The 72089-nt window shown below is 35.8% G+C and overlaps 2 protein-coding genes across 2 annotated transcripts; one reads left to right on the top strand and one right to left on the bottom strand.

The window, feature by feature from the left end:
- The first annotated feature begins 55789 nt into the window (after nucleotides 1–55789).
- LOC127104981 (licodione synthase) lies at nucleotides 55790–57687 on the top strand. The gene is made up of 2 exons (XM_051042129.1): nucleotides 55790–56673; nucleotides 56778–57687. Exons 1-2 carry the CDS (start codon nucleotides 55798–55800, stop codon nucleotides 57426–57428), a joined length of 1527 nt encoding a protein of 508 aa, XP_050898086.1. The 5' UTR covers nucleotides 55790–55797; the 3' UTR covers nucleotides 57429–57687.
- Nucleotides 57688–60949: 3262 nt separating this feature from the next.
- Nucleotides 60950–62597, bottom strand: LOC127105128 (40S ribosomal protein S11). Its single transcript, XM_051042289.1, has 6 exons — nucleotides 62586–62597; nucleotides 62460–62500; nucleotides 62264–62364; nucleotides 61512–61656; nucleotides 61329–61418; nucleotides 60950–61201 (listed from the first exon to the last, which is right to left on the bottom strand). The coding sequence occupies exons 1-6, from the start codon at nucleotides 62595–62597 to the stop codon at nucleotides 61111–61113; spliced, it is 480 nt and encodes a 159-aa protein (XP_050898246.1). The 3' UTR covers nucleotides 60950–61110.
- Between the last annotated feature and the right edge of the window lie 9492 nt (nucleotides 62598–72089).

Here is a 72089-nt window from a genome sequence, read left to right as displayed (position 1 = left end):
GGCTCTGAGCATGCTTTCGTGAAAGATGTGGACGAGCTCTTGATAACCATAAAGAAAAGGGACTACAAGGTAGTCGATCAGTTGATTCAGACGTCGTCCAAGATATCTATTCTCTCACTCCTGCTGTGTTCGGAGGCACACAGGGAGGCACTTCTGAAGGTCCTCAATGTTGCGTATGTGCCTTAGGAGATCTCAGTGAACCAACTAGAAGGGATCGTTGCAAATGTTCATGCAAGCAACGGGTTGGGTTTTACTGATTCTGAATTGACGCCAGCTGGACGCGATCATAACAAGGCTTTGCACATTTCGATGGAGTGCAAAGACACTGTGCTATCCCATGTTCTGGTGGATACAGGTTCCTCTCTCAATGTGCTACCCAAGAGAGCCCTGTCAAGGTTAGAGGTAGAAGGTTTGATCTTGAAGCCTTCCGATCTTGTTGTGAGAGCCTTCGATGGTTCTAAGAGGTCGATATTCGGAGAGTTAGAATTGCCAATTCGGATTGGATCACAAACCTTCAACACCGTCTTCTATGTGATGGATATCAGTCCTTCGTATAGCTGCTTGCTGGATCGTCCTTGGATCCATAATGCTGGGGCAGTCTCCTCGGCCTTGCATCAGAAGATCAAGCTCCCGGTCAACGGAAGAATTATCATTGTCTGTGGTGAGGAGGATATTCTGGTCAGTCACCTATCTACATTCAAGTATGTAGAGGTAGAAGGTGAGAATCATGAGACCCTGTGTCAGGCCTTTGAGGTAGTTCAAGTCAAGGTTGCAGCTCTAGTGGAAGAGGTTAAAGCAGGTGCCTCTATTTCGTCCTTCAAGCAGGCACAGGCCTTGGTAAATTCAGGTGTTGCCCCCGGTTGGGGACGTCTGTTGGATTTACCTATGAAGGAAGACAAGTTTGGGATTGGGTATCAACCAGCATTGACTTCTACAACTTCAACGCCTCAGACTCGTCAGGGGCCAATTACTTTCTCCAGTGCCGACATCATTCAGTATGGCCAGATCTCTGTAATCAACGAAGAAGATGGGGATAGTGATTGCGACATTGACAACTAGGTGCGTCCAAGGGTCCCGGGTGAAGTTCTCCGCAATTGGTCTTCTGAAGAGATTATCCAAGTCACTCTTCTTGAAGAGTAATTTTCTTTGTTTATTTGTGCATATCCAAGTCTTACGTTCCGCCCAGGGCGTAATGACTCATTGTAGGGCTCATCTATGTGAATACCTGCATTTTTTATCGTAAATAAAGGACATCCTTTTGCATTCAAATATTTTGTTCACTGTCTTTCTATTTTTGCAATTTTCAAAAAAAAACCAAAAAAATATATTTGGCAATGTTTTGTTTAGTTTTCACTTCTTGTTCACACTCATAAGCACATACCATCACTCATGAAGATGCACGTCACCGGATCCTATTGATAATAGTTCTTCTATGGCTCGCTTCGACTTTGAAATTCCAATCTTTCAAGCTGAAGAAGAAGGTGATGAAGACTGTGAACTCCCTGAAGAACTTGTCAGGATGTTAAAACAGGAGGAAAGGGTCATTCAACCGCATCAAGAGTCTATTGAAGTGATTAATCTCAGCACCGAGGACGTCAAGAGAGAAATCAAGATAGGGGCTGCTTTAGAAGATAATGTGAAGAAGGGGCTGATTGAATTGTTGCAAGAGTATGTTGACATCTTCGCTTGGTCTTATCAGGACATGCCAGGGCTTGACACAGATATTGTGGTACACCATTTGCCTCTCAAAGAGGATTGTTCTCTGGTCAAGCAGAAGCTCAGAAGAACAAGACTAGAGATGGTTGTCAAGATAAAGGAAGAAGTGCAAAAACAGTTGGATGCAGGGTTTCTAGCGGTTACAAATTATCCGCCATGGGTTGCAAATATCGTTCCAGTACCTAAGAAGGATGGAAAGGTACGGATGTGTGTTGACTACCGGGATCTGAACAGAGCTAGTCCTAAAGATGATTTCCCATTACCTCACATCGACGCTTTGGTGGATAACACGGCTCAGTTCTCGGTATTCTCCTTTATGGATGGCTTTTCTGACTATAATCAAATTAAGATGGCACCAGAAGACATGGAGAAGACAACTTTCATAACCCCATGGGGCACCTTCTGCTACAAGGTGATGTCGTTTGGTCTGAAAAATGTTGGGGCAACATATCAACGAGTTATGGTAACTCTTTTCCATGATATGATTCATCATGAAATCGAGGTTTATGTTGATGATATGATTGCCAAATCTCAGACGGAAGAAGAACATTTGGTGAATTTGCAGAAATTGTTTGAGTGTTTGAGGAAATTCAAGTTGAGGCTTAATCCGAACAAGTGTACTTTCGGGGTGAGATCTGGAAAACTGCTGGGTTTTATTGTTAGTGAAAAAGGGATTGATGTGGATCCTGCCAAAGTAAAAGCAATACAAGAAATGCCTGAGCCAAGAACAGAAAAACAAGTCTGTGGTTTCTTAGGGAGGTTGAACTACATTGCAAGGTTCATCTCTCACCTAACAGCCACGTGTGAGCCAATATTCAAATTGTTAAGAAAAGATCAGGCTATCAGGTGGAATGATGATTGCCAAAGGGCTTTCGAAAAAATAAAAGAGTATTTGCAGAATCCTCCAATCCTTATGCCTCCAGTCCCAGGGAGACCGCTGATTATGTATTTGACAATACTTGATAATTCCATGGGTTGTGTTCTCGGTCAACACGACGAGACACGTAGGAAAGAGCATGCCATCTACTACCTGAGTAAAAAATTCACAGATTGCGAGTCGAGATACTCAATGCTTGAAAAGACATGTTGTGCACTTGCATGGGCTGCTAAGCGATTGAGACAATACATGCTGACTCACACAACCTTACTGATCTCCAAAATGGATCCAGTCAAGTATATATTTGAGAAGCCGGCTCTCACCGGAAGGTTGCTCGTTGGCAAATGGTACTGACAGAGTACGACATCCAATATACATCCCAGAAAGCCATCAAAGGGAGTATTATGTCGGACTATCTTGCTCAGCAGCCGATTGATGATTATGAGCCGATGAAGTTTGATTTTCCGGATGAAGACATCATGTTCCTCAAGAAGAAAGACTGTGAAGAGACAGTTGTTGAGGAGGGACCTGATCCAGATGAAAAGTGGATTTTAATGTTTGATGGGGCCGTCAATGCCAAAGGAAGTGGAATTGGTGTTGTCATTACCACTCCGAAAGGTGCCCACATGCCTTTCACCGCTCGTCTGACTTTTGAGTGCACCAATAATGAAGCTGAGTATGAGGCATGTATCTTGGGTATTTAGCAAGCCATTGATTTGAGAATCAAGACTCTAGACATCTTCGGAGATTCAGCTCTAGTGATTAATCAAGTGAATGGTGATTGGAATACTCTCCAGCCTAATTTGGTCCCCTAGAGAGATTACACGAGAAGACTGTTGAATTTGTTCACAACAGTAAAGTTGTATCATATACCTCGTGATGAGAACCAGATGGCAGATGCTCTTGCTACTCTATCCTCCATGATCAAGGTGATTGGGTGGAACTATGTTCCCAGGATCAATGTTATGCGCCTTGATAGGGCCGCGTATGTGTTTGCTACTGAACTGGTAGTTGATGAGAAGCCCTGGTATCACGACATCAAGTGCTTTCTGAAGAATCAAGAGTATCCTGCAGGGGCATCCAACAATGATAGAAAGACTTTGAGAAGATTGGCGGGCAGTTTCTTCTTGAACAAAGACGATGTGTTGTATAAGAGGAACTTCGACATGGTTTTGCTCAGATGCGTGGATAGACACGAAGTGGACATGTCGATGCAGGAAGTTCATGAAGGCTCCTTCGGTACTCATGCCGGTGGACATGCAATGGCTAAGAAATTGTTGAGAGCGGGTTATTACTCGATGACCATGGAATCTGATTGTTTCAAAAATGCTGATAAGGTGCATGTGTCGACAAATCCTCTGAATGTGATGTCTTCGCCGTGGCCGTTTGCTATGTGGGGCATTGATATGATTGGAAAGATTGAGCCGACTGCTTCCAATGGGTATCGCTTCATCCTTGTTGCCATCGACTATTTCACCAAGTGGTTCGAAGTAGCGTCGTTTGCGAAGGTCACCAGACATGTGGTTGCCCGATTCATTAAGAAAGAAATCATTTGTCGTTATGGGATTCCCGAAAGAATCATTACTGATAATGGTTCTAATCTCAATAACAAAATGATGAAGGAGTTGTGCAAGAACTTCAACATTCAGCATCACAATTCTTCCCCTTATCGTCCTAAGATGAATGGTGTTGTTGAGGCAGCAAATAAGAACATAAAGAAGATTATGCAGAAAATGGTCGTTACGTACAGAGATTGGCATGAGATGCTACACTTCGCCTTGCATGGGTACCGTACTTCAGTACGTACATCGACCGGGCCAACCCCTTACTCCCTTGTGTATGGTATGGAAGCAGTCCTACCTGTTGAAGTGGAGATTCCTTCTCTAAGAGTCCTACTGGATGTCAAGTTAGACGAAGTTGAATGGATTTAGACAAGGTTCAATGAGTTGAGCCTTATCGAAGAGAAGCGAATGGCAGTCATTTGTCATGGGTAGTTATATCAAAGTCGGATGAAGAGAGCCTTTGATCAGAAAGTGTGTCCTCGATGCTTCCAAGTTAGAGATTTGGTGTTGAAAAGGATCCTTCCTCCTCAGACAGATCACAGGGGCAAGTGGACTCCTAACTATGATGGACCATATATTGTCACCAAGATTTTTGATGGTGGAGCCTTAATGCTTGCAACTATGGATGGTGAAGACTTCGCTTCCCCTGTGAACTCAGACGCAGTTAAAAAATACTTCGCATAAAATAGACCCGCTGGACAATAAAAAGAATAGTCCAGGCAAAAAAATGGGCATCCCAGCGAACCAAGAAAATGAAAAAGGTTCGGGCAAAAGTTAGGGATTAAAAATGAAAAGATTGTACACCCGGTAAGTTGAAAACCTGAAAAGGCAACTTAGGCAAAAATGGGTATCCCGGTGGATTGAAAACCCGAAAGGGCGATCCAGACAAAAGTTAGGGATTAAGCGAATGACTGCGTTCTGAGTAGTTTTGAATCTCATCTCGTGTCGATAACTGGAAACTTTCGTAGGATGGGAAACAATCCAGTCACTTTTTTTCAGAAAGTTGATCATTTGGAGGATCTTGAAGACGAGCGAGTCATAGCAGAATTGGAACCCGATAGAAATCCATTTCAGATTGCCATTAGATTAGTTTCCTGTTTTTATCTTTTGTGCAATTACCTCTTTCCAGGGATTGCTTCCTGATGTAAATGCCTATTCAGAGGCCATTCAATCAATAAAATCATGTTATTCAGTATATCTCTGTGTTCATTTTCATTTTACTGCTTTGTTTGCAAAAATGACGTCCGCGTTTTTTATAAACATTGCATCATGAAACATAAGAGCTTTACATGTACATGCTTAATAAACATTTAAAATTGTTGTAAATTTTAAGTGCTTTGGATCGTCTATTCAGAACAGGTACACTCGGGGCATTTCCTTAAGGTTTCCAGCAGATGATCGCGGATGTTTTTCTTCAAAAGTTGGTATTTGGTATCTTATCCCTGCAAAGTTGGTCCAAGCATTGGTTTCTTCAATCCTCAGCAGGTTCCCACTACTGTACTTCCCCAAGCATTTGTTTCAGATTATACGTTCCCCAGTAGAGTCGACAGTGTCAGACTGTATCTTCCCAGCAGAAGTGGCTGCTCCTCAGGGTTCGATGCTAGATCGATGATCTCGACGCTAGATCCATGGTCTCTTTCCCTGAAGCAGAATCTCGGTACCGTATCGGTGTTTGCTTCCCCTACTGAGTCGTCTCTCTCGTAGATTTTGGTTGCCAGAACCACTGCCGCTTTCCTCAGCAGCAAGCTTTCAGTGTCACTCTCTCCCCAGTCAGAGTCTCGGTATTTTGTTATTGCCAGAACACCGAGTGGTTGATCATTTCCCCAGCAGAATTCCTTGCCTCGGCTTGGCGTTCTCTCTAACCTAGCATTTCGCATCCCTACATGTAAAATCATACCGCGTTGCATCCTCCCAAATCGCGTAGCATTTCCATTTTCATGGAGCATTACGCCATTGAAAAATTCAAACATACGCATGTAAAGCATACGACATTCTCGGTATCCGAAGTGATAAGCCATAAGTTTGTTTCCAGTACTCAGACTGAAGTTTGTTCATGACTTATCCTTTATTACTCCCAACAGGGGTCGTTGGCCCACGTGCCACCTCAATTATCATTTTCCCTATTTCTGCCGATACGGACAGGCATGCGGTTTCTGGTATTCAGACCGAAGTGGCATTCAGGCCAGTTTTCCGATGTTCAGATCGAAGAAGTTTCCAAAGTTCAGGTCAACGCAACTTGTGGCATTCAGGCCAGTTTCTGGTATTCAGACCGAAGTGGCATTCAGGCCAGTTTTCCGATGTTCAGATCGAAGAAGTTTCTGACGTTCAGGTCGATGCAACTTGTGGCATTCAGGCTAGTTTCCGGTATTCATACCGAAGTGGCATTCAGGCCAGTTTTCCGATGTTCAGATCGAAGAAGTTTCCGACGTTCAGGTCGATGCAACTTGTGGCATTCAGGCCAGTTTCCGGTATTCAGACCGAAGTGGCGCTCAGGCCAGTTTCCCGGTGTTCAGACCGACGGTTGATAATCTAGTATCTTCCGATGCTCAGATCAAAGTCATTTCTAGTATTCAGATTGATGAGCGGCATTCAGGCCATGGTTATTTCTGTGTTACCATTTGTTTTGGTATTCATGCTAGCATTCTTTTTTCGGTGTTCAGACCGACTCTCACCGTACCAGACGAATTCTTTATTGATGCTCAGATCAAGACTGACTCTTGCTGATCTTGACAGGCATTATTACTTTATTTTTCACTTTCCTACTTCAGTGTAAATTTTCGGGCTTTTATCGTATTCAATCCCTTGATACCTCAAAAGTGCGAAAGTCGTTCCTATCTTCATTTCGGGTTTCCAATTGATTGAATAGGGGCAGCTGTAATACCCCAAAATTTACCCTACAATTTTTCCTGGAATCATGGGATTATGTTTCACACTTCATTGGCATCATACTAGGTCATACTCATTGGATACTGCATTAGTGACTTGGAAATTAGGTTTTGATTGATCACTCCTTAACAAAAGCAGCCCACACAAAGCAAGATTGAGAATTGGACTTCATTCTCTAAGTATACAAGTCTCAAGGGTCTCAAGGGGCTCCAAGTATCTTATTATGGTCCACAGTTCATCAGTGAAGGATTCAGAGCTATCAGAGTGTTCATCTGGATTTAATCAGGAAATTAGGGTTTCATGGCTACCTGCAACAGGCAATGTTTGGTTGGAAGTAGAGGAGCTCATCCATGTCATGATTGGAGAGGCATCTTGGCCTAGGAGGACTCACAATTATCTTAGAAAGATCCATTGGCAAGCAGTGCAATCAGTTCCCGATCAATTTTGCCCTAAAATTAGGGTTTGGAATAAAATCAGTTTATTTCTGATTCTTTGGGTGAAACTCTTTTCCATGGCCCTCCATATGTCCACAAGGGTCTACATACAAAAAATCAGTTTTTAATTTGAGCCAGAAGTGCTTCAATTGATCACTGGAATCGGGAATCAGACAGTTTGGGAAAAGTCAATTGTGGAGCCAGAAAAGTCAACTCCTGACATTTTGAGAGTGGAATCTCAAAATCCATGCCTAGGGGAGCCTACATGTGCAATTTTATCAAGGTTGGATCATGGATTCATCATTTAAATAGGAATTGGAAAAGTTACTTAATTGGGAAATGGTTGACCTTCTATTTTAGGCAAGTTTTTATGATTTTGCACTCACTTTAAGCCCATTTTCCATCAAGATAAAAGCTCCATTTGAAAATTTCTCCAACAAGAAAGTTGTTCCTCTTGTTCCAAGCTTTCTAGAAATATAAAGTTTGCTCCAATTGGATTAAGATTGAGAATGTTATACTTGGTCAAAGTAAGGCTTATTTTTAGGACACTTAGAAAAATTTCTAAGTCTAAAAATCTTTAAAGTTTGTCAAAACTTCTTGGCCAATTTTCTTGCACTTCAAGGCGCCATTTGAAAATATTTTCTTTACAACAATTATACATTGCCATGTCCTCTTTCACCTCCCTTTGGAGTCATCTCATTTGGATCCATGGTTTGAGAGATACACTCACTTAAAGTTGGCACCATGACTTGAAATTTCTAGGCAGATTTTATGCCTAACTTGCCCAACCAATCCTGCAATGGTGTGGCATGATCTTGAGGTCCATTTTTCATCTTCTTCCACTCATTATTTCCATCCATGATCAACCTGAAACATGCCATACTCCATGTTTTCTCTCTACTGTTTGCATTATCTCTTCAATTGGTGATGTGATCATCAAGTTATGTTGCCACATAGTCACCACCTTGAATTGTTTTTCTTGCTTGCCAAACCAGACCAAGCCATGCTGCACAATTGCATCTCCACAACCAATGTTTTGTTTTTCTCATTTGACCATGCATCATTTTTTCCATTCACCTAAAGTTTTGCCAAAATAAGAAACCTCACGTGCCCTCTTCTAATACACCTCACCAAATGCACATCATTTGCTCATGGATAAACAAATCATTATTTCATAGCCCATTAAGGTATTTGACCCATAATATTTAAGACAAGAAACCCTAAACATGAGAGGAGGCATTGGATTTTCGAGCAAGCAAGGCAAGGTTCATTAGAAGTCAGATTCCATTTCTCAGCAAGTTCTTGAGGTGAAGTTCTTGAACCACCAAGAAAGCAGCATTCTCTTCTAGCCTCTCCACAGTCAAGAAGCAGTGGACTAGATTTCCACTAGGTAACTCTTTTGCTCCATTTCCATATCCATTATCATGCTTGCTTCATTCTTGTTTACAATGCCAATCATACACTTATGCTTGTTTTTGAAGCCCTCAGTACGAGGCAATGTTCATGACGTTGATTTATGTTGTTGATTTTCTGCTCATGCCCGTGTTCATGTTGACACTTTGTTGTCAAATTTTCTCCATGAATAAGCTACCATTTCACCTAAAACAAGTTACCATGTTAATCCTTGCATTTTGTACTTGAGATCTAGGCTTTGTTTCATGATTTTTGATGCATTATAGTGTGCGTATTTTTGAGTGGAAGTTGAGAAAAACACACGGCATCACCTGCGTTTTTGCATGAGCATTGCTAGGGTTTTGGCTCCATGAAGAAGATGATTACGTGTCATCTTGAGAGCCATTGGATCCAACGCATCCGTTTTAATCTGGTCCGCCCATGTTGTTTTGTCTTTTAGTGACTTAAGTGGAAGTGACCAGTTGGCAAGGGTTCACATGGCTATTTTAAATAAAATGTTCATTTAACATGTCACGCCCTGATTTAATAATTGGTTTGGATCATGGGCCTTCGTTGTTCGCTTTCCACACCCCACACTTATGGCCCATCAACGCGTATAACCTATTTCCAGTTCATTTAAAATGCTAATGCACCCCCTCTTTTCATGTTCATTTTTTATTCCCAATTTATTCTGTTTTGATTTTAATTAATTTAAAATGTTTTCTTTATTCATAAAAATATCCAAAAATATTTTAAATATTGCTTAATGCCTTATTTAGTTTTATTTAATTTTTATTTTCGCATTTATTTAGTATTAATATTTTATTTTAATTATTCATTCTAAGTGGTCCAATTTAGCATATATTAAATTCTTGATTTTATTTTTATAACTTCAAATTATTTTAGCTTCTGATTTTTGGGATGAAGGTTGACCACTGCCCCATGGTCAACCTGAATTTTTCTTGGATTTTTATTTCACATTTTCAATTTATTTTTGATTTAATTTTAACCTAGTTTTGTTGATTGACTTTTGGTTTGACTTCTGTTTTATTTCAATTAATTCATGTACTAATTTTCATTATTTATAAAATCTTTTGGGGGGATGATGATGTCCTGATCCCATCTTACTTAGTTTAATTTTTCATAATTTTCTTGATTAATTTGCTATTTATTTTAGATTTATTAAGTTGGCTCGAATTTTTAGTTGATTTCTTTATGATCAATGTTTGACTTAGGGATTGCTTATGGCAATTGAAGAGATCTTTCGATCCTCCCTTGTTCATCTCATAGGCCATGTATTAGAGGCCTTTTATCTTGATTTTATTTGATCCTTACCTCATTTCTTGATTTAATTATTTCAGTGGACCTTTTTTGTGCATCTTTTCATCTGTCTGATTCATCTATTATCTGTTATACTTGTTTCTTTCATCCATGCTTACTATTGCTTGATTGTTTAACATGTTCATACTTCCCATGCCTTGTTTAATGCTCCATTATTTCATTCTTTAATTCTTTGATTTGATTATATACTTGTTTACTTATCTGATTTGATTGATAATTGTTGCCTACTTATATGATGATTGAGGCACATATTCTTATTGTTTGATTGCCATGAACCATCCTCATTCGTAACAAATGTACCCCTATCCCATAAAGTGTATAATATTTATTCTTTCATTCTTTATTCATCTGTTAATACAAGAATTAAAACGAACATCCGATAATCATTTCAAAACAAGATCAAAAGCTCGATCCAACATCGAGTAATCATTTTCAAAACTTAACAGAACCAGCACGCATTCATCCATCCTCTTGTAAGTCGATCGCCTCGGGCATCGCCATCTACCTGTAAGTCGATCGCCTTAGGAATCTCCATCTACCCTTGTCCGTGGCTCCTCTCCTTGCTCCATCCATCGACTCTTGTTCCGTTTAGGTAGCACCCATTAGGTAGAACCCTTTGTATGATAACATAGGTAGAATTCCCTTATTCTTTGCATGCTAACATTAGGTATATGTTCCCCTCTGTAAATCCTAACACATAGGTCCGCATTGCATGACAACTCTAGGGCAGAGCTTCCCCACTTTTAGATTTTCCGTGCGTCTCCGATCTTGTGGCATGTCAGTCCGTTCTATTACAAAGAGGTAACTGCCTAAGACTCGATTCAGCGATCTGCGACACCTACTGCTAGGATGTTGAACACATTTCCCACTTTCCTTTGACACGGCTGGTGTCCTCTTTTGTAAGTCCATGTTCAGATGGCAATCCTTAACCCTTAGTTAGCCGAACTACGACAACTCTGATTCTCATGTTCAGATGAGATACGTAGGTACGAGATGCGATGTCTTACCGAGTTTGACTGACGACTAACAACTAATCCTTGCTTGCTTTCACCCTTGTTGCGATTCTTTTCTCTCGCCCTCGTTGCGATCGAGACCTTCCCTTTCTCTTGCACTAGTTGCAATCGAGACCATTGTTCCCGTAGTTAGCTGAACTACGTTTTGCTCTGATTCTCATTCCAGATGAGATACGTAGGCATAAGACGCGATGTCTTATCGAGCACACTTCTCCTTCGTCCATAGGTAGCTGAGCTACGAAGACTATGATTCTTATTCAAGATGAGATACGTAGGCAGTGGATGCGACATCCTTGCGAGTCATTTTCTTTTGACCTTCTTTTAGCAGATAGTACCTTAGATATACCTACATCCTTTAGACTAGAACAACAAGAGTGGACACCGTAGAGTACTACGGATGCACAGGGGTGCTAATACCTTCCCTTCGCATAATCGACTCCCGAACCCTAGATTTGGTTGCGAGACCTTGTCTTTTCCTTCTCTTCAGGTTTTCTTCGATCGTTTCCTTTCTCTTCTTTGGGATAAATAACGAACGGTGGCGGCTCTTCTGTTCTTTTCCCGCCGGTTGTTTTTTCGCGTTGCGACAGTTGGGTACAATCTTTTCCAAGAAAGATTGTACTAACAAAATATTGAGATCCATGTGCAGGAAGTGGCAATCAAAAGTCACTTCTATAAAAGAATCAAATGATCTTAATACTTTGGATATTACAAAACTATTTGGAAAGTTAGTCAAGTAAAGAATGAGTTGAAATGAATCATCGATAGCGAAGTAAATTCAAAAAATAAAGAGAAATATAAATAAGAGAAATAAGATCTTTCTTTGAAATATTCATCTTCTAAAGGGAAGAAATCAAAGAAAGAAAGTGACAACTTTGGCGAAGAAGTTTCCAAAAAGGAAGAAATGGGTTTATTCGTCAGACGTTATAATAGATATCTTAAGAGAAACTAGCTCAAGCATACCGACTAAGGTCTAAGGAATTTCATAAATACTCATCCACCCATGAAAGATCACAAGAAATGTGATAATTATATCACGTGTTACGAGTGTGGTAAATTGGGACACTATATAACCACATGTCCAAGTCTCACCAAACATCATAAAAAAAGACAAGGATTTCTACAAGACGAAGGGAAAGAATTCCAAAGGTCACAAAGCCTACATTATGTGGGAATAAGAGGATGAGAGCTCCTCCTCTGATTCTTGATCGAGTTCAGATGATGAGGGTGCTAGATTTTTTTTAGATAACACGTAAGAAAAGTGGAACTTCAAAGGTATATAATTCTGATTATGAAAATGAGTATACTTATATTGAATTATCGAATGCATTCAATGACATGTATAGGAAAAGTACTAGGGGTACATGTCACTTATTTGGAACATGTATAGTTTTTTGGCATAGTAAGAAGCATCATAGCATTACTCTTTCTACCGCTGAGGTTGAATATGTAGCTGCAGGTAGTTGTTGTGCATAAGTCTTATGGCTAAAGCAAAAATTATTAGACTATGACTTAAAACTTAGTTGTGTTCCAATTAAGTGCGGTAATAATAATGCAATAAGCCTCACTAAGAATCCGGTATTTCATTCATGGACCAAACACATTGAGATCTGACACCATTTCCTTTGAGATCATGTGGAAAAAGGAGATGTTATTTTTGAATACATTGACAATAAAAGTCAACTTGCTGACATTTTTACAAAACCTTTGTCAACAGATTCCTTTCACAATATTTGTAGGGATTTGGGAGTCTTATACTTTTCATGCCTTAAATAGAATGAGGATTTTGTTTAGTTTCATTTTCTATATGTATTTTGTTTCACTAATACTATTTTGTAGTAAATCGTAGCTTTTACCGAGCTACAATGGTATGTGTATATAACCCTTGTATCCGGTTTATATCATTCTATGTTTTTGTTCTAGAGTCATGCATTGGTTTGCTTATTTCCCGTTTATATTACTCATTCATCTCTAGCTTATGTCTTTAATTGTTCTTATTTGCATTTAAGTCTTTTAAGTGTGTGTTGCTAATTATGTGCATTTGAACGCGTAATTGTTAGCTATTGAATGTTGGTGTTGCATGTTTATTTGTATTTTGTTTGTTCGTGACATGTCTATTTTTATGTTCCATATGAGATCTCTATTGTTGTATATGCTTCTTAGCTGTTTAGCTCATATGTTCATTGGAATTATTTGCTGGTGGTTGTTAATTGGTTTTGGACCATTTGATCCAAATCATTTTTTACAGATGATTCGAATCAATTTCTTGATGTTCATTTCTGCTTGATTTGATTCGAATCAAATTTTAAACATGATTCAAATCATACGCTTTTTCAGCATTTTCCAGTTGGGGTTGTTGCATTTGATTCAAATCATTTTTGTACATAATTCAAATCATGAGCTCCTTGATTTGAATCCCACTTTCCTCATGATTCAAATAAACTGACAAATTTTCAAAATTTTGTTATTTCTTTTATTCCATTTCACTTGCTCATATGATTCAAACCATAAATTGCTCTTGATTCAAATGTAACTGACTTTTTCAACCATTTTAAGTGCTTAATCTAAAGCATATATAAAAGCTTTTTGTCATCATTTTTCACACAACATCTTATTAATTTCCTCTTTTTGAGTTTTCAAAGTCTTGCAATGAAATTCTTACATCTTCAACTTCAATTCAGTTCAAATCTTGATAATGAGAGATTTGTAATTGATTGGAGGGGGAGCTTCCTTGAAACTAATTTTTCTTGGAGATTTAGTTGAGTTTTTCAGGTTGTTTGCATGATTTATGTGATTGTCAATGGCGGTGACAAATTCCATTGAAAAGAAGTAGGTTCTTCTCTCCATAATTACCTTAGTAGTGATTGTGTGGAAGGCTACAGATAAGGAGAAGTTCTTCTCAAATATTCAGACAATTCATTGCTCAAATAACCGGTAAGATCAAGGGGTTTATAATTACACATAAAGACTTGGAGCAGATTGGTCATATTGGAATATTTAAGAAACGTAATTCGAGTAAAGATCATGTAGAAGAGTTTAGTAGTGTGGTGTATACAAGTCAATATCCAAATAGGAGATTTTAATTTTCTCATTTGTATTGTGGATTAGTGATTGTATGAACTCTTGGAAATATTTATTAAATAACAAGGAACTATGTAGGTTCCAATGGGAAACCATTAAAGAGTGCGCGTAGGCAAAGCGAGGACGAACACCAAAGCACTATAAATATGTGTTCCATCTCTCTCCTTACTCTTGCATTTAATTTCGTTGTATTTCATTCTAAGGTATTTCCAATTCCATCGCAGTTTATTGTTTACTCATTGATAATGATTTACTACGTAAGCATTAGGTTTTGTTGGAATTGGATAACTTATTAAGCAATATCGGTGATTAGTTTTCTGAGAAACAAATGGACATTAGAATTTCATTCATTCAATCATTGTGTAAACACTTCTTGTGCATTATACAATAGAATTAATCTAATACCTGGTGTTTCATCATATTCATCTTTGATGTTTGTGGAACAATCTATGTTAACATGATCAAAATTCAAACATCATAATTTTTACATTTTCGCATCAAACCTTCCTCTCACAATTACTTTTTAAAACACTCTGATTTTGAAAATGGTGGTTGAATTTTAAATTAGGTCTATTCATCCCCCTCTAGGATGTTTTTCTACTTCATATCCACACCCAACACAGTGGTCTTGTTAGTTCGCAGTAAGATGATAATTTAATTGCAATCCAATGAGTACATTGTTCATGAACAGATATAATAAGGGGATTAGATATAAAAGAGCTAATCGCTTTTCCCATATTTAATTTTATTCTCTTAGTTTTCTCGTTCTTGTTTTGGAACCAGATAAAATCAAACCCCCCTTACCTCCCGTTGTTATTATTTTACTTCACACATAATTACTTTATTAAATTTTAATCCTCGTGGAGACGATCTTTTTTATTATTACTTCGACATTATCCGTACACTTGCCGAAAGGTCATCATCTGACATAATTTTTTCTTGCGAAATGTGTATTGATTGGCCGAGGAAAACAAAAATTGAAAAAAAAAACTCGAAAAATAGGTAGTAAAAGGAAATTGCATCTACTAACTTGGGTAACCTTCACCCAGTTATTCAACTCAACGGTGGTTGATCCCTAATTCTGGAAAAATGAAAAATGTGAAAATGTACATATGTATGAAAAATAAATAAAGAATGACTAATTAGAGTAAGTTCGATACACCCTAAAAAGTTAGTTTGCTCCTGTGTTGTGAATAAATTAGAAAAAATACCTCCTTAGTCCAAGTTTACTTGCGTGTCATGAGATATTTTCTTAAAATTTCTTAAAATAATTATTATTTTTGTTTGAAAGGAGAAGAAAATCATGTGCAGAGATTTGTAGTCAAATCCATAATGGAATTGTTATTTCTGTGGGAGACTTTATATCATGTCCTCATAATATCGTTAGGATCAGATGAGTATTAGACGAAATGACCTCTAGCCGATTGGATCGGAGATTCCCGTATGAGTACTTATGTTTTTACTTTCATGAAACCTTTTCTGCTTTGTTCAAATTCTTTCAATGTAAGACAAATTTCTCGAGGACAAGCAATGACTCAAGTATGGGGGGATTCTCTAGTGGCTTTTATATTGTTTTCATTAGTATTTTATGTTTATATTTATGTTGTTGGATCTTTATTTTTTGAAAATTTACTATTGCTTGTGTGATTTATCAAGGTTTCAAGTAATAGACTAAACCACGAGAAAATTAGAGCCAAAATTAAGCAAATGTGTGAAGACTGCTGAAGAGAAGGGTATGTGTTACAAAAACCAGAGCACATTACGGCCAAGCCTGGGTGAGAAAAGATAAGCCTGAGTTGGATCAATTTTAAGAAAGAAAAATCTGACACATGTGATGTTTTCAAGATGGTGGAACATTGTGTTCAACAACTACAATATGAATTTAAGATGAGTATTGTAGGAAGTCTCACCTACTTTCTTGGTTTACAAGTAAAGCCATTAAAAGACATTTTTGCTAAAGCCTTAGATGTTGTTCTGTTTGAAAAGCTAAGGGTGTTATTTGTATTTGTGTGTGTGAAATCTTGGAGAAATTAATACAAGGGAAGAGTGCTAGAAAAAAAAGGAAAGTTTCTCTCTCTTGTGATCATTTCAGCATGTAAAATAAGGGAATCATCTTCCAATTTAATTTTTTTTCTTAACAACTCCTCCCTCACACGCAAAACCAACATGTCACCCTCTCTATTGTTCTAGCACATATGTTCACCTTCATCTCTCTCAAACCAGTTCAAAAATGAGCCAAAAAGCTAATAAAGCTAAACCTTTTTAATCCAAACCTGTTACCAACTCGTATGGGTAAAAGTTATAGGAGTAAAGATGGGGGAGAAACGAACGCCAAAGAAAACTAGGTTTTCTAGATCTAGCAACATTATTATAAACCTGATGTGATTCTAAATTCAGTACCTTTGTAAATGGTTGTTTCGGTTGACATTTCAACAAAAAGATCAAAGAGTGATGCCACCAATAATAAGAAATCTTCTAAAAAGGTTAGTACCTCTGAAAATGAACCATATGTGCATGTTCATAATCTTGTTGATTCTATGAATGTTTCCAAGGAAGTTGATTCCTATCCCGTTGAGAAAACCATTAATCACATTGAATCTACTGATGAGGAATCACATGCTAAACCACATGTTGAGTCAAATTTTGGAACATCTTTTCTAACATCTGGTGAACCACAAGCTAATCCTCCTACTAAACCCACTGATGAACAAACTATTGATACCCATGTTTTTGACTCATATAATATCTTGAATGAAAACCATGAGTCCAATGAAGATTTAAGGGACGAGGATCCTCATTGGAAGTATGTTTTTCAAGGCATATGGTTAATTGTTAGTTGAGTTATAATTCAACATCTGTAATCTTTTGAAAGCATTGACACTAGGGTAGTGATTAAGATAAAATGAGAGGGGTTCTCATATTTATGGGGAGTCTTAAATAGAAAGACACTGATAGTATTAAGAAGTAGGCATTGAATAAGGTTTGTGTTGGAACAAATTTGGTTGGGACCATTTCCATTAGGTTTTGATGATAACAAAGTATTTAAAGAATAATTGGGTATTCTAACATATGTTCAAGTATGCAGGACTATAAAACTAAAAACATATGAAGAGAAGATTGATTGTTCTGAATCTAAAGTTCAGACGTTGGTTCTAAAGGATCTAGCTCTAATAGAAGAACTAAACTCTAAAGAAGTTAACTCTGAAGAAAATCAGCCTCTGGTGATCCAGACTCTAAAGCTTCATAAGCCAAGAAGAAGACTCTAAAGAGATCAAACTCCTGAAGAATCATGTATGAAGAGTGTCAACCTCTGAAGGTTGTATCTCTTCAATCAAGGAAACTCTGATAGACTTAGAGACCTTTTGATCATGTGAAGACTAACGGAAAAATATCTTCATTTTTGTTTGAGTTTCAACAGATAATTCCTCTTGCAGAAAGTTGTTTTCTTGATGTGTTTAATCAAGTACAAAGGTTATCCAACCTTTTGGTGAAAGTCTTCAACGTCTCTTTTCTTCCTCTCTATATAAGGAACAAAAGAACTGAAGAAGAAGACTACAACAACACGCTGTTATACAAGATTCTGAACCATTGACATTCAAAGAGAAGTCACTCTGTCAAAATTGATAGACTTAAAACCTCTTAACATTTTGTATATTTTAAAAGTCCTATAGTCTTAGAGTCTTTCTAAGTTGTATTCTGTCTACACCTATGATTGTATATCAAGTGTAGTTGTTACCCAAATCTCTTAACAATTTTCTATAGAGTTAGAAGTCTCTTGCTTTAATGCTTGACCATTTGAGGTCTCTTGCTTGTGTTCTTGAGCATTTAAGTCTTTTACTTGTGGGTTTCAGCATTTGAAGTCTTTTACTTGTGTTCTTGAGCATAGAAGACTCTTACTTGTGGGTTTAAAGATTGGAAGTATCTTGCTTGGTGCTTGAGCCTTTGTAATCAGTTTGGTTATAGAAAAAATCCCTTGGAAGTGAAATGGGGCCGAAGTACTCTCAAGTTATGAGAGGAACCAGGATAACGGATGTGTGTTCTTACTTTTACTTTCCTTCTTTCTAATCTTAATATTCAGCTGCTATCAATTATGTAACTCTGAGTCATATTCTGGTTCAGAATCTGATAAGGACTTTTAAAAGCTAACCTTGTTTTTCTAAGTCAGACTCTGAACTAAGTGTTCATAATCTAGTTGAGAACTATCATAATGAAAAGAAGAAAAAGCTTAATGAGAAAAAGGTAACACAACTCAACCCCCCCCCCCCCCCCCTCCTTGTGTTTTCTCACCTTTAGTTGGCATCAAAGCAAGGTTTGTGCTAAACACTTAACAGTGGTGCAGAAAAGATCTTGAGAAAAACACTTTTTATATAATGGATGATTTTGGTGTATCTAACTCTGGTGAGGGTACTCCTAATCCATTTGGTATTGTTAATCATGATTACAGTACATCTGAGAAAAACAATTATACAGCTAGACCTCCTACTTTCAGTGGAGATTATACTGAGTTTTAATGATGGAAGAGCAAGATGTATACACATATCATAGGTCTTGATGATGAGTTATGGGATATTTTGGAAGATAGCATTTATATTCAAGTCAATGGAGTTGGAATGGTGTCTGACAAAAAATCTCTCACACCTGCTCAGAAAAAGATTTACATAAAACATCATAGAGTTAGAGGCATCTTGGTTGATGTTCTACCTCATTCATAATACATAAAAATCATTGATAAATCTATTGCTAAGACTATTTTTAATTCTCTATGTGCTACATATGAAGGAAATCAATAAGTTAAGGAAGCTAAGGCTAACCTTCTGGTTCAACAATATGAGTTGTTCAGAATGAAGGAGGGTGAAGATATTGAAACCATGTTTTCTAGGTTTCAAATTCATGTGTCTGGACTTCAGGTTCTGAACAAAAGCTTTACTACCTCTGATCATGTCAAGAAGATTCGTAGGAGTCTTCTTGACAGATATAAACCCAAGGTAATAACAATCTAGGAGGCTAAAGACTTAAACACATTAAGTCTTAAAAGTTTTATCAACAATCTCTAGAGTCAGGAGATGGAGTTCAATGGATATGAGCCTGCTAAGAATCCAAAGTCCCTTTCTTTTAAATCTTCTGCAAAATCTATAAAGGCTCATAAAATATGGAACTCTGAAGAAGCTTATCTATCATAAGGTTCTGAAGAAGACTCAGATGATGAGTAAATGTCCTTTATCATTATAAGATTTCAAAACTTGGCCAAGATGAACAAAAGATTATCTGGTAGAAGCAGATGCTTCAGAGGATCAACTCCAAGAGATAGGAAGGATAATCAGAAGGGCTACTTCAACTGCAAAAAGTTCGGTCACTTCATTGCTGATTTACCAGAGCTGCAAAAGGACAAGTCAAAGAAGGAAAGCTTCTAGAAGGATAGATTCAGAAACAGATTCAAGAAGAGTCTCATGGAAACATTGGAAGAACTTAACAATGAAGAAGACTCTAATAAAGATGAAGAATAAGTCAATCTAGCTTTGATGGCTCTTACATCTTCTGAAGCCGAATCTGACTCAGATTCTAGTTTAGAATCTGAAGAGGATGAGATATTTTCTAAATTATCTCGTTCTAATTCGATTACTTTTATTCAAGATCTTATGAGTAGATGTCAGGAAAAGGCCAAACACATTAAAATATTAACAAAGCAATATGATCTTTTGAAAGAGGGATTAAAATATGTTCAAAACATGAATGAAGCTCTTGAGAGAGATCATATTGCTCATGTTAAAGATGTATTTGATAAAAGTCTTCATAAGCATAAAATAGATCTTCAAGAATTTATGTTAATTAGCCTTAAAAGAACCAAACCTGCATCCATGATATATGGTGCAAGTAGAAGTAGATGATAAGGTCTTGGTTACCATAAAAAACTTTTTAATCCAAGGACTAAGACTTTGATTAAACTATCATATCCTTCTTCTTCTAAATCTACTCAAAAAGGGTTAGACTTTTATTTTGTACATGATTCTAACAATGAAAAAGTTCTAAACCAATTAGAATCTAAAATTGTTAAGTCAAGGGTTCTGAAGAAACCAGAACCTGATATTCTAAAGTCAAAGGTTCTGAAGTCACCAGAACTTAAGACTCTAAAGTCAAAGGTTCCGAAGAAACCAGAACCTAAGTCATCATGTCATAAGGTTCTGAAAGGTTTAGGACCTAAGGCCAAGACTCATTCAAGACAACAAACTTATAAATAAAAAGTCTTAAATGATTCTAAACATTTCCATATGAGAGAAAAGGTACAAATAAGGAGAAAACCTGTCAGAACTCATCCTAAAGGACCCATAAGACTATGGGTACCTAAATCTGAAATCTTTTTAGCTACTGTTTACCATGAAAGTTGGTAAACAACCACTGATCTTTCAAATTTCTAAATTTGGTTACTCGCATGATTGATCAGATTGATCCTAGGACATGTGTTAATTGTGTTTGAAAATAAATTTTAATAATCGTGAGTCAATTGAGGCGTAGAATCGTGAGTCAATTAGGGTCAATTGAAAAAAAAATGATCTTTTAAAAGAGCTACTAAACAAACTAGATATGTTGCAAAAGCATGTAAATTGTGGCGTAGAATAACTTGACCCACAATTAGTTTAACCAGCGTGTCAAGTTAAATTGTGGTGTAAAATGTGGGACTAGTTAAAATGATGGTTAAAATGTGCGTCTAGCAAAAGCATCTTTCAAAAATTGATTTGCGGCGTATCAAGTTATTATAACTAATTAATTTAACCAGCATTTTAAGTAACTTTCTAAAATAGTTATTCTAATTTAAGTATTTTCCAATAGTTAGTAATTTCTTCCATGATGATTGAGAAGGTTGAGTGTGACACTAGGTGATTTTGACACTCCCAATCACATAATGGCCTGTCGTTGTTTGCCTACATGATTGCTTTGTCTTTCAAATCCCATCATGTAAAGTTACATTCGAACAAATTCTATCAACTGTTTGTCACAACTCATAAGTATTTGGAAAAGGTTAAAAAAAACTAACTCATGATGTGCCCTTAAGTTGTTTTAAGATTATTCTACAAAATCCTCAAAATTGTTTATTGGAACAACTCAAGTACATACAAAAGACAAACTCAAAATAAAAACCATTAATTATGTGTCATACTAATGCCCCCCAATGCAAAGTCACATCACTGTCATATATAAAAAAATATAAGAAAGACTCATATCATGAATCTAGTAAAACTTGAAAGTCGAAGAAGAGCTCTCACAGTAAGTTATCTTCTCTAAAAAATAAATCTCACTATGTATTACTCTGATTATCAGTTTTGGATTACTTACCAATACATTATTTAATTTTTAATTTTTAAAATTTCTTACAATAATATGAAATCCTAAAAAATGTATATTAAATAAAATTCATGTACACTAAAAAACTTGAAATTTAAAATTAAATTTAATATAAAAAATAACTAAAAACATATCTATAAAACAAAAGTTATTATTACTTACAAAATACATTTATAAATTTAAATTTTTTTTAAGATGTTTTAATTTTATATTTAAAAAAATAATATAATATCATGATTTTGTTGAAAAGTGATTCTAGCTAACTCCAAGTCAAACCAAACTTTCAATATGCCAAAGACTTCAACTGCCTAACAAAATCTACGATGAATTTGTTCTGAATGTTCTTATCCAACAGAAACTCTTTCTATTTCAAGTAATATTTAGTATTATTTTTAATGATAAAAACATATATATATATATATATATATATATATATATATATATATATATATATATATATATATATATATATATATATGCGCGATAATAGACCGACAATTTGTGTTGTTAAGAAAAAAAAATGGTTGCTACTTCATAATGTGTCATGAAAATCTGGCCTACCTGAGAGATTTTAACCTGTTTCCCTACCATCCACCCATTTTGTGTTTTGAGTGTTTTTACCGATATTTTTTTTAGTAAAATTATCAATTTTTTATAATATATGAGTATGTACTGTAAATTTTAAAAGTATACCGAAACTTTTTAAATTAAACAAATTATATTAAGAATTGTATTATTAGTATCGGCAATTTTATTTTTAGTTTGAAAATTTAAAAATATCGAAAGTTTTATAATTTTCAATTATTTTAGTATTTTAGTTTGAAAATTTAAAAATTATGATATGCACCAAAAAAATTCCATAAATAATGAAAATTCATATAGAAACCGCTTTTTTTAAGTTTTCTTGCATTAATTTGTTAAGTATATAAAATAACTATCCGATAAAATATATACATAAAATTTTAAATGTGTTACATATATAAATACAAAACAAATTATTATAAGTTCCTAACTTCGTCTTTCGAGTGTCTAATGCATCTCGCAAATGCTGTTTCTCATGTTCTTGCCTCTTCAGTACAGTTTTCTCTTAACGATCAATGACGGGAAAAACGTGATGCTTTAAGCCATTAATCAGGTTTCAATTTTACCTGAATCCATTGATTGTTGTTGACAAAACTAACAATAATAATTTTCTGTCTACTTGTATACATAGGTGGAGCAACTACAAAAGGGAAAAACGTGATGCTTTAAGCCATTAACAGGGAGACAAATACAACATTGTATCTGCAAGAAATATGGTGACCCATATCAGGAATCGTCATCCATTTATCCACACCCTACACACATAAGGTAGATACTCGCAACACACACCTAAGTTTATCTACCGCGTGATAGAATAATTTGAAATATATTTAGGATGATGACAAACTTGAGTATCTAAGTGCGTCCGGACCAAAGACCATGACTCTTCACCCCATCCAAATTGAACAATAATAGCACAGAAACCACAATTTCTATTGTTGTCCACATCGACAATGTCATCAATGTATGCATGAAGAGAATCAGGAAACTGAGACAAGTAGACATTTCTTGAAGATTTGGTGGACGGTTGACTTACAAGATACATAGTTTCTCATTGAATTGTCGTTGGTTTTGTGCATGATCTTTTGAGGTTTTCAGGATCTTTGTCTTTCAACGCATAAACTATGTACCTTGGAGTCATATCGTACTTCGTCATGTCATTCACAAACTGTATTTCATGATCTTTTAAACGGCCTAGTATGTCATGACCATCTAAATCCTTAGATAGTTTATGATTGTGTAACCTCACCTAACAATCACCTTCCGACCACCACCACTTGGCACATATCTCAAACTAAAAGGACATTTAATTTTAATATTATACCATGTTGCGATATCAGAACAAACAGTGACAACAATAATACCATGTTGTTTACCAATTGATTGTGTTCATTCTAATACCTTAGAGCGAGACTGAAATATCTATCATTTACATCATATAAAGACTAAATTATCAACAACAAACAGACGAAAAGACATTTAAATCTAGAACATATTGAAAAGTAAACTTACAACGTCTGTGGTGAAGAACTATGTATAATCTTCACAAGAATCTGTTGTCGAGCCTTCTGTTTCGGGACCGCACAAGTGTAGCATTATTTTTTACTACCCGAAATTTTGAAGATAAGTGGAAATTCTGGTATCCCGAAAATTTGGCAATTTTCGGTAAATTTTGAAATTTTCCAGAAATTATCAGAATTGCTGGTATTTTATCTCAATGAAGTATCATAAATTTAACAAGTTCCGGTATAATTGAATATATTTTCCCATAATATAGCAGAAGTTCTAATATTTCTGGTATAAATGCAAACTTTCAGTAATTTGCAAAAAAAATCGTATCGAAAATTTCGTTTTAACTATCGAAAATTTAGATTTTTTTCGATTTTGTGAAAATATAAAGAAATGGGAAATACCAGATTTTAAAATGGGGGTGACAAGTTAAATCCTCCTTACCTGAACATGTTGTAGTTGAATTTTTGGAAGAATGTCATAGTTACATTAGGATATTGAACTGAAGTTCTTCTCATCATTTAATTACGATCTACTTGTTATGAGTTATTTAAAAAATTCAAGAGTTTTAATTTTAATGTTTAGAAATATTTTTTTTAAATATTAAAGTTGTTACATAAATATTTACCAAAATGCTGAAGCTCACTATGTGGAGAAAGACATTTTGCACAAAACAAGTGGATTTCCTTTTCTCCACCAAGCAGGTAATTTTTCCGTAAATCCTATCCTAGTCATTTGGATCGATTCGACGGTTGATCGCATCTCACACTCCCTCACGCATGTTTAGTTGCTAACCAATTATCCTATTAAAGTAGGAAATCATGTCATTTCTCAGGTATTCAAATTCTTTCTCATTCAAACTTCATTTCTCACCCTCTTACAGACATACGCGTTGGAGTGATAACCTTGTAGGTCACCCTCTCTCCACCATACCGAAAGCCCTAAACCACATCAATAGGCGGTGAATTCATTCTCTCAGATCATTATCTAGTTCCAGAGTAGAATATTGACATTGTTATTGGAGATTGACTTCTGATTCCTACAATCTCCATGTTATAATGTTTCTCAATTCAACTTAATCACTTCCGATAGAAATCTAGATCTCCTTCGATCGAAACACAAATATCAATCTCTTCATTAATTGCTTCAAGTTTGGAGTCAAAATCTTTTCCATCACATACGTAAATGATGGCAACTTTCAAAGTTACTCGCTCCTGATGAGCGATAATATGGATAAGAAACATTCTAGAGGGGGTGAATATACCTCCAAAAAAAATTATTTCTTTGAAAATAGTTTTAAAACCTTTTTAATTAGAGTTTCAAAAAAAATTGTTATACGTAGCAGAAGTAAATTTTAGCATAAATTGGATTATGCTTATATATTGGAATTTGTATGCAACAACTTAAACAATTCACAGTACACTTAAGATCGAAATCTTAAATTCAACTAAATGAACAAACAAATGAATATATTGAATACATCTTAAAATTACACAAGATGTATGATTTTTACATTATCAATACGGAAAATATTCTACAACCATAGTTTTTAGTTTAATCCACAACCAGACATAGTTGAATTTCCAATTCTAACAAAATTTAAACATTTACAATAAATCGTTACCAATAGAAATCCTAATGGCATGAAATTTCTAGAAAGAAATAAAGAACAAATTAATCATGAAATTAAATAATGAACATTAAAAAGGAGAGAGAGAAGATAGTACATTGGGATTTCTACTAGTTTGGCGTGATTTTCCTCGCGTTGGGCCTACTCTAGTCTTCAAGGGTTGCCTATTGAAATTTTGTTAGTCTTCCACTATGATTTAAGACAAAAATTATAAGATTTCATACAATCATGATATCTAAATTAACACTGAAAATATAAAAATCTTCTTTATGAATCTTTCACTTGTACACAGTCTACCAACTAAACTCTTTGCAAAATCTTCACGCAAAATCGCTTCTTGAATCTTCCAGCCCCAATAACCTGCTCCTAAGTCTCTGTTTTGCGACCATCTTTTCTCAATCCCATTGGTATCTTGAGTGTTGGTTTATCTGAATATTGAGAAGAATTCCTACCTCGTTTGTAGGCTTCCATAGAGCATTAACAATGTCAACATGGAGAGAAGAAACTCCTTTTTTTCCACTGGAATTGTCCAAACCAACCACAACACACATCTTGCAAACCTCTGAAATCTTAACCAAATCATCAAAGAAACATTAAATTCAAAACGAATATCCTCAACAATCACTAGTTTCTATAAGTGAGATTCAGATCCATACAACAATGGAGAAAGAATAGATCGAAGATGAAAGAAATCATTTTCAAGTGTTCACTATGATTCAAAACTCTTTTGAAAATGTAAAAGAACAAGTTGTTTGTGAGTTCTCAAATCAATATTGGAAGTATGTGTTTTCTAACACTGTGAAGGTATTGAGAGAAAAACTATTTTATAGGTGTTGGATATGTAGCACAAAAATGAGCTAAAAATGATGTTTGATTCGAGTCACAACCAAATATTATGATTTGAGTGAAAAAGAAAAGTGATTAGAATCAAGACATGAAACATATGAGAAACCCATGTTTGTGATTTGAGTCATGATTCAAATCGTGATTCGAGTCATTAATATGTATGATTCATTTCTCACAAGACAAATGCAAAACATGGAAATGCATACCCTCATGATTCGAGTCAAGTGTAACTCATTATTCGAATCAAATGGTGTTATGATTCGTATCAAGTACAATTTATGATTCGAATCATGATAACTTTCAACAATTCTTGCACTATCCATTTTATTTTATTCAAGTCATAGGATGTGTGTTTTGAATCACACACCTAGAATCTCTTTCTTTTTTTTTACAATTTTGAAGATGTTTTGAGATTCTACCAATGTCATGAAAAAATTGAATCAAACTCAAATATAGTTCTTGATTCAAAAAACTCACAAAATTGACTTAAAGCACATCACTTACACTATAATAAAACATTTTGATTTATGCATGCTAAAAATGGATGTAAACCTCAATCCAGAGATGCACAACTAATGAGGAGACTCAATGATGTAAAAATACAATTCAAAAGCTTAAGAGACAAACAACAAAACTGTAACCATTAAGGTAGCAGAGACGTGCAACTTCAGGTCCGGCATCCAACGACAAGTCGTTACAACTACCGAAGCGGCTAGGAATCATCCACCTCCTACTCATGGGATGGACGATCAAGTCTTAACAATTGCTCCTTCCATTCCTCCTCCGAGGATATTTTCCAAACCAGGGAAGATCAAAGAGCGTCTCAACTTCCTCCGAGGATCTGATCCACACCGCCATTCCTCCTAGGAAAATCTTCATTATGACATCCTCTACCACCAACAAATGTCTAGACAAGAAGCGTTATCTAGATTTCAGCTCTTGTAAGTTAATCTTGTCCTAGAATGAGCTAATGAACTGTTGAATAACATGTATCAGATGTTCCAACACCAAAAATCTCAGGCCTTGGAGGAAAGGATAACTTGCATGAAGAAAGCTTGCACAACACTAATTTGAGGAACAACATTATTCAAGAGGCGACTTTACACAAAACCACCACCTATAAGTTAAGGATGGATCTAGAAGAGGTCCATAAATCTCCAAGTCACGGACGGTCCATTCATCATACTCTTTCCTCTGATCCTAAAGGAAGAGGAGGTAGACATACTCCTCGTAAAGTTCGTCATCCTAGGAAGAGGGAAAGGTATGAAGAAGATGCTCACATCCAATCATGGAAGAAGAACCCTATGCCTACCCGTATCTTGGACACCTGTATTCCAAAATCACTGGAGAATCCTCTAAAGATCCAGTGTTATAACAAAAATAGAGATCTAGATGAACATGTCAAACACATGGATGATTGACAAAACTATTATGTTGACAAGGATGTGAACTGCAACCTCTTTGCACTAACCCTAACTGATTTATCCCTAGCTCAATACAAGTCCTTTCTAGATGGAAGTATAGATTCCTTGTCGAACGTGTGTGAGGCTTTCACCTCCCATTTTACTACCAGGAAGAGACATCTGTAAGACCCCAATTTTGATCCTAAGATCCCTCATGATATCTCATCATATGCATTGACATTGGGATCACACATTGGCATCCTCCTTACCCCTCATTCACTGGGTTTATATTGGGAGAGGTCACCAAGCACATTTGATTATATCATATTTTGTTTTTCATTATTTACTAACCAAAATGCCAAAAATATGTCAATGTATAGTTTGTTGCCTTTGTAGGTAGTGTGTGCATCCACCAATGCTTCATCAAGCTCATATCTAGGGTTTAAGACCCTCAATGCAAGGAGATCAATTAACATATGGTTTACATTGGATCTAGACATCATATATGGATCCCTATGATCTTCATTTATCATTTTTATCAAGAGTTCCTCAAGAGTTTGAAGCTTGTTTGCCTTTGAAGCCCTAATTCATTTGGGTATCTTGTGTGACTTCCTCAGCAAATTTCTTTAAAATTTGATCAAATATTTCAAGGGATACTTCATATTACATCGTCTTACACATATATGATCCTTCATGAGTCCCAAATATCAAGAGAATGTCAAGTTAGCAAGTTGGTTCATGGTGGTTGACCAGAGAAAGTCAACTGGTCAAAACTGGGGTTCCCTAGACCCTATCACCTACAATTTTTGTCATATGAAAACTATTTCAAGCGAAACATTACTCATAATTACATTACAAACAACTTTCATGTTGAATTAAAGATCTAGTTTTGCTTGGAAAGCCATTTTTATGGTGAAAGATTATAGGTCATTTTTCTGAACCCTAGTTAGGAGGTCAACTTCCAAAGACCATAACTTGCTCAATTTTTATGAGATGAAATCCATTCAAGTTTCATGATCAAATTCAATATGTCCTTTTTAACTTTTATGTTTTTAAGAAGTTAAAATTCAACTTTCAAATACATGTGCCAAGAGGCAACATTATAGGTCATTTTGGGTCATTACCATTGAACAAGTGATTTTCCTCAACTTCTAAAATACATAACTCCTCCATGCCAAATCCAAATGAGGTCACATTTGTGACCTAATTAAATAGGTTTTAAAGAGCTACAACTTTTATGAAGGAACTTTTTCCATTTGAAGTCCATAGCAAAAGTTATTCAAGGTGGAAGGAGTGAACATTTGGCTTGGTACTTAGAAAAGTTTTAAACATGTTTGATTTTCCAAATTTCCACCTCAAAATTCACAATGATCCAAGCTTCAAATGTAAAAGTGTTCAACATGAAAGTTGTTTCCCTTGATATCACCTTTCCAAAAAGTCTAAGATCACCTCATTTGGCCAAAGAATGAAGGACTTGCACATGGATTCTTTTCAAGGGACCAATTGGACGATTTTCACCTTCACATTTAAAACTCAAATGCATGGCCACATGACATGATTTCAACATGATTCTCAAGAAATTTTGGACCTGAATACATCACTTGATGGGCCTATCACACGCCCATGCAAGCATGCAATGAGAATTGCTAAATTTAGCAAATTTTGGATGTGTGTGGAAATGAATCACATTCGCTATAAATAAAACCCTTCATGCTCAGAATTAAGAACCTCATGTCCAAGATTTGAACCTGCAATCCAAACCCTTACCATTAAAGGATAATCTTGAAGGTTTTCATTTGAAAATCGAGCTTCAAATCTCATTTTGTTTTGAGATTGAAACTCCAAGAGTCCAAGCCATTTTCTGATATTAATCACTTCCTGCAAGCTTCTGAAGCCAAGTCAAGCACAATTGGGATCAAGATCAAGCAAGTTTGAAGCTCACTCGAAGGTAATTTTTCAGAATTTTCATCTCTTAGATTCTCCCTCAATTCTTCACCATTCTTTGTGATTTTTGGTTGGCTGAAGTCCTACCAATGTAGGCAAGAAGATTGAGTTGCTTTGATGTCAAATTGAAGCAACTCAGTTCATGATCCTCAAAATTCAAATCCTTGTATCTTTTTATATACTTGGAATTGGAGAAAATTGAGGCCATATTCGAGCTCCTGAGCATTTTTTCTTTAAATCCATGTCCTCCTTTTTTATTTTCATGGTGGTTGATGGTTGACCAGTCCGATGAGGTCCACCGGAGAAGAAGACCGGAGTCTTAGCTTCGGTGATGTGTTGGTAATGTCCTGAACCATCAGATCTTCCTTCTATCTTCTAATCTTGGCCTTCGCTTCTGATTACCACGCGTGTACACCCATTGATTGTGGTATATGATGGAGTGCGCGTTTTGGCCATCAAATTAGCCACCTCAATTAATGAGGGAGATCTGATGACCCTTGTTTTTTTGTATTTTCTGATTTTATGTTTAATTGCTTTATTTTGTTTAATTCATATTAATTTCATTTTTAAACCAAAAAACATGGGAGTTTCACCAAAAATATTTAAATATTTTTCTCTTTCATTTTCTGAAATAAAATTATGTTTTGGATTAATTTTGATATTTTTCATGAATTAAATTTCTTGTGCATATTTTTAATTGTTTAAAAATACTTCTGACTTTTCAAAAATTATGAAATTTTTTGTCTAAGGTCCTTTGACCTTGTTTGACCTATGATAAATCTCTTAGCCATTTATTTGGTGTTTTGAAGAGATTTTAGGTTTTGACCAAATTAAATTGAATTTTAATTTGATTTTTAATTGATTAATTGTGTAAAAATTATGTTGAGCCATTTTTATGGTCTTGTGATGTTTGACTACTTGTTTGGGACTCGGTCAAGGTTGATTTGACTTTTGTTGGATTGAAATCATTGGATTTAGGGGATTGATGAAATGTATATTTCATCTCCCAAAATGAATGAATGATTTTAATTTGATGAAATTCCTCCCATGACCAATTTGTGTTTCTCTCACTCCCTCCCCCCTTCATCTCCATCCCTATTCTTTCCCATTCCTTTCATTGATCAATGAAATCTCAAATATCCTATGTCTAATTGGTTCATCAATGACCTTGTGTCAGATGAATCAATACAAGTATGGATGAGATAGGTTCATCCCTCCTAATCTTTTCTTTTAGTGTGTGGTATATTTTAGGAGTTTGGTTCATTATACCAAATCTCTAACATGCATTAACACCTAAATTTTTATTTTCCGGCCTCAGATAGTTGAGACTTCTATATAAGTCCAATTATGATTGCTTAACATATAGCTAAATTTTGACCCTAAAGGCATAGCATTCTAGTAAGTGGGATTATAAGTCTCCCATCTTTCATGGTATTGTGTTGAAACTTGGCCTTTTTTCCTTCCTATGGAAGATGTCTTGGTTCAAGAATCCATGCTTGTGAATAGATGGTTGAGCGTTCTCCAAAGAATGACTTAAAAAGCAAAACCCTACTAACATCCAATTAGCTTTGACTAACACTTGACTAACTATTGTTAATATTGCTTTACTTTCAAGTCATTTACTTTATGCAATTTAATTTCTAGTCATTTATCATTCATTGCCATTTATATTTCATTAAACTTGTTTATGTTTATGCCATTTTCACTTTGCTCATTTGAGCCATATCTTGTGATTGTATGTATTTGTTTGTGGTCTTAGGACCTTAAAATACTTAATAAACAACAAAAACCATAAAAAATATTTGGTGGACTATTGATCTTAATCTGAACTTTTGGACTTAGGATTAGGTAACATTCCCGGTGCAAAAAGGACTTGGACAATGCCAATATTCTAAGACCAAATTATTGTGAACTGAGCTTTCATCTAATGCAAGTCTTGGGATTTATTTGAACTCATCTGCTACATTGTCTTGATGTCAACTGTTATTTTGATCTTGTGTCTAATGTCTTATTCTGAGTTGATCAAGGAGTATTTCATCTGATACATGAGAAGACAAAGAAGACTGCTAACTATGGGATTTTCTTGCTTGGATGTGGCTATCTTTATTTGATGCCTTAATTTTCATGATGTCTGATTTTGCTAATTGCCTGATTGATTATTGCATGGTTCAAAGTCCAAAGGTTAAAGTGAGTTTTCTATATGAAATTCTTGTTTATTGGATTGCATCCCATTGGTCAGATCTTTTCAACTTTTAACTTTTAAATTTGTGCTTAGGGTAGCCTCTTCATCTTCTCCCACTTCTTAAATTTCAAAATTTTCTCCCCCTTTTCAAAATCTTTCCTTGCTTGTGTTTTCAAACTTAGACTTTGCTTAAATGATTAGAAACTTTGGCCTTATGCCAAATGAATTTTCAAACCTTTCTCTTAAATCCAATTTGCAAGTAAACTTAACCATATTGGCTTAAATTTTCAAAAGACAAAAAGAACTAACACCCATTCAAATTTTTGGCCCTTTGTGCCCTTTTTTTTAATTAAAATTTTGTTAAAAGCAATTGACTCATTTTAAAGTTGTTACCATGAACTACGAGATGTTGATCCCTCATTTTTATGTTGGTACGTAGGCACAAGTCTGAAGGTCTTGTCAAACACAAAAATATAATCAACAAATTCTTTTCTCATCCCCACACTCTATTTCTTCTCAAACATCATTTTATACCAAAAACACGTACATACATAAAAAAGGGCTCCCTAGGAGTACCTAGGACACTTTGGGTACTAACACCTTCCCTCTGTGTAACCAACCCCCTTACCTATAATATCTGAAATTTTATTAGTTTTGATTTGAAAACTTCTTATCGTACTTTTCTCTTTTCCTTTGGAAAAAATAAAAGCGCGGTGGCGACTCTAGTTTTATTGACGTCAAGTTTATCTATAACTTGATGGTCATTAATTTACCGCTACAGAAATTAAGTGGCGACTCTGCTGGGGAGTAGTCCTCAATGGGTTTAGCCTACTTTTTATGTGTATATATTTGTATATTTGATGTTTGTATACTTGTTTGTATGATATAATCTATCTGTTATGCTTGGTGATCTCTGAGTGGTGAGATAAGTTCTAACCTGAACTTGAGTGCAATTAAGATAAGAGGATGGTATAGTCATGTTCAACTTGTGTGGAGTAGTCCTTAACAAGTTGGCTTGAGATCCATCTACTCGGTGGAGACCCTTTTGGAGTTACTGATGTCACACAAGTCATTTGTGGATAGGCCTTAATTTCTCTGATTTAGGGTCCGAGAAGCTGAGGACCATAGAACATTTAACCCAACTTGGCCTATTTAGGACATAGTGCGGAGAGTGTTCAGGTGTAGACCTGATAACAGTTGTTACGCGATACTACACTCAGACGAGTTTCTCTTGAAAATATTATAAGTTGATGAGTCAATCATCCTAACCTGTAATATCTGATAAATGGGATTAAGACTCTGGGAACTTTTTAGAACATGATCTATAGGTTTTTATCCTTAGTACACTCCTTTGGGATGGTTCTTAACCTGACTCAATGCTCGTGACTTACAACAAACCCTTTTATTCTTGGTTGATCCGATCAAGTCTTGTCAATATCTATGGAACTTGGGTGTTGATAAGGTGAAAACCATAATCCACCAAAATGGATGATTGATCTTGACAATGACTTGTCCATCCATTGACCTTTGTTTGTATTTTCCTTGTGTGTGATCCCTTGTTTGTGATTGTTTCATTCATGCATACATGCGCATCATGACATTCATCAAAGAAAATAAATTTCAAGGAACTAAGGTCTTATTTGCAAATATTTTCAGACCATGGATTATGGACGAAGGAACACTAAGAAGTATAGTTTCAGATGTACGGATTTGAAAGAGCTAAGGAAGTTGTCATCTTTTGTATTAGATCCCTTGGACTTCAAGCAACATTATGGGAAGCTTTTTTCTGTGTTATCTGCTAACGTGGTTGAAGGACTTCTAAGTGTTTTGGTTTAGTTTTATGACCCTATATCCGATGCTTCACTTTTCCTGATTATCAGCTTATGCCTACGTTAGAGAAGTATACCCATCTCTTAGGAATACCCGTATCTGACAAAGTTCCTTTTAGTGGATTGGAGGAGATTCCCAGATCTCATATCGTAGTTGAAGCTCTCCATTTGAAGAAATCCGAGATTGAGGCTCATTGGATAAGGAAAGGAGGTATTTTTGGGTTAACTTATGAGTTCCTCATTGGTAAAGCTACTGTCTTTGCTCAAGCCGGTAGTGTGGATGCTTTTGAAGCCATCTTTGTGTCGCTCATCTATGGTTTGGCCTTGTTCCCTAACATTGACGGTTTTGTTCATGTTAACGCCATTAGAATCTTCTTGATTGGAAATCATGCTCCTACTATGTTGGGTGACATGTATTTATCTTTGAATTTAATAAATTCTAAAGGTGGTGGGACTATTGTTTGTTGTGTTCCTCTTCTGTACAAGTGGTTTGTTTCTCACTTGCCTCAGACGCCTGCTTTCTTGGAGAACAAACAATGTCTACGGTGGTCTTAGAGATTCATGTCTCTCACTAATGATGATATTATCTAGTATAATTCTACATTGAGTAGTGTGGACATTATTGATGGTTGTGGTGAATTCTCTAATGTGTCTCTCATTGGTACACAAGGAGGAATCAACTACAACCTTGCTTTGTCTCGTCGTCAACTTGGGTTCCCCTTGAGACACACACCTAATAACACTCAGTTAGAAGATCTTTTCTATCAAGAGGGTAAAGATCCCCAACATTTGAAGTAGAAGATGATACATGCTTGGCATAATGTGCATAGGAAAGGAAGATCTAAGCTTGGTTCGTGCAACTGTGTAGCTTTGGAAGCTTACACTATTTGGGTGAAGAAAAGAGCTTTGGAGTTGAAGATGTCGTATGCTTGTGAAAGACCTATGTCTTTGGTTGTGGTTGAGCCATCAAATCTCCCTAACCAAGATGTAGAGGAGTTGGAAGACGCACTTGCCAAGATGAAGCAAGAAAGAGATATGTAGGAAGAGAAATTTCATGCTTTGAGCTGAAAGCATGAGGAGTTGCAACTTGAGTAGAAATACAAGGATGCACTTATTGAACTTCTTGAAGACCGAGTAGTGAAGAGACAAAGAGATCAAGAGGGTCCACCTTCCTCTAGTATGTCTTAGCCTTCCGGTGCTTGGAAGATGATTGTTGATCAGCTTGTCCTTGAGAAAGCTCAGATGAAGACATCCTTTGAGTATGAGATTTGACGCATCCGAAGGAAGTACGCGCCCGCAGCTAGATCATCTGATATAGTTGCTAAGGGGTCCTTAGGATGGTTAGTTTCCTTTTCTCTTGTATTTGTATTTTGGTTTATGAAATTGTACTCAGTGTAATCCTTCCAAATTTTATGAATGAAAAGAGATTTTATGGTCAATCAAAATTGTTACTATTGTTATTATTTAATATTTGGAAGTAGAACTTCGTACCTTCCTTGAAATTAAATAAATAAAAACATTGCATTTCATGCATCATTTGCATAGCAGGCTTGCTTCCGTCAAATGTCTTATCGGTTATTATTTTATGCTTCAGCCAAGCTGACTCATCGATACAACACTCGGACTAATCAACTGAAGATCATGGAGCACTTATAGCAAGAGAATAGAGAGATGGATGATGAAATTGCACGGTTAATCGCACTAATCAGTCTTCACTAATTCCTGTAACTCCTCCTCAGAGGACTGTTATTTCTGAGATTGCTACCTCGATTGTGCCTATTGTTGCCAGCCAATCCGGTCCTTTCATGTATGCTGGACTCCCTTGGGGAATGCCACCAAATTCTGTGCCTGAAGAGTATGCACCCACTTTTGTTTCACTGCCGGCATCTAGCCCGGTCATGACAGTGCCACCTCCAGTCGTTCATACTGTTGACTCGTGTTGAGGATACCATCTACCATTATGAGCCATTTGAGGGCCCGGATGTATATGAGAAAATGGACGAGATGAAGGATCAGTTCCTCGAGTTGCACAAAGAGTTGAAGACTCTGAGAGGAAAGGATTTGTTTGGGAAGAGTGCTACTAAGCTCTGCCTAGTGCCTAATGTGAAAATCCCAATGAAGTTCAAGGTCCCTGGCTTTGAAAAGTATAAGGGAAATACTTCTCCACTAAGCCACCTTGTGATGTACGCTAGAAAGATATCAACTCAAACTAATAATGATCAGTTGCTGATTCACTACTTCCAAGACAGTTTGACTGGTGCTGCTTTGAGATGGTATATGGGGTTAGACAGTTCAAGTGTCCGTACTTTCAATGATTTGGGTGAAGCCTTTATCAAGAAGTACAAATACAACATTAATATGGCACCTGATAGAGACTAGTTGAGGTTTATGTCTTAGAAGGCTAAGGAAACATTCAAAGAGTATGCTCAGAGGTGGAGAGAACTTGTTGCCCAGATTAGTCCACCATTGGAAGAAAAAGAGATGACGAAGATTTTCTTGAAGACACTGAGTTCATTTTATTATGAACGTATGATTGCCAGTGCCTACCGAAATGGTAAACATGGGGATGAGGTTAGAAGAAGGAGCCCATGAGGGACGTCTGTCTAAAGAAGAAGCATCGTCTAGCAAGAAGTATGGGGGTAGTTTCTCCAAGAGGAAGGAGGGGGGAACTAATTTAGTAACTAAGGGGAGGCAGAGGAGGCCTCATGTCAGAAAGAGTTCTTAACCTCGTCAACATCAACGTCAAGTTTCTTCAATGATCCCTGTATTTTCCAATAATTCCAACAATTAATCTGTTCTGATTCAGCAACAATAATGTCAACAACAACCACAACAAAGAACCAACTACAACAACAACAATAATCAACAAAAAAAAAATTGAGATGAAGAAGGTACCCTTTGCCCTATTCCTATGTCCTACGCAGAATTATATCCATCTTTGGTTCTCAAGAACCTCATTCAACCCAGAAATCCTCCATAGATTCCTGAGCCACTTCCATGGTGGTTTAAACTTGAACTTCGTTGTGCCTTTCACCAGGGAGCCCCTAGCCACAATATAGAGAACTGTTACCCATTGAAGTATGAGGTACAAAAGCTTGTGAAGAGTGGGATGGTGCCCTTTGAGGACCGAGCGCCTAATGTGAAAGCTAATCCGTTGTCGGCTCATGGTAATGCTTCTATCAATATGGTAGACGGTTGTCCTGGTGAATACAAAGTGCATGATATTCTCCATATCAGACAATCTTTGGTGGCAATTCACAAAGATATTTGTTTGGTCAATGACTGTGAGCATGACCATGATGATTGTGTGATATGCAACGTGAACCCTCGAGGATGTGTTATTGTTAAGAGGGATATTCAAGGGTTGGTGGATGAAGGTCTTATCCAGATTTGTCAGTCGAGAGAGGTAAATGATGTGAATGTAATTGTGCCTGGGTTTAAGACCCCTGAGCGGGTAGTAATCCAGTCCGACAGTAGCAACAACAATAATGTTAATAGATCGGTATCGTTGTTGGTAATACAGTTAGCGGGCCCGGTTCCGTATGCATCTGATAAAGTTGTGCCTTATCAGTATAACGTCATAATGGTGGAGGATGGTCAAGATGTTCCTTTACCAGTTGCAGATTTTGTGGTGAATATTGTTGATATTACAAAGGTGACCCATAGTGGTCGTGTATTTGGTTCGGTTTTTCCAAAGGAGGTAGAAGATGTTGCAGCCAGTAAGAAGATGTCAGTGGTGAATCCGGTTAGCACTCTAGTGTGTCAGTGTGGTGAATCTATCAAACTGAAGGCTAGTGATGATGATGAAGTTCTAAAGCTGATAAAGAGAAGTGAATTTAATGTGCTGGAGCAGCTGCTCCAAACCCCGTCAAAAATCTATGTGTTGTCCTTATTGATGAATTTTGAGGCACATAGGGAGGCGTTGCTGAAGGTGCTCGAGCAGGCTTATGTTGAGCATGATGTTACCCGGGATCAGTTTAACCATATTGTTGCCAATATTACTTCTTGCAATAACCTGAGCTTTTATGATGAAGAGCTTCCCGTGGAAGGTCGAAATCATAATTTGGCGCTGCACATTTCAATGAATTGTGAGGAGGACGCTATGTCCAATGTGTTGGTCGACACTGGTTCATCTTTGAATGTGCTTCCGAAATCAACTCTGTCAAGACTTTCTTATCAAGGCGCCCTAATGAGGTACAATGGCGTTATTTTCAAGGCGTTTGATGGCTCCCGTGAAACCGTCATTGGTGAAGTGGACCTTCCAATTAAGATAGGTCCGAGTGATTTCCAAATTACTTTCCAAGTAATGGATATCCACCCGGCCTATAGTTGTTTATTGGGAAGGCCATGGATTCATGAAGCTGGAGCAGTGACGTCTACTCTACATCAGAAGCTTAAATTTATGAAGAACGGAAAGCTTGTCATTGTTGGTGGAGAAAATGCATTATTAGTGAGTCATTTGTCATCCTTTTCGTATGTTGAAGCTGAGGAGGAGGTTGGAACACCGTTCTAAGCCTTGTCCATTGCTGATGAAGTACAGAAAACTGGGGCACCCATGTCTCTTTAAAGGATGCACAAAAGGCTATTGAGGCTGGCAGCAATGATCAATGAGGTCGTGTGATAGAGATCGCTGAGAACAAAAATAGGGTTGGATTAGGATTTCAACCAGGGATGTTCAATGTCAAAGCTGAAGATGTGTAACAGAGTTTCCGCAGTGGAGGGTTCATTAATGGGAATGATCAACACTCAGCTGCTGTGATCGAGGATGGTGAAGATGAAGCTTGCGCCAACTTTGTGACGCATGGCCAGACTTGCAACAATTGGGTTGTTGTTGATGTTCCTACTGTTATTCATCGCTCTAAGTTTTTTTTTTCATTTTAAGAAAAAATCTTCTCATATGCCTAAGGCAGAATTGAACATTGTTAGGCATTTCAATTATCATCAATAAAAATACAATTTTATTCATCCATATCTATGATGTTTTATTTTTACTTTTTTGCTTTTCTGAAAAATGGTAATCACAAAAAACATAAATAAAATAATAATCTCCCATCTGCATAATATTTGGTCACAATTCACTTCTCTAAAATAAAAATATCAAATCATTATGCAGGTTGGTTCTCAAACCCATTGAATATAATGATCCTACTCTCCCTCCAAACTTTAATTTCCCTGTGTTTGAGGCTGAGGAAGAAACTAATGATGAAGAAGTATCTGATGAGTTATCTCGTTTACTTGAGCATGAGGAAAAATCCATTCAATCGTTCAACTTGGGTTCTAAAGATGATGAAGTCAAGATTGGAACTTAACTGTGTCCAGAAGCTAAAAAGATCTTGATTGATTTTCTTCGAGAGTATTCTAATGTGTTTGCTTGGTCCTATCAAGACATGCATGGGTTAGATTATGAGATTGTGGAGCATAGATTGTCATTGAAGCCAGAATGTCTGTCGGTCAAGCAGAAGTTTAGGAGAACTCATCCTGATATGGTAGTTAAGATCAAAGAGGAAGTGCAGAAGCAGAACAATGCTGGTTTTCTTGTTACCTCTGAATATCCACAGTGGATGGCCAATATTGTGCCTGTTCCTAAGAAGGATGGAAAAGTCCGCATGTGTGTCGATTATAGATATTTAAACAAAGCTAGTCCAAAAGATGATTTTCCTCTGCCACACATTGATATGTTGGTAGACAGTACATCTAAATTCAAAGTCTTTTCGTTTATGGAGGGATTTTCCAGTTATAATCAAATCAAGATGGAACCTGAAGATATGGAGATGACCATATTCATTACACCCTGGGGAACATTATGTTATAGAGTGATGCCTTTCGGTTTAAAGAATGCTGGTGCAACATACCAGCGAGTTATGACCACTTTTTTTCATTATATGATGCATAAAGAGATTGAAGTTTATGTTGATGATATGATAGCCACATCAAGTGATGAAGAAGAACATGTTGATCATTTGTTGAAGGTATTCCAACGTTTGAGGAAATACAAACTCCGCTTGAATCCCAATAAGTGTACTTTCGGCGTTAGTTCTGGTAAGTTGTTGGGATTTATCATCAGCGAGAAGGGTAATTGAAGTTGATCATGCCATGGTCAAAGCAATACAAGAAATGCTTGTGCCCAAAACTGAGAAGTAAGTCAGAGGTTTTCTTGGCCGCTTGAACTATATCTCAAGATTTATATCGCATATGACTGCCACATGTGCACCTATATTCAAGCTTCTTCGGAAAGATCAGTCGTGTGATTGGATCGAAGATTGCCATAAAGCGTTTGATAGTATCAAAGAGTATCTGCTTGAGCCTCTGATTCTCTCTCCGCCTGTTGAAGGAAGACCATTGATCATGTATTTGACTGTGCTTGATGAGAGTATAGGTTGTGTTTTAGGCCAGCAAGAAGAATTTGGGAAGAAAGAGCATGCAATTTACTACCTTAGTAAGAAATCACCGACTGTGAGACTTGGTATTCTATGCTTGAAAAGACTTGTCGCGCATTGATCTCAGAATCAAATATCTTGACGTCTTTGGAGATTCAACTTTGGTTGAGAATCAAATCAAAGGTGAATGGGAGATAAATCAATCCGATTTGATACCATATAGAGACTACGCGAGGAGGATTTCAACTTTCTTTACAAAGGTTGAGTTTCATCATATCCCTCGAGATGAAAACCGGATGGCAGATGCTCTTGCAACGCTGGCTTAAATGATTATGGTGAATTTTTGGAATCAAGTTCCTAATTTAATTGTGATGCATCTTGATAGGCCAACACATGTATTTATTGTAGAAGAAGTCAAAGATGAAAAGTTATGGTATTACAATATCAAGTGTTTCCTCTAAAGTCATATTTACCCGTCTGGGGCATCTTTGAAAGATAAGAAGACTTTGAGATATTAGCTGGCAACTTCTACCTGAATGGTGATGTGCTTTACAAGATAAACTTTGATATGGTTTTTCTCAGATGCGTGGATAGAAACGAAGCAGACTTATTAATGACTGAAGGCTATGAAGGTTCCTTTGGTACTCATTCCAATGGACATGCTATGGCAAAGAAGATGCTGAGAGCAAGTTACTATTGGCTGACAATGGAGTCTGATTGTTGCAAGTTTGTGAAGAAATGCTACAAGTATCAAATCTATGCAGACAAGATTCATGTCCCTCCAACATTGTTGACCGTCATTTCCTCTCCATAGCCCTTCTCCATGTGGGGAATTGATATGATTAGCATGATTGAGCCCAAAGCTTTGAACGAACATCATTTCATTCTGGTGGCTATTGATTACTTCACAAAGTGGGTTGAAGCGGTATCGTTGCAAACGTAACCAAGCAAGTTGTTGTAAGGTTTATCAAGAATCAGATTATATGTTGTTATGGTGTGTCGAGTAAGATCATTACTGATAATGGATCAAACATGAACAATAATATGGTGGAAGCTCTTTGTATTGACTTCAAGATTGCACATCAAAATTATTCTCCCTACAGCCCTAAAATGAATGGGGCTATTGAAGCTGCAAATAAGAACATCAAGAAGATCATTCAAAAGATGGTTGTAACCTACATAGATTGGCATGAGATGCTCCCATTTGCTTTTCATGGGTACCGTACATTCGTATGCACTTAAACAGGGGCAACCCATTTCTCTCTTGTTTATGGCATGAAAGTTATGCTCCCAGTAGAGGTTGAGATCCCATCATCGCGTGTCTTGACGGAAGTCAAGTTGACTGGAGCTGAATGGTGCCAGACCAGATATGACCAAATGAATTTAATTAAAGAGAAAAGATTGACTTCCATGTGTTATGGTCAGTTATATCAGCAGAGAATGAAGAAGGCATTTGATAAGAAGGTCGGGCCTCGTGTGTTTAGAGAAGGTGACCTTGTGCTCAAGAAGATTCTATCTTTCAAATCTGATGTTAGAGGCAAGTGGAATCCTAATTATGAAGGCCTATATGTTGTGAAGAGAGCCTTTTCAGGCGGTGATTTGATTCTTACAATTATGGATGGTGAAGAGTTCACTCGTTCTGTGAATGCTGATGCAGTCAAGAAATACTTCGCATAAAAAGAAAAGAACAGCTCACTAAGTTGGAAACTCGAAAGGGAGGCTTAGGCAAAAATGAGCGTCTCGGTGGATTGAAAACCCACAAGGGCGATCCAGGCAAAAGTTAGAGACATAAAACAGAAAATTTATCCCGCTAGATTGAGTACAGCACCTTGGGGCAATCTAGGAAAAAATTAGGGATTATGGCAAGTAACTGCATTCGGTTGGTCCTGATCATTGGAGCAATTTTGAGCAAGTCGTTTGGTTCTGATTCGTCATTCTCAACCAAAGCCAAAAGCACAGTGGATATTGAAGTGGGTAGGGAGAGTAGTGATCATTGTATTCAATGTATCCCTTTTCCATGCAAATTACCATTTTTCAACTTTTGTAAAGATCTATGGAGTCTCGTCATTTACAGACTACCATTCTATTAAATAAAGTTGAGCTTTTTATCCAATTGTTTCTACTCTTATTTATTTCAGTTAAATAAAATTGAATTTTAATGATGATAATTTGAAATGAATTAATAAATAAAAATCATTTTTTATTAAATAATAAAAGCAATTACTCTAAAAGCAATCGATCTCAGTAAGGAATATCAACAGCAATCCGAGAACAGGTAAGTCCTGACAATGTGAAGCCTTGTTGGTCTTCCTCAAGTAGTTCTTCATTTATTCCCCATTAGAGCGGAGTTGGTGATCGGTCCTTTTTGCAAAATTTTCCCAATTGAGTTGAAGACTCGCATCCTCAGCCGTTTTCCTAGATCTTTCGTGCAGAGTTTTATCTCTTGTTCTCCCCAGCGAAGTTCCTCTTCAGACACGGCAGTTTTGATTCTGAACAGTATTTGATTAAGTCCCATGCGGGGTTGTCTCCCATTTAATATAATGTTGACCTAAAATTCCCTGTAGAGTTGACAATTTAGATCCTCAGCAAATATTTTCTCCTTCCCCATCCAGGATTGAGTTATTCAGAGCCAGATGATTAGTGTTCATCCCCAACATCTTTTCTCCAGTTGGTGTTTCCATCTTGTTGAGATTAGCCGAGTATTGCAGTGGTGATTCAACTCTGTGATATTTGTATCCTTTGTGATAGTTTTGTCAGCATAATCATCAAACATATACATATTCATGCATAAAACACAACATCAGATATTTCATTATACATTTTTATTGAATTTTGATCCCCTTCTACGGTGATATTATTTCCCTATACAGGTTTGGTGCATCTGTCCTCTATCAATAGATGAGTGTCGGCCCATTAAGCTGAAAGAACTTAGCCTTTCTCATTTCCCCACTGAGTTATTTCCTCGTGGATGATTATTGTTTCAGTTTCCTCCCCGGTTAATTATTTGGATGGAACCACTCCCCTTGAGTTATATCCTCATTGGGTTGAGTCTTTGTTTGACCGTTTCTTTCTAGTTACTACCTAGATGGATGCTTTGGTCCCATGAGAATATGTTACCCAGTAACTGGTAATATTCCTCTCGATTTTTTAGTACTTTACTTTCGCCCAATACCCGATAAAGGTAATCTACTTCTTTTGTTATCCCCAGTGGATTCGATTTGACGTTTCCCCAGGCAGTCTATCCTTGATATGTTCATCCTAATCGATGAAGGATATTCTCCCTTTATGGTTTTCTACCCAGTAAAAAGGTAGTTGTAATCCCTATTTCATTCCCTAGAGAGTTAATCCTTGATATATTCACTTTAACCAGTGACAGATTTTTCTCCCTTTGGTATTTTATCCAGTAACCGATAGATATAAATCCTACTTCTCCCCTCAGAGTTAATCCTTGATATGTTCACTTTAACCAGTGACGTATTTTTCTCCCTTTGGTATTCTATCCAGTAACCGGTAGATATAAATCTTACTTCTCCCCTCAGAGTTAATCCTTGATATGTTCATCTTAACCGATGACAGATTTTCTCCCTTTTGCGGTCTTCTGCCCAGTAACCGGTAGTTGAAATCCTGTCTTCCCCCGCTGAGTCTATCCTTGATATGTTCATCCTAACCGGTGACGGATATTCTCTCTTTGATATTCTATTTAGTAACTGATAGATATAATTCTTATTTTTCCCAGGCAGTCTATCCTTGATATGTTCATCCTAACTGATAACGGATATTCTTCCTTTTGAGTTTATCCTTGATATATTCACTTTAACGAGTGACATATATTCTCTCTTTGGTCTTCTGCCTAGTAACCGGTAGTTGTAAACCCTATTTGATATTTTCCCCAGTAGGTTGTTCTTACCCGATAAATGGTAACGAATGTACCTCCTTTTTCTCAACGAGTCATCCTTGATATGTTTACCCTAACCGGTAACGAATGTCTCTCTGTCAGAGTATATTATCTTCTTACCCAGTAACCGGTAATAGATAGTATACTTATGGTACTCCTGTGTTGAAGATCTTTTCTTCTTCCCCAATTGAGTTTGAGTGTGTGTTTCCCCAATGAAGTCGTCAATCCCCTGTTTGGTCGAGTATTTCAGTTTTATTTTGATCTACCCGTTTCCCCTACAGATTTCCCTTATCTCGACTGATTCCTTCCATTGATTTATTTTCATGGAAATTCCCATCGGGTCTCCCGCAAATTTTGAGTCGTAGCCTGGCATACGCACAACTGTTTATCCCCAGAGTCTTTGTCTCCCCCAGTGAGATTTCCTTATGGAATGCATTATGCTCCTGTGGACTTTCAGTATCTCTGGATTCTTTTCCTTCGTGGCAATATTTCCCCACTGAGATTATTTTCTATATTTCATATCATCTGGATCATGGGGTCTCTTAGGGACCAAAATTTATGTCTATATGTTGTTATTTAAGTCCATTCTACTGAGTTGATATGAAGATTTTAAACTTCACATCCTCAGTTCGAATGTCCTTAAATAGGGGCAGTTGTAAGACCCCAATTTTGACCCTAAGATCCCTCATGATATCTCATCATATGAATTGGCATTGAGATCACACCTTGGCATCCTCCTTACCTCTCATTCATTGGGTTTGCATTGGGAGAGGTCACCAAGCATATTTGATTGTATCATACTTTGTTTTTCATTATTTACTAACCAACATGCCAAAAATATGTCAATGTATAGTTTGTTACCTTTGTAGGTTGCGTGTGCATCCACCAATGCTTCATCAAGCTCATGTCTAGGGTTTAAGACCCTCAATGCAAGGAGATCAATCAACATATGGTTTACATTGGATCTAGACATCATATATGGATCCCCGTGATCTTCATTTATCATTTTGATCAAGATTTCCTCAAGAGTTTGAAGCTTGTTTGCCTTGGAAGCCCTAATTCCTCTGGGTATCTTGTGTGACTTCCTTAGCAAGTTTCTTAAACATTTGATCAAATATTTCAAGGGATACGTCATATTACATCATCTTACACATATATGATCATGAGTTTCAAATATCAAGATAATGTCAAGTTATCAAGTTGGTTCATGGTGGTTGATCAGAGAAAATCAACTGGTCAAAACTGGGGTTCCCTAGACTCTATCTCCTACAATTTTTGTCATATGAAAATGATTCCAAGAGAAATGTTACTCATAATTACATTAAAAACAACTTTCATGTTTAAGTCAAGAGCTATTTTTGCTTGGAAAGTCATTTTATATGGTGAAAGATTATATGTCATTTCGACTGAACCCTAGTTATGAGGTCAACTTCCAAAGACCATAACTTGCTCAATTTTTATGATATGAAATCCATTAAAGTTTCATGATACAATTAAATATGTCCTTTTCAACTTTGATGTTTTTAATAAGTTCAAATTCAACTTTCAATTAAATGTGCAAAAAGGAAACATTATAGGTCATTTTGGGTCATTACCATTGAACAAGTGATTTTCCTCAACTTCTAAAATACATAACTCCTCCATGCCAAATCCAAATGAGGTCAAAGGTGTGACCAAATTAAATAGGCTTGAAATAGATACAATGTTGATGAAGGAACTTTTTCCATTTTAAGTCCATAGCAAAAGTTATTCAAGGTGGAAGTAGTGAACATTTGGCTTGGTACTTAGAAAAGATTTAAACATGTTTGATTTTCCAAACTTCCACCTCAAAATTCATCATGATCCAAGCTTTAAATGGAAAAGTGTTGAACATGAAAGTTATTCCCCTTGATATTACCTTTCCAAAAAGTCTAAGATCACCTCATTCGGCCAAAGAATGAAGGACTAGCACAAGGGTTATTTTCAAGGGACCAATTGGATGATTTTCACCTTTACATTTCAAAGTCAAATGCATGGCCACATGACATAATTTCAGCATGTTTCTCAAGCAATTTTAGATCTGAACACATCACTTGATGGGTCTATCACACGCCCATGCAAGCATGCAATGAGAATTGCTAAATTTAGCAAATTTTGAAAGTATGTGGAAATGAATCACATTGGCTATAAATACAACCCTTCATGCTCAGAATTAAGGACTTCATGCCCAAGCTTTGAACCTACAATCCAAACCCTCACCATTAAGGAATAATCTTGAAGGTTTTCATTTGAAAATCGAGCTTCAAATCTCATTTTGTTTTGAGATTGAAACTCCAAGAATCCAAGCCATTTTCGGATCTTAATCACTTCATGCAAGCTTCTGAAGCCAAGCCAAGCACAATTGGGATCAAGATTAAGCAAGTTTGAAGCTCACTCGAAGGTAATTTTTTAGAATTTTCATCTCTTCGATTCTCCCTCAATTCTTCACTATTCTTTATGATTTTTGGTTGGCTGAAGTCCTACTAATGTAGGCAAGAAGATTGAGTTGCTTTGAGGTCAAATCAAAGCAACTCAGTTCATGATCCTCAAAATTCAAATCCTTGTATCTTTTTATATACTTGGAACTGGAGAAAATTGAGGCCAGATTCGAGCTCCTGAGCATATTTTCTTTAAATCCATGTCCTCCTTTTTTATTTTCATGGTGGTTGATGGTGGACCAATCCGGTGAGGTCCACCAGAGAAGAAGACCGGAGCCCTAGCTCTGGTGATGTGTTGGCAATGTCCTGAACCATCATATCTTCCTTCTATCTTCTAATCCTGGCATTCGCTTCTGATTACCACGCATGTACACGCGTTGACTGTGGTACATGATGGAGTGCGCGTTTTGGCCATCAGATTTGCCACCTCAATTAATGAGGGAGATCTGATGGCCCTTGTTTTTTTGTATTTTCTGATTTTATGTTTAATTGCTTTATTTTGTGTAATTCATATTAATTTCATTTTTAATCCAAAAAATATGGGACTCTCACAAAAAATCTTTAAATATTTTTCTCTTTCATTTTTTGAATTAAAATTATTTTTTAGATTAATTTTGATATTTTTCATGAATTAAATGTTTTTGTGCATATTTTTAATTGTTTAAAAATACTTCTGCCTTTTCAAAAATCATGAAATTTTTCGTCTAAGGTCCTTTGACATTTTTTCACCTAGGATAAATCTCTTGGCCATTTATTTGGTGTTTTGAAGAGATTTTAGGTTTTGACCAAATTAAATTGAATTTTAATGCATTTTTAATTTGATTTTTAATTGATTAATTGTGTAAAAATTATGTTGAGCCATTTTTATGGTCTTGTGATGTTTGACTATTTGTTTGGGCCTTGGTCAAGGTTGATTTGACTTTTGCTGGATTAAAATCATTGGATTTAGGGGATTGATGAAATGTACATTTCATCTCCCAAAATGAATAAATGATTTTAATTTGATAAAATTCCTCCCATGACCAATTTGTGTTTCTCTCAGTCCCCTCCCCTTCGTCTTCATCCCTATTCTTTCCCATTCCTTTCATTGACGAATAAAATCTCAAATATCCTAAGGCTAATTGGTTCATCAATGACCTTGTGTCAGATGAACCAATACAAGTATGGATGAGATAGGTTCATCCCTCCTGATCTTTTCTTTTAGTGTGTGGTATGTCTTAGAAGTTCGGCTCATTATACCAAATCTCTAACATGCATTAACACCTAAATTTTTATTGTCCGACCTCAGATAGTTGAGACTTCTACATAAGTCCAATTACGATTGCTTAACATATAGCTAAATTTTGACCCTAAAGGCATAGCATTCTATTAAGTGGAATTGTAAGTCTCTCATCCTTCATGGTATTGTGTGGAAACCTGGCCTTTTTTCCTTCCTATGGAAGATGTCTTGGTTCAAGGATCAATGCTTGTGAATACATGGTTGAGTGTTATCCAAAGAATGACTTAAAAAGCAAAACCCTACTAACATCCAATTAACTTTGACTAACACTTGACTAAATATTGTTAATATTGCTTTACTTTCAAGTTATTTACTTTATGCAATTTAATTTCTAGTTATTTATCATTCATTGCCATTGACATTTCATTAAACTTGTTTATGTTTATGTCATTTTCACTTTGCTCATTTGAGCCATATCTTGTGATTGTATATATTGGTTTGTGTATTTTGATTTTGTTTGTGGCCTTAGGACCTTAAAATACTTAATAAACAACAAAAACCCTAAAAAATGTTTGGTGGACTGTTGATCTTAATCTGAACTTTTGGACTTAGGATTAGGCAACATTCCTTGTGCAAAAAGAACTTGGCCAATGCCAACATTCTGAGACCAAGTTATTGCGAACTGAGCTTTCATCTGATGCAAGTCTTGGGATTTATTTGAACTCATCTGCTACATTGTCTTGATGCCAATTGTTATTTTGATCTTGTGTCTAATGTCTTATTCTGAGTTGATCAAGGAGTATTTCATCTGATACAAGAGAAGACAAAGAAGAATGCTACCTATGGGATTGTGGGCCTCTATCGACCAACAACTTTTCTTCATAGTTGATGTAGGCCCGCTTCCTACTCAACAAATCCTTTAGATTGTGGGCCTCTTTGCACCCTAACTTCTCCCATAATGCACAGTCCGGTCTGAGGCCCTTCTAAAAACTCAATAATCCAGGTTGTCATCTGAACCTCCAACAGCTACTATCATCTTGGTGAAATGGTCAATATTTATGTGTAGGGTTTCCATCTTACCTCGTGTGACCCCTTAAAGTATGAAAATAATGGTTGGATGTTGTAGCGGTAAATTCAGAGTCGCCACCGCGCTTTTATTATTTCCAAAGGAAAAGGGAAAAGTACAAACAAACCCCAAAGATAAGAAGTTTTCAAATCAAAACTAATAAAATTCCAGAGATTACATGTAAGGGGGTTGGTTACACAGAGGGAAGGTGTTAGCACCCAAAGTATCCTAGGTACTCCTAGGGAGCCCTTTTTTATGTATGTACGTGTGTGTGTGTGTGCGCGCGCGCTTGAAGAACTACATCTTGGTCCATTGTATTAACATTTAAACCTTGAGTACCTCTACCTCCATATCTTTCATCTGACAAATAGTTTGTACAAAATTCAATAGCTTCTTCTGTGATTTACTATTTAATGATCAAAGCTTTCGGACGATGACGATTCTTTGTATTCCTTTTAAATATCTTCATGTATCACTCTACCGGATACATTCACCTTAAATAAACCGGACCACGCAATTTAATCTCCCTTACTAGATGAACAACTAAGTGAACCATAATGTCAAAAAATGATGGATGAAAATACATCTCTAATTGACACAAGATAAATGAAGCCTCATATTCCAACTCATCTAAATTTCCAGAATCAATGATTTTACTACATATAGAATTGAAGAATAAGCATAATCTGGTTATAGTTACCCTTACATTTTTTGGTAAAATGCCACAGATAGCCACTGGTAGAAGTTGTTGAATCAAGACATGACAATCACGAGATTTAAAATCAATTAATTAGAGATCTTTCATTGGCCCAAGTTTCTTCATATTTGATGAGTACCCTTGGGGAACTTGCAAAAACTTATTTTTTTTCTTTTTTAGACAGAGTGTGACATGCTGGGGGAAATATGTTCTATTGCTTATGCTTTTTGGATATAACTTTTGTCGTATAATCACAGAAGAATAAATAAATAAATAACGATGATTTCCCCTTGGGTAAAATCATAAGTCGAGGTAATATTACTACTATATTACCTTGTTTTATCTTATAAGCGATAGAAAATGCAGAGCGCGTCATCCAATTCTAAAAATAACAAAAATATAGTTGTTGGGGATCGAACTCATGACCATTAAGTTTTTCCCCTATGTAGAACATCGAATGAGATAAAAAATAGTGCACATTTCATAACGCCCTTCATTACGTCACATATGAAATCAAGGTTAACCCCCATTTCTAACCAAAGTAAAACAGGGATTTTGTTGTAGTGTGGAGATCCGAAGAACAGAGATTGAGATAATGCTGAATTGAATCGAAAGACAGTAGATTCTCGCATTTGTGTGCAAATACTTGCTTCGATGATTTGAAGAAGTTACAAACTACAAAAGTTGGAGAACAAATGTAAATTCGTGAAAATAGTAGGAATCAAAACTCAAATATTTTAAATATAATCACACACATTTGAGAAACATATATGTTACAAGAAGGAGAAACATATAAGACTTTAATTTAACACAAATAGTCATAAACTTTCATCAATAACATAACACTATAATATCCTCAATATAAATTTATATAAAATTAAAATTATATGAATAATATTTTTTTTTGTCATTTCTATACAATTGGCATGTTAAATTCTCCAATTTAATCTAACATTTCGCTCTTTTGTCTTTATATCTATGTGAGTGGTCTATTTTTGTTTTTGATGGATTTTCAGGTAATAGTTCCACACCATTTATCACATGTTAATACACTTCAATAAATATAAATATGATCTTCATTTTCCTGAATCATTTATTTCAATTCTTCCCATAAAGAATGAAAAGGTTAACATGAAAGATCACATTCCCACACGTCATTGTTCTTCCCAGGATCTTTTTCACTTCTTGAAAGATCAAGACTTTCCTTATATATGTTTTCCTTATGATGATATACACCTTAAATTTTTAGAATTTAAAACAATTCTCATGGATACGATAAAAAAATATATTCACCAATTAGAATTTTAGTTGGCAAAATTTATACACTCTAATTTACAAACCAACCTTTGACTTTTATTTGCATCATATAGTTTAAGTGGATCATCCTCAAAGGTTATTTAATAATCCCTCTCTAGTAGTTAACTAACATTCATCAAACTTAACTTCATATTATTGACATATAAAAATTTCTCTATTACTTCCTTTTTGCCATACAGAAAATTAAAAAGAACCTTCCTTTTTGTTCAGCCAGTTTCACTTTGGTTATTTTTCTTTGATTAAATTCAGTGAGTTACTTCTTATCATTTCTCATATCATTTAAGCACCTTGTGTCAAGGTACCAAGTTTTAAAAATCATTGCGTCTTTAGGTGATGTTACAATCAGTATTTGTGGTTCAAAGTCAGAACATGACCCTCCTTTTGTCACAATTATTTCTTCTTCATTGTTCTAGAGGTTTTTTCTTTTTCATGCCAGCATTCATCATCACCATGTCCAAAATTTTCACAATTGTAATATTGAATCTTTCTTCTATTAAAATTACATAATTATGGAATGTCAAATACAAATTATTGAATGCTATATTTAAACCATTCGCAAGAGCTATTCCTTGAAATTCGAATTACAATGAAGTAATTGGCAATAACCAAAAATGATTGCACCCAAAATCAAATATGTCACCCTCTTTAATTTCTTTCCCACAAAAACCATAAGTTGCAGAAAACCAACTATTCGATTCTGTGGACCACTCAGAATGGCCCAATAAATTAAAATGCTACGACAACTACATTTCAATTCGTGAATGGTAATAATGATATTCTTATTTAAAACACTAAGACAACTAAATTTCAATTCTGCGAACTACCATTCTTCTTTTTTATAAGAAAATCTACCATTCTTTGAGACAGGTGAAAAACACAAATATTTAATTGTACTACAAATGAGTTATCCAACTCAGTGTCAAAAAAATTCTATTTCATAAGTCAAATTCAAGTTTTTTTCTGCCTTAATAATTAATGTAGTTTTTAATTAGGTTAATATATATATATATATATATATAATATATATATATATATATATATATATATATATATATATAATATATATATATATATATATATATATATAGAGAGAGAGAGAGAGAGAGAGAGAGAGAGAGAGAGCGAGAGAGAGAGAGAGAGAGAGAGAGAGAGAGAGAGAGAGAGAGAGAGAGAGAGAGAGAGAGAGAGAGAGAGAGAGAGAGAGAGAGAGAGAGAGAGAGAGAGAGAGAGAGAGAGAGAGAGAGAGAGAGAGAGAGAGGAGAGAGAGAGAGAGAGAGCGAGAGGGAGAGAGAGAGGAGAGAGAGAGAGAGAGAGAGAGAGCGAGAGCGAAGAGCGAGAGAGAGAGAGAGAGAGAGAGAGAGGAGAGAGAGAGAGAGAGCGAGAGCGAGGAGAGAGAGAGTAGAGACGAGAGAGAGAGAGAGAGAGAGAGAGAGAGGAGAGAGGGAGGGAGAGAGAGAGAGAGAGAGAGAGAGAGCTCTGGACCAAAAAATTGTAGAGATCGAATAGAAAGAAATTTCGGTGCAGTGAAGGGAACTTCCCATACGATAAAGCGGTAGTGGACATATAAGGTTAGCATTCCAACGTCAAGTGAAAAAGTAGTATGAGTGTGTGAACGAGAGAATACTTGAAATGGCGCACGTTGGACTTTATATAGTGTGGACGTTTACAACCGTCCTCGTGGGATGCGACGTCTCTTTCGAGTTGTCGCCCAATTGGATCTAACAGTATGAGATGCATTGGAGGGTTGGAATTACTTGTCATCGACTGGGGTGAGGCCTCACCTCTTTTGCGTGTCTTTCTGTACGATGCCTGTTGTTGGGCCTTCCATCATGGATCAGGCGAAAGGGCTTAAACAATTGTCTCCCAAACTCTTGCTCTTACTTCGTAGAGTGATGGTTTTTTACACATTCCTTCAAAAATACGACTTCTAGTGGAAACGCCTTGACATGACATTAATAACACTTAGAACAGATATTAAATATCCTCTCGTGATTAAAGAATGTTTTGTAAAAGAGTCTCAACGTGTGACCCAACATCTTGCAGTAATGATGTCTTTATGTACTAGGGTATTCGAGTATTCTGAACAGTCTTTGGAAGATTTGGATCGTAGGTAGTTTGCATTTCCCGACATCTACCATTATCGGTCGTACAATCATTTTTGTTGGATGATATATAACGGTTGCAGAGGTTACTATCTTCTTTTTTCCAGTTGCGACTCTTTAGAACTTTTCTCTTATGTATGTGATTTCTTTTATCTTCGTCACCCCTTCTAGGTTACCATCGTTTGATACATTTTTTGCCCATTCCTTTAATGGAGCATACAACATGTAAGACAGTGAGTTATATAACATTTCAAAAACCTTTGTTTTCTATATTGGTATTTTCTACTAGGATTTCTTTAGATAAATACTATGGGATATTTTGAAGGAGAAAATTATCATCGATGGTAGAATGTAGGGTCACGATATCTACTATGAAAAGAGGTTTAAAGCATTGGTCATTCTTATCTTGTAACTTGGAAAAATTCCTCGCCATAGATGATATTCAACAGGGAGGCAATATTTAAAATTACATTGATCATATGTTTCTACTGATGGTTGTTTCTTTTTATATATTGGCATCCCTCTTTAAAATGGACAACTTTCGCCCAGGAGCCTGGAACACAGTAGGAGACAACTCGGTTGTGTGGGTGGATCAAGATACATAGTATATTATTTCCGCCTTTTCCTGTAAGGGTGGTCTGGGTCATGCCTTACCTGAGGTGGGTCCTTATTCGGATTTAGGGGTGTTTTCCTTGAATAGGGATAAAATGATATGCAGCAAGTATGATGGGCGTTTCATTCCCCCTTCACGAATGCATGTTTTCCTTTATTTGGTGTTCGCCTCCCTTTTAATGACTTCGAGGTGGGCATTCTAAATCATCTGAAAATTGCTCGTTCATAATTGCATCTAGTGATTTGGGTTTACATCAAAGTCTTCTAGTACTGGTGTGAGCACAAGAGAAGAGTTTCGGCCTTGACACTCTTTTTTAATATCTTTAAATCTTTTTTAATATCTTTAAATCCCAACGAGTTCCGCCGAATTGGCGTAGGGTCAAGGTTTGATTTCCCTCAAGAAAAGTATCAAGATGTTCAAGGTGTATTTTGATAATGTGAAGAACTTCAAGGACTGGTATTATTTGATTACCCTCCCCCCCCCCCCTCCCCTCCCCCTTACGAAAGTGGTTCATGCTAACATATGAAACATAGAACTTGATTCGTCTTTCCAATGTTCAGGTCGATTTCCTAAGTTCTGGCGTCAGATTTATTTCTTGGCGGGCGTCGGATCTTATGTCTCCAATCTAGACGATTTATCCCAGGAAATGACCTACATGAAAAGGAAATTAGTAGCCTTCTTTGAGGATTTAGGTTTCTTTGACGAAGTTTCTGCTTTCGGGGGCAGCGTCAAAGAAATAAAAGAAGTGGTTCATAGAAACGTGTTTGTTAGTATAGGTCGCTACTAAAGAGGAGAGGCATGTCATCTTTGGTGAGTGATGTAGAAAATTTCTTCTTTTTGTTAATGCTTTCTTGGTGACTATTTACTCAACTTGCTTATTTTTAGGTTTAAAAATAAGATGAAATTCCACCAAACGATAATACAAATGAAGATGACTCATAGGGTTATCCCTTCGCTTGTAGAGGCTATTAATATGTCGGACACCATGGGAGTTCCACTTATAGAGTGATCCACGGTATGTCAATACTAAACCTTCATATCATGATTCAAACAGAGGCATAGGGTTATTCTACCCAACTTATGACGAGAGGTGTTCTACACTTTTCACCGTATGAGGTTGGAGGAATTCCTTCCATGGATCCTTCTTTTGAGATGCCTCTCAATTGTATACCACCAAAAATAAGTCTTAGATAGTTGGGTGAGACCAAGGAAGGCTCGGTTCTAGTTTCGCTTCAACAACGACTTCAACTACCCCTTCTCATACACTTCTAGTCCTCACTGGTCCTCGAACGGAAAAGAAGTTCCAGTCATTTGTTTCTAAAGAAGATTATTAATACTTCTTGAGCAAGGCCGAGGTCGTTCGCCATGAAGAGCTAGAGAAAAAGACATACCAAGTACGCAGGGTGTTTGCTATCTTAGCATTTGGTGTTCTTGAAAGACGAGATAACGTTTTTCCTCATCGTCTTCGTAAAGAGAAAGAAGTGATATGGTAGTGTCTCAATGTGCTTAGTATTGAGCGAGACTGGTATCTGGAGAAGTTAACAAAGGCTAGTGGTTTGAGGAGAGGGTGCAATAACTCATCAAAAGAGATGAAGCTTTATCATCCTCTCAAACGACACTTCCACAACTGAGATTGCCTCGAACAAACTCCCCGCTGAAAAAATGAAATCAAACTAACTGTGGAGTTTCACTGAAAAATAAGTAAAGCCTAACAAAATACTCTTTTAACCCAAATTTGAGTTTCGAAATTTATTATTTTAATACAAATGTAACTTAGAAATCTCACATTATTTTAAAAAAGTGAAGATCAAATAATATATGAAGAGATGATCAATAACCTAATATGTTAAGGTTTTCGAAAAATATTATATCTCTTATTTGTAAAATAGTTCTTAATTTAATGTATATCCTTCCAACATCATGACTCATTACTCCTAACTTATAAGTTACTCCTCCATTTTTTTCATAAATCGTTTTAAAAAAAGAAAATTATATCACATTAGAACTCTAGTTTTATAATACCAATAAATTATTAATACTATTTTTTCAATTATACTCTTAACTATTATTATTTTATAAAATCCTTTATGATTCTCATTTTCATATTACAATTATTATATCTCTCATGTAAAATTCAAAAATGCTATTAATGGATAATAAAAAAAAAGGGGCAGAATTAGTAATTTCAAATTTCAAATAGTCTAATCATTACAACCTTAATTTGATCAAATAATATAGGTACATCATGAAGATGCCAAATGAATGATTATTAAACATTGTTTTGTTTAATTAAATATAGTTTACTATGATAATTTTTAATATAAGTTTTCCAATCGCATGTCTTTGTATCCATTTGTAGCAAACCTTGAATCACATAGTAATAAATTTTACAACCTAAAAAGGTACATGTTCAACTTCCCCCCAATTATTTTCCTCTACATAAGAACTTGGATTCACTCATCTTCCATAGTGAAAGTCAAAGAGAATAAAGCAATGGAACCTCAGTTTCTAGCATTCTCTTTCTTCCTTTCATCTCTATTTTGCTACTTACTTTTCCGACAATACTCCAACCGTCACAAAAACCTCCCTCCTTCACCACCTTTCAAACTTCCAATCATTGGCCACATGCATCTCTTAGGTCCTCTCCTCCATCAAACCCTTCACAAATTCTCCCTCCAATATGGTCCATTGATCTCTCTTAACTTCGGTTCTGTCCTCTGCGTAGTCGCTTCCTCCCCTCACTTCGCCAAACAACTTCTTCAAAACAACGAACTCTCCTTTAACTCTCGCATCCAAACCACCGCAATTAAACGTCTAACTTACGATTCCTCCCTAGCTTTCGCGCCTTACGGCGATTACTGGAGGTTCATTAAGAAACTTAGCATGAACGAACTGTTAGGCTCTCGTAGCATAAACAACTTCCAACACTTGAGGGCACAAGAAACACAAGACTTCATGACACTTTTGGCTGAGAAAGCCAAAACATCCGAGGTTGTGAATATAACCGAGGAATTGTTGAAGTTGACGAACAATGTGATTTCTAAGATGATGTTAGGTGAAGCCGAGGAAGCTAGGGAGGTTGTCCGTGGCGTGACAGAGATTTTCGGAGAGTTTAACGTTTCAGATTTTATCTGGTTGTTTAAGAAAGTTGACCTACAAGGATTCGGGAAGAGGGTAGAGCATTTGTTTCATAGGTTTGATACATTGGTGGAAAGAATTATTTGCAAAAGAGAAGAGACGAGGAGGAAGAACGAAGGACAGAATTCCAACGGTCAAGCTAGAGATTTTCTTGATATCTTACTTGATTTTGTTGAGAATCAAAGTTCCGACGTGAAAATTCAAAGGGTTCATATCAAGGCCTTGACTATGGTAAATCTAAATCCATTATTATTATTACTACATTGCATGCATAATTGCATATACAATTACTTATAAAATAACTGCAAATTCTTTTGAATGCCGCGATATCGCAGGATTTCTTCACGGCGGGGACAGACACAACAGCAATATCAACAGAATGGGCCTTAGTGGAACTCATGAAAAACCAATCTTTACTTCGACAAGCTCGTGAAGAAATCGAAAGCATAGTAGGAAAAAATAGACTTGTTGAAGAATCTGATGTTCCAAATCTTCCATATCTGCAAGCAATCGTAAAAGAAACGTTTCGTCTTCACCCACCCGTGGCTATGGTTACGAGAAACTGTGTGACTGAGTGCAAAGTCGAAAACTATGTGATCCCACAAAACTCATTACTCTTTGTCAATATTTGGTCTATGGGAAGAAATCCAGAAATTTGGAAAAATCCGTTGGAGTTTCGTCCTGAGAGATTCTTGAAAAATGGTGAAGGAGATTCAGTTGATGTTAGGGGACAGCATTTTCAGCTTCTACCATTTGGATCAGGAAGAAGAATGTGTCCTGGTGTTTCATTAGCCATGCAAGAAATTCCAGCATTGCTTGGTTCTATTATTCAGTGTTTTGATTTTAAGGTTGTGGATCACAAAACTGGTGAGATTTTGAGTGATGTTGGTGAGATTGATGTTGATGAACGGCCAGGATTGACTGCTCCAAGGGCTCATGATCTTTTGTGTGTTCCTGTTGAGAGGATAAAGTGTGAGGCTACTTGAAATTATTTAATGCATGTCACTCTGAAATTATGGTGAGTCAGTGTGATTTTGTAAAAGTTATATAGTATAACTTTTGTAAAATCATATTGATTTGTTGTAGTTTTGAGAAATTGTTGCTAATCTTAAGCATTTATGATTTTTAAACATGTAATTTGCTTTCTAGTTTAAAAATAATTTTGACATGTTTTGTCAAATTATTTAAGGTGCTTTTGTATGTGTGTTTTCTATTTAATAAAAGAGTGGAGCATTGATATTCCTATATATGCTTATACCGTATATACTATTCAGTGTATTTATACGGTAAACCATATATTTTTAAAATAAAATAATATATTTATTAACAGTGCCTTAACAGTACGCGAACAATATACGTGAACAGTGATTTAAAATAGTAAAAAAAGTTGGTTAACTAAATGTAAAAGATTGGTTAATAAAGTGACGAAGTTGGTTAATAAACGTCCAAATATTAAAAATAATTTTGAACAGGCATCGAAATTGGTTAATAAAAATTATGAAATTGGTTAATAAACATTCAGATAATAAAAAATATTAAAAAAATAATAATTTTTATATTTTAAAAAATAATAATATAATTATTATAATATTTTACTATTCACAGTATTAATGAACACTAAAATACGATATAAGAATAGTATTTTTTTTAAAGAAAATTTGTTTGTGAGGATTGCAAGCGGCTATATTCGTGTGATTTTGGTGGAATTAGTGAATGTTTTTTCAACTCTTGAAGTGAAACTTTTATCGAAGATCCTTAGGCTTTGGCTAGAAAGTCACCATTCTCAAAAACATGGAGCCTAGGAGACTTAGGGCATGTTGATTGTCTTTTTAAAAACTGTTTTGTCTTTTCTAAAAATTTAAAAATTAGAAAACTTGTTTGGTTTATATTTTTTAGATTTTCTTTTTCCAAAACTGTTTCAAATTTTTCTATTTTCAAAACAGAAAATCAAAACAATTCAATGGTGTTTTGCTTTTTCAATTTCTAGTATTTAGTCTATTGCTAGGATTCAAAAAATATAGAAAACACCAACAATTTTTATTAATGGCATAATTGTAAATATTTAATTAAATTGAATTATTACTTATAATTAAATTCTATTATAATATAATACAATAATAATATTAAGTTAACTACAATAATATCATTTAAAATTTTGATTTAATTTTCAAACAATTATCAATTACAACATTACAATATTTTATTTAGTTTTAATAATTATTACTCTATTTTAAACTAAATATAAAGTACCATTTAAAAAACTAAATATAAATATATTTTAATTTATTATATTAAAATTTTAAAATACACTCTTACTAAAACTACTAAGAATATATAAATCTAATATTGATACATAAGTGGATTTCAGTACATATTATTCATTTATAAATATTCAATTCATTATAGCGAGCATTTCATTTTTTTTAAACTAATTCAGTAATAACTCTATATTATACATCAATAATTCTATATTATTATAATTTTATATTTTACTATTAAGAAAGAAGGGTGGATTATGCGATGAAAGCGTGCATACAATCACTTTCCTTAATAAGCAATTTTTTAATTCATTTCAAAAGTGTTGATACCAAGGCTTATAATACTAATTTATGGTTAATATAATATTATATAAATGACGATTTTTAGATGTAAATTTCATAAATTTAAATTTTATTTAATGTGAATAAAATTAAATCTAATTATTGTAATTTGACTATTAATTGACTCATCAAAGTATTTAATTACTAAAAAAATATAGTTGTTTTGAAATCTCATTAAAAAAAATAGTTTAAGGATTTATATCATTGATTCAATCAGACACTAGTTTCACCTTCAGATTTCTTAATTCAAAATTGATTATATGTTATTTATTTAATAACATGACACAAAATCTATAATATTAAAGAATCCAACAACATTAGGAACTATATATCATTAATTATATAATTATAAATTAAAATTATATTAATTAAAAGTACAATAGTTGAAAGAGACTACTTACATAGGAATTGCAAGAGAATCTATGTGATTTCTTTGTGTAATTAGCTAATGATCCTCCCCAATTTTGAGGTTTGATTATTTATATAATACTCCTTGGGTCGGGCTTAAAAAAGAAAGAGAAAATGTTTGCTTAGTTTTCTAATCAAAAACATAGGAGTGGAGGAAGACTCGTTGTTACTCAAATCGTGGGGGGACGAATTTTTTCTTTTGACAAATATTTCTAGACAATTACTCCTTGGATATTTCATAATTCAATCCACATAGTGTGCGACCCAAGCCCAATTGTGCGACCTGGAATGTACTTTGAGCTACCCAATTAAATCATTCTTGCACTAGATCGATTACGACAATTTCATGAATTTTTGCTCAATATCTATGTATATGATGCCAATGAGATTGAAGGACCGAGTTTTGTCATCTGACATGAGATTTGTATGTAATATTGAACTTTAGTCTTCTAACTTGAGATTTGTATACAATATTGATATTTTTGTACTTGAGATAGATTGGAGAATAAATTAGGAAGATTAATTGTAGGGTAAAAATATTAAAATAAGAAGAATTTGTTAAACATTAAACTAGTTAATCTCCAAAAGAAGTATAATTGATGGACAAGAAAATTGCAGAAGAAAGAGGATGAAAGAAAACAAAGAAAAATGAATGATTTTCGTTGATGATTGGATTGCTGCTTCGTTTCAAATCTTTTATAAATACGTAAAAAAATTACACATTTACTTTTTTTTATATTAGAAATGGTATTTTCGATATGAATATAAGATAATTAATATAAAATAGAGCGAATTTAATATTAATATGATTCACTACAACAAACAAGACCTTAGACAGCGCTTTTTTTAGCCTTAGACAGCGCTTTAAAGCGCTGTCTAAACCTCCGTTGCTAAAGGTTTAGACAGCGCTTTTTTAAATCTTAAAAGCGCTGTCTAAGCCCCCCCCCCCCCCCCCCCCCCCCTTAGACAGCGCTTTGGCCAAAAGCGCTTTCTAAGACCCTCCTATTTTAATTTTTTTAGGTATACCTTAGACAGCGCTTTTCAAAAAGCGCTGTCTAAGCCCCCCCCCCCCCCCCCCCCCCCCCCTTAGACATCGCTTTTTCCTAAAGCGCTTTCTAATCCCCCCCTTAGACAGCGCTTTTTACAAAAGCGCTGTCTAAGGTATACGAAAATTTTTGAAGCTTTTGTTTTAAACCACATTTTTTCCAGGTTTAGGGTTTAAATTAAAAAATATTTTTAATTTAAAACACATCCCACAAACTCAATTCAACCCATAACTGAACGGATCGGACAGTTTTGACAACAAAATTGAAAATCCGTCGAAGAACCCAACCCATTGAAATTTGATAAGGTTGGGTAATGGGTTCTGTAAACTGAGGTTCTATGTTGGATCACATAGACTTGTTTAAAATACTAAACAGTAATTTAGGGGGAATTTTCTGTCCAAAATTCAAAATATTTGAAACTAGTATTCAATAACCAAAATAAGATCATGCCCAGTAAAATAAACATAATTAAAATATCTTTTATCAAATCACAGTACAGAACTTCAAAAGCAAACAAAAATTACCAAAACTGATAAGAACTTCACCATACAGAAATCGGGAATTACTTTCAACATAGATGATAAAATCTCTATACTAAGAGTGCCAACCAAATCTCATATGCCAGAAAATGCCTTCTTTGCACCACTGGATGATCCAGCTGGGATGACTTTCAATACATTGAACCTCACTGTCTTGGAGAGTGGCCTATAGAAGTGGCACAAGTAAAGGCTTAGTCACACACATACATATACCAATATCTATATGATAATATACTAAAATAAAAGTATCTATGGGTTAATACAGAAATGATAGAATTCTGCTAGAGTTTCACCTGCATTGACCAATAATGACATGATCACCTTCCTTAACACGGAAGGCAGGTGACACATGAGCTGGAATGTTGGAATGCCTCTTCTCATACCTAAGTAGAGCACGTAAGGAAAAAGGTTTTACAAATTATGTTTATCCAAGCATGCAAATTAAAAATGACGAGCATGCCATTAAAGGAGAATACCTCTGATATTTCTTAATGAAGTGAAGATAATTCCTCCTGACAATAATAGTCCGATTCATTTTGGCACTGTGACAGGTTCCGGCTATGATACGACCACGGATGGAAACATTGCCAGTGAATGGACACTTCTTGTCAATAAAGGTTCCTGTATTTGAAATTCAAAGGTCATTTCTGTATTAGAAGCAGAAATAAAATAACCATAACCATATAATCATACAGAGATATATTAAGAATAGTCTGCCTCTATATATTGAGACCATTATTCTGTTTGCAATTAACACTTTCATGAAGCAAGATACAAGCATTTACATTTGCCCCACATATATACCAATTCTTTCAAAATAGATACCAAAACCATTCATTAAAAAGCAACACCTAATAACTTGAACAAGTATTGAGGATTTCTAAGCACATCATAGAGACCCGAGACCTCAATACTTCCAATAGGAATACAATACAAAACACACAACAAAAACAGAGTTGGCAACCTCACAAGTATGAAATCATAGAAAAATATAGAGATGTAATTAAGCATCTACTACACAAATCCAAAATGCTCTAGTAGTATTCTATTGCATTATTTCTATCTTTCTCTAATTTTGATTTGCATCAATTCGCTATCAAAGTGTGTTCATCACTCATCTCCTTCAAAAGGCTACATTTATACATTCAAAACCAAACATCAACACACTCTTGAAGACACTCCATATATATACAAACACTGAGATATATAAATACAGAGAGAAAGGAACCTTCGATGGCTTCTTTGGGGGTCTTGAATCCAAGACCAACAGATTTCCAGAAGCGATTTCCACCTTTACCGGGCCTCTTCCCCTTACCAGATTTCTTCGAGCTACGAAATTGAGCAAAAACAACAAACAAATATGGATCAACAATCATCACAGTTAAAAACAAAACACACATTGAGATATGAAGTGCTGAATATACCATAAAAACACTTTGGGTTGTTTGAGATAAGCCTTCTCAGTCTGTAACAGATTAAAAAATACACATCAATGGAAAATCGAAACATAGCAGAATGAAAAAACGAAAAACGAAGCAACAAGAAGTTACTTGTTCAGCCATGGTGGAATTGCGGAGGAGGGATTTGGTGAAGCCGCACGCACTGGAAACCTTCTCGCTCAGATTTTTGGTAGAGGATGAGAAACCCTAACCTGATTGTTATATGTCTACCCGGTCAAACCTTAAACCTAAACCTGATTGTTCTAATTTTTTTTTTAATTGAAAGACTTTAAACAGCGCTTTCTCAAAAGCGCTGACTAAGGTCTATATTTAAAAGCGCTGTCTAAGGGGGGGTCTTAGACAGCGCTTTCTAAAAACGCTGTCTAAGACCCCCCCCCCCCCCCCCCCCCCCCCTTAGACAGCGCTTTCATTATTTTTTTAGAACATTTTCCGTGTTTTATTTTTATTTTAACCTTAGACAGCGCTTTCTTTTAAAAGCGCTGTCTAAGATGCGCTGTTAAAAAACCTTTTTGGCGTAGTGATTATTTGAATATTCATCCCACATGTATTAAAAAGTATTCTAAAAATATATCATGAATTTCATATTTAAATTTAATATGATAAATATTATACTATAAATATTTTAAACTATATCTAAATTAAAATAAAATATATTGAAAACATCATTATAAAATTAAAATACGAATAATATAAATTTCATTTTTAAAATATATTTTGAAAATACATCTATCAAATAAATTTTTTCATTTTCTCATCTCTAAAACAGTTTTAAAAAATAAGATTATCAAACATATTTTATTTTATTTTATTCTTTAAAATAGTTTTTTAAAATTGATTTTAAAAATAATTTTTAAAAACTAAAAATAAAAAGCCATTCAAACAAGCCCTTAGTCTTCCTTAAATCGTTCGTGGGAGAAACGGTGTGTTGTATTAGCTAATCAGATATTATTTAAATAATTTTCTCATGGACAGACTCAACATACACTACGCCAAAAACTGGAATAGACAGCGCACCTTAGAGGGCGCTTTCTTAAAAAAGCGCACTCTAAAGTGAAGAGAAAAAATAAGGAGCGAACAACTGGAATAGACAGCGCACTTTAGAGGGCGCTTTTGTAACAAAGCGCCCTCTAAAGTGAAGCGAAAAAATAATGAGGAAATGGAGGGACACCAATAGAGGGCGCGTTTATGAAAGCGCCCTCTAAGGGTACCCTTAGAGGGCGCTTTTAAAAAAGCGCTCTCTAAGTCCATGTACATTTCCAGTTTATAAGGCGCTTTTGGAAAGCCTTAGAGAGCGCTTTTAGAAGCGCCCTCTTAGGCCCCCTTTAGAGGGCGCTTTTTTTACACAAGCGCCCTCTAAGGTCCCCTTTAATAAACATTAAAATTATAACATATACTGCATGTCTCTTTATTTTCCCTCTCTATATGCTATTTCGTTTACGTAACTGGATTTTCTCTCTACTGCGATTACTCTCGTCCTCCGTTCGTTCTCCCTCCCTCACCGTCGTCGTCGCCGTCGCCTTTTTTTGCTGCTGCGTTCACGTTCACTGAGTTATCTGTGTCCACCGTCGCTGTTCACTTTCTTCTCCATCGTTACCGTCACCTTGAAGGTATTTCTCTCAATAGTTTGTATTTTCAGGTGTTTGATTAGGGCATTTTCTAAACTGAGTTTTACATTTTGTGCATTATGTTGATTAATGTTGTTTAGGGCAAACGAACACTATATGGTGTTCATGAGCACCTTGTTGTAAGGTTTTTTATTTCTGATTGAAAACTGATGTCATTTGGAGTGTGTTTGAGCTTGTGCTTGGAAGTTTGATGATTATGGATGCAAGTTTGTTCATGTTCCAAACACCATAAGTTTGCATTGGTCTTTTGTATGCAGTAGGTGTGTGTGAGTTTGTATTCAATAATGATGAAAAAAAGAGAGAGTTTAGATTGTTGTAACATGAGAGAAATTGAAGGTATATGAATGTGTTTTTTGTGTAGCTTCACGAATATGGTCATTGTCTTACTTGGGTCTTATTGAATCATTTCTATATTACAGATAAAATGGCTAGTAACCAAGACGATACCCATGACGCGAGTGGATCACGTAACAATGTTGAAAAAGAAATCAAACGAGGATTGACTGTTATGAAGTCAATCATTTGTGCAAGAGACAAGGGTGAAAAATTTGAAGTACATTGGAGTGCTGAAGACCAACTAATTGAGCCTAACGGTTCAATGTTGGCAAGTTACATTGGTTTCCTTGTTCGACAAAATATTCCGATTACATGTGATAATTGGAGAAGTCCGGAATTGAAGGTTGGCAAAGAAAAAATATGGTCCGAGATACAGGTACTTACCATATATTGTTATATGTTTTTTTTGTTGACTATTTGTTGACCATATATTGTTATAATATTACTTATAATAACACACTCCATGTGTATGTTTTTTAGAGATCCTTTCACATCGATGAAAGCCGGCAAAAATATTGTATTCAATTGGCCGGAAAAAGACTCAGAGGATTTCGATCCTTTTTGTCCAACAAATTTCTCAAGGATGAGGAAGGAAAATTTGTTGAAGCAGAACGACCAATGAAGTATGCGGAGATTATTTCAGCCGAAGAATGGGATAACTTTGTCGCCAAACGAAGAAACGAAAAATTCCATGTAATGTCTATTAATTATGGTATTATACAATTGTTAAGTTACTTGGTTCTGATATGCCTTAAACTTTTTTATCCAGGAAGTAAGCGACAAAAATCGGAAAAGGGCATCAAAACCCGCGTATCCGTACAAAAAAGGGCGTACGGGATATGCACGGTTACAACAAAGAATTGTGAGTATATTAAAATGCTATGAGCTTATACATTGTCACAATATGTTATAATTGATGATCTTATAATCTGATTCAATGTGTAGCTAGCCGAGGAGAAAAGTGACGCAACATCTCTTCCGGAGCACGTATTGTGGAAGGCTGCTCGGGTTGGGAAGGATGGGGCTGTCGTTGAAGCGGTTCAAAATGTTTATGACGAATGTGTAAGTATATGTAACATTATTTCTTTAATTATATCGAAAATTTTGTTAGACATATAATTCATTTTTAATCTCCTCTAATAATATTTCAGGAGACTTTATCCCAAACCTTACCTTCAACCGAGGTCCAGGATTGCAGGAGCGTACTTAGTCGAGTACTAAATGTTCCTGAGTATTCCGGTCGTGTGAGGGGTAAGGGTTTTGGTGTGACTCCGTCGTCATTTTATAAAAAACCAAAAACAAAAAATCCTACCAACAAAGAGGTGATGGAGACCTTGGCGGAGTTAAGGGCACAAGTACTCTAACTGCAAAAGGAGAATGCAAGGTATAGAGAGGAAAGGTGCGGTTCCGAGGCAAAAGATACTAGTGACCGAGCTAGTATCAATTGTCAACCGAAATTTCCCGAGGTAATTATATATGTTATTATGAAATTAAAATAGCACTTTTTTACTTGACACATATACACGTTAACAATAACATTTATTATTGGTTTAGGGCATTACACCTTGTCAGCTGTATCTATCGTCACCAACTTATCGCATAGTTGGCAAGGGAAAAGTGCACAACACTTCGGGTGAATTACTTCACCATAATCCCCTCCCGGTGGGATATATGAAAGTTTCGGTTGACCTTATATTAGATATGGACGCGCTTCTACCATTACCTGACGTTGTTTCAGAGACAACGTTGATGCGAGATGCAGTCGGATCCTTTGTTGGATGGCCGTCAGATCTAATTTTCCCAGATGCCGAGGTATATATGTTCTAAATGATTATGAATATTTAGTATTCACATTTCAATTCAGCTACAATTATGATATTTAATCAATCCTTATTACATGGTAATGTTAGACTCCTACAAGACCCACACATAAAGCTGGTAAAGGGATTTCAAGATGCATCGAGTCGGTTGCATCTCAAAAAGAGGTACAAATATATATATACCCATTGAATTATATACGCAACGATTCTGTTGCATCACAAAAAGTCATGATTTAATTTATATGAATTTTTAGGTTCCCGGTCGAAAGTTGAAAAAAGCTGGTAAGGATATTCCAACGACGTCCGGGACAAAATCTCAAATTATGATGCGTCTTGAGAAAATGGTGGAAGAGTCAGATATTATGCACGGCGCCATCCGTAGTGTAGATATTGATGAAGGTGTTTTCGGAATTGCTCATTCCGAAATAATTGCAAAGGAGGACATGCAACAACTTTTTGAACACGAAGAATTGGGCATCGCTGTCATTCATACATACATATGGTACTCCGATCAATCTATTATTTACTTAGTTGAACAATTTATTTACACATTTCAATGAGTAGTCTAATGTTTATTATGTTTCTATTTAAGATATATGTATGACACATTGATGCGGGGAACTGAATTGTGTAACCGATTCAATTTTATTGCTGCTTCCCGTATCAACACAACGTTTATAACGAAAAATCCAACATCCGTAAAGAATGAACTAGTCGATAGATTCATGGCAGCCGGCGATAATACTACACACAGTTTGTATTTTTTACCGTTTAATTCTGGCAACGGGTTAGATTTTCTTTCTAATAATTTCATTCTAATCTATGTATATCTTTTACGTAAAAAAATTTCATGCATCTAAATTTTTGTTTTATTTTACAGTGGTCACTGGGTGTTGGTTGCCATGGATCTTTCGAGACTAATGGTGTATTATCTCGATTCGTTATCGGGTGATTGGAGTAAATATCCGAGTATGAAGAAGACGGTTGACGCGTAAGTGAAATTCCCCTAAATATTCGTGTGTATTTGTATATTTAATTATGTCTGTCAGATTGATCTCAATATACGTTTTTATTTTGTTAGGGCAATACTAAAATTTAGATCGAAAAAGAATTATCGTAATAGGAAGGACATTACCTGGGTCAGAGTTCAGGTATATATTAAGTTTCTTATTTTTGCTTATAATAGTGTTTGTTTTTTGCTTATAATAGTGTTTGTAAGAAATTAACTATATATATATATATATATATTGTTTGTTTTTCTGTGTAGTGTCCTCAGCAAAACAATTCGGTCGATAGCAGATTTTTTGTATTGAGATTTATGAGAGATATCATTGCGTTGAATCGTATAGACATCCCAAAAATGGTATGGAATAATAACTTAGGGTTTATTTTAATATTATCGGATATTTCATCTAATTTGTTACTAAATCATGAATATGTTTTATTCTCTTAATTGTAGTACTTTGACGAATACAAATCTTACTCAAGAGCTCATTTGGATGAAATGAAGGATGAATTGTGTCAATTCATTATTGATCAAAGAATCATATAGGTTGTAGTTGTTGTACATATATGTATGGAATGTTGTTGTACATGCATGAATATCAATATATTAATGTTGTATATATGGAGGATTAATGTTGTATATAAATGGTTTCATGTTGTATATATCAATGGATTAATGGTGTATAACATTGGATTAAAGGATGAAATCAATATGAATTTTACACTTTTGCAGCATGCGAACAGGTTCCCAATTAAATACCCACTATTTTTCAAACAAATTTTTTTAAAATAACTAACACTTTAGAGGGCGCTTTCTGTAGGAAGCGCCCTCTAAACACTTTACATTGACAACTTTAGAGGGCGCTTTGTCCAGAAAGCGCCCTCTAAGGTGGCCCTTTATGGACCACTCCAGAGGGCGCTTTTTTCTGAAAGCGCACTATAATGTGGCCCTTAAAGGGCCACTTTAGAGAGCGCTTTCTCCAGGAAAACAAAGCGCTGTCTTTACCTATGCCAGCGCCACTTTAGAGGGCGCTTAAAAGCGCTGTTATAGGCCAAAATAAGCGCCCTCTTTTCCCTTACTTGGCGTAGTGATAGACATAATATGGATAACTTATAAATAAAAAACATAGATGAAAAACAAACCAGGTACATCCAACATATGTTATTGTGGATAATTATATTTTCATCATCTTCAATGAGACATTTCATGATTTCATATGTGAGTCTGAGACGATTCATTATCTTAAGAATATCATGTGTAGATCTAACTATTGTGGTGTCCAATTTGATAGGACCCTTGGTCTCTGTTTATCGTGAAAATTGGCAATTTGTTTATCATGAAAATTGGCAATTTGTTTACCGTGAAAATTGGTAAACAACTGTTGGTCTTCCAAATTGTAGAAACTTTGGTTACTCACAGGATCGACCAGATTGATCCTAGAACATGTGTTATTGTTCTAAAAATCTTGTATGAAAGATGGACACTTCGACAGTATCCTTGAATAAAGAATGTTTGATGAAAGCATTCTTAAGAAGATAAATGGCAGAAATGCAAGTAAAGTATAAAATAATGCTTGATAAATGATTGGTAGTAAAAGATAATTGTTAAACAAGAAGATGTAAATAAGCTTTAATTGATATAAATATAATGGTGTTATCACACATATCTTCTCAATTGTACTCTTTTCTCTACATATTGGATACTTTGAATAAAGATGATTGATTGTGCAGTAATTTGAACACACTTAATCCTTAACACTAAGACGCCTATTTATACTAAATGGAAATAACTGTTGCCAACGAATCTTCTCCCAAGCATTGACATGTTACACTCGGCATGTCTTCGACTCATTAGAACGCTCCACGTATCCTTTCTTATCAAAAGTGGATAAGAATGAAATACGGTTACTCCTTTGTCATTCAAAATTCAAATATATGTAGAACAACCCTTTCGTCGAAGTAATCTTCTAAACTTGAGATTATCCCTAAGTTTCACATTCATCTTCCTTCACAGAAGGCATATTTTGACACATTATGAGTTTCATATTCTTATCGAACAACTTATTCGTCGAACAATGCTTTGTATTTAAATCCTAGATAACTCCAAAGAGCATTCTCTTTCCTTATTTTATCACATTTAGCCTGATGTCGAGATTCCCACCTAACAGTCTCATAGTGATGAAATGTTGTAAACATTATTTTTACATTGCCATTTAGCTTAAGATAAATATTAGTGAACTTAAAAGAGTTGTTGCAATGGATTGATGGAGAAAGATATTTAATCATAACCACCCTTCGAATATCTTCATGGTCTAGAATACTTTCAAGTTTGCACTTCAAATTATTGAGTTTGATACTGTAACACCCCAAAATTTGCCCTCCTCATTCATGCATTCATTTAGCATTTCATATTGCATTTCATCATGTCAATCAGAATTAGATCCGGAAAAAAAAACGAAAAAAAAAATAAAACGAAAAAAAAAATAATAATAATTTTTTACAAAAAAATAATAATAATAATAATAATAAAAAAATTTAATTAATTAATTAATTAAATAAATAAAATATAATAAAAAATTTTGGATTTGGGTCTCTCTCATTTGAGCTCACAAAACCATGAAATTCAGTCTATAAATACCAAGGTTTCACTTGAGAGAACACAGAACAAAAGGGGGATTTTGAAGAGAAGCAAAATACTCTGAGGTTTCCTTGGAACAAAACCCTGAGGAAAAAGATAGTGAGAGAAGACCTAACGGAGTTCAGAGCAGCCTCCAAACCCCGAAGGGAACTCAACTACACAGAATCACCTCTGCCTCACATAAACCCTGAAGATTGTTTTGTAAACCTCACGGGTGCAACTCAATTTCAATCAAGCTCTCCATCAGGTTTGCCTTTATTCCCATTACCTTTTGCTTTGAAGTTGAATACTCTGAATGTATGAGGTATGATGGATAAATTTCATTAGGTTTTTTGCCCATGGGTTTAATATGTATATGAATGTATAAACAATGCCTTGAATGTTTAACCGTTTAATTTTTGAGTGTATGCCACAGGGTTTGAGTTTTTCTGAAGCCATACTGTTGATCATGAAAAAAATGCTTATGGTGTTTCACTAACCCTTTTGTTGAATTTTTGTGAGGGCTCACATGACTTTTGCAGGGATAACTTGCATGGTTTCCCACTTTATTTGTGGGATAACCCCTGGAGGTTCATTCCGATTACCTGTACTGACCCACTTTCTTTGATGATGTTAGCTTGGAAGGATCTCAGGGTTTCCCATTCCTCTAATTGCTGTTACTTCGGATCTTTATCCGCGTGGTACTTTTACATTTTTCCCGCATTTTACTGCTTTCCTAGCTGGAAGACCTCGATAGGAGGCAACGTTTGAGCCCCTTGTTGGCACATTTACTTTATACATGTTTGTTTTGTATGTGTTTGTATCCCTGCAGGTAGCACGGTTCCTTCATCAAGGACTACCTTTTTGCCCTCGAGCATCCCAAACCCTAAAACCCAAAGCAACACGTTAACTCCTTCTACTACAAGCGAGTAAGTCTCCAAAGGTCGAGCATCCGGTAGATTGCGTAGTGACGTCGTTCGCCCAAAACCCAATCCATAACCCCGTAGTTAGCCGAACTACGTTTTGCTCTGATTCTCAGGCCAGATGAGATACGTAGGCATAAGACGCGATGTCTTAGCGAGCACACATCCCCCCAACCCATAGGTCAGCCGAGCTACGAAGACTCTGATTCTCATATTCAGATGAGATACGTATGCAGTGGATGCGACATCCGCGCGAGTCATTTTCATTTAACCCTTTTTTTTGGCAAACAGCACAAGATAAACCCACACCCTTTAGACAAGAACTACAAAAGTGGATCCCGTAGAGTACTACGGATGCGTAGGGGTGCTAATACCTTCCCTTCGCATAACCGACTCCCGAACCCAAGATTTGGTTGCGAGACCCTGTCTTGTCCTTTCCTTTTTCAGGTTTACTTCGAGCGTTTCCTTTCCCTCCTTTGGGATGAATAACGCACGGTGGCGACTCTTCTGTCATTTTCTTTCGCCGGTTGTTTTTTTTCGCACACTGTATTTTTCAGGTTGCGACAGATACTCTCAATAATCGTAAAATTGGGGAAAGGGTTTTAGTAGTCAAAGTAAACAAATGCAAGATTAGACAGCAAATTGATTTTTTATATGATATTTGTTATAATTTTTCTAGAACAACATAATCATATTTATAAAACAACCAAAGCAATATCGATCCTACAAAGTTTCGGTGCAATCTCTATCATACAAAGTCAACCAAAATTTATGTATAGGATTTAATTTTGTGAATGTATAGGTGGCCTCTTAGAAAATGTAATATAATTTTTGTTTGTAATGCATTAGGTTCCCTGTAAGTGCTACTTCATATGTAATTTCACCTTCAGTATAATTCTCTCTCCAACGTGGGGTGAATTAAGGTAAACGACACTCGAGCCTCAACTTTATATGTGCCTAACACTACAAGAAAATTTAAATTTTGCAATACATAATTTGCAACAAGTACTCAAAAACCTCCCTCAAACACTTATTACGACTGTCGTGAACCATCCTCAAACACTTATTATGACGGTTCTCACGAAATTTTTCGAATCGCCGCCCCTAATTTCGTGCAAAACTCAAAACAAGAAATAGGGGTTGCGACAGATTTAGAATCGCCCTCCCCTGACAGCGTGCAAAACTAATTAAGTTGTGACAATTATCAAACTGCCTTGCTGAAACATGTATCTAGGGTTGCGCAAAACTCATTTTAATACCAACAACAC

Source organism: Lathyrus oleraceus, chromosome 7 (genome assembly GCF_024323335.1).
Source record: "Lathyrus oleraceus cultivar Zhongwan6 chromosome 7, CAAS_Psat_ZW6_1.0, whole genome shotgun sequence".
Classification (NCBI taxonomy): Eukaryota; Viridiplantae; Streptophyta; class Magnoliopsida; order Fabales; family Fabaceae; genus Lathyrus; species Lathyrus oleraceus.
This window is presented reverse-complemented; position numbering and strand designations above follow the sequence as displayed.

Coding starts and splice junctions, on each gene's coding strand:
- LOC127104981 (XM_051042129.1), top strand. CDS start 55,798: ATGGAACCTCAGTTTCTAGCATTCTCTTTCTTCCTTTCATCTCTATTT. Junction 56,674..56,777: donor ATATCAAGGCCTTGACTATG/GTAAATCTAAAT, acceptor GCGATATCGCAG/GATTTCTTCACGGCGGGGAC.
- LOC127105128 (XM_051042289.1), bottom strand. Junction 61,657..62,263: donor CCCCAAAGAAGCCATCGAAG/GTTCCTTTCTCT, acceptor TTTCAAATACAG/GAACCTTTATTGACAAGAAG. Junction 61,419..61,511: donor TTCATTAAGAAATATCAGAG/GTATTCTCCTTT, acceptor TGCTCTACTTAG/GTATGAGAAGAGGCATTCCA.